Below are 72,089 nucleotides of genomic sequence, written 5' to 3'. Positions count from 1 at the left end.
ATTTAACTTGTTCTTAATTATGTGTTCTTAATTCTTGTTTTCATATCCCAGGATACTAATCTAAGACACGCTCTTATTCAGAGGAGGAATAGACCCTGTCTAAGAGTACATTTGTCATAATTAAGCGGAGTTGATTGCGCGCCTAGAAATAAGGTGACAAGATTTTGCTAAATTAGGGTGAAACCTAATAAGGGGATCCATAGATTGAGTTAATGCAACCCTAGAGTGTTAATTAGAGAAAAGTCTCGGTTATTCAATCTAGGGATTAGACGTTATTAGTCTTGAATATGGATAATAACATAACTTAAGGATCTCTATGGAACAAGTTAAATGAATAAATAGTCTGGTTCGAAGCCAGAATAACAAGTAAAGTCTAGGTGGATTTTTCCTTAGGTATTGTCTCAAGTCAATCGATTTTCCCAAAAGCAATTCCCCAATTCTTTTCTCTGTGCGTCCTTAGTTTTAATAATTAGTTAATTAAAACAAACCCTTTTATTCCTAGGCTAGATAATAAAGAGATAGTTATTACTAGTACTTTTGGTTCCCTTGGGTACGATATCCCAGTCTTGCCATTACTATACTATTGTATGATAGGTGCGTTTTCCTTTTCGTCGTGATAATAGTTAGTTTAGGTTTGATCTTTATAAATATTTATTACTTGTTACGAATCACTGCGATCATATATCTATACTCAATGCATGCTAAGTTCAATACTATAACTGACTAAAATGTAGCTATGATAGCACTAAATGTAACACCTTATACTCGGTTCAGTAACTCGACTTGAGCTATAAGGTATTACAAAAATAATATTTAGGCATTTTTCAAATTTTCAATCAAATAATTCATATTCAATCAGTTCCATGTTTTTCAATCAATTTTAGACCTAATTCGAGTTTACTGAACAATTAAAATAAACCGAAATTAAAGCTAAATTAAATTGAAAATTATACGAAATTCTGAGTAAAAAGTGCAAATAGAGGTCACACGTCGGTGTGATAGAGCTTAGGCTGTATGGCTCAGGGAAATGGCTGTGTGGCCAAAGTATGTACAAATGAAAATTAAGGTCACACAGTCTTGTTACTAGACCATATGCAATTCAAAATAGGGTTACACGACCGTGTCACAGATCATGTGCCAAACCATGTGCAATTCAAAATAGGGTCACACGGCCTTGTAACAACCTATGATCGTGTGAGAAAAACTTACACCAAAATTAAAGAATCACAGAGTGGTGTCATACGACCATGTGGCAGCCTACCTCACAGGCCGTGTGTGCCCAAAATTTCCTTCAAAATCAAGTTAGCTCACATTCAAATGCCTGTGCTCTGAGCAATGCAATAACCAAAAACCAAACTTGTCCAAAATGTGGCTAAAAGAGTCAAAACATACCAATTCACACTCAACCTATGTACCTAACCAATATGCATTTATTGGCACCACAGTTCAAACATAACATCAATCATACAACCCAAGACATAACCAACTTGTTAATTTTATTCAAACATTCAACCAAATCTCAAATACCTTATGTCAAAATCATCCATTCATATCAAGTTTCCAAAGGCTATTATAACCAAACCTAAGTTTCATAAGTTACCAAAATACAATTACCATTTCACAATATTTTATCAAAAGAGACATCCATAAAATTTAAGCAATTTAAATTACCAAACATTCATAAACATATTTACATCTCAATTGGCCAAAATGTCATTAAGATACCTATTGACTTTAGCATATCAAAGCCTTATTACATGCAACTTATAACTGGACCAAAATGAACAAAAAGACTACCGAAGTGATGGCGAATAGTGTAATCTCCAAAATTGATCCAATCGATGATGCAGATTCAACAATCTACAAGAATAAAACCAAAAGAGGTAAGCTTATATAAAGCTTAGTAAGTTTATATAATCAAACATAGGATACCTTTCAATTTACTTATAAATCATACACAAACATGAAACTAACTACTTCTTTATTGAACTCCATCACCGGTACATAGTACCTGATAAACAACTGTCAACGAATGCCATAGCCTGTTTCAGCTATGGTCTTAGTCCTATTTACAATGATACTATTGTTTCTTTCAACCATGGTCTTACTCACTTTCTTCATGATTTCATAATGTCTTTCGACCATGGTCTTGCTTGTTTTCATCATGTTACCATAACATTTTTTGGCTATGGTCTTACTCGTTCCCATCATGTTTACTATAACATATATGTATATGTATACAAAAACACATAAGTAATTAAATTCAAATCAATCAAAAGATTATAATAAACCTAATATGAACTTACCGAAGTACGATAGCTAATGACACGCGACGACGATTACTCGACGACTTTTCGTTCCCCACTTATCAATAGATTGGTCTGTTTCTTTATTTAAAAATAATATTTTAATTTAATTAAACATATTAAATCACTTAAATTCAAGCATTAACCCTTTTTATGACATTTTACATATTTAACCTAAACTTTCACTTTTTATTCAATTTGATCATTAAAACCAAAATTATCAAAATTATCAAAAATTAATCCAAAAACCCTTGTGCCAAATTCTATATGGTCCGTAAATAGTCCACTTGTAACAACCCGATTTAGGGCCTAGTCAGAACAGTGGTCTCGGGACCACAGATCCGAAGATACAAAAATTATTTTTATTATTTTATAAGGTTATAGTACGATATCATTAGTGCATAAAAAATTTGGTGAGTTAATATCAATGTTTTCAAGCCCGATTGCGAAAAAGGACCAAATCGCATAAAAGGAAAAAGTTACATTTTAGTACCCAAATGTGTTAAATAGCTTGAGAATCAAAATTTAGGGCTTTTAAAGGGCAATTACACCCTTTTAATAGTGTTGGCCGGCCATGTGATGAATTTTAAACAAATAGTCAAAGTATTAGGTGGATGATGTCATGATTTGGTGATAAAACAATGCCTAAAAGCCTAGCTATCATTTTAAAGGGCAATTACACCCTTTTAATAGTGTTGGCCGGCCATGTGATGAATTTTAAACAAATAGTCAAAGTATTAGGTGGATGATGTCATGATTTGGTGATAAAACAATGCCTAAAAGCCTGGCTATCATTTTAAAGGGCAACTACACCCTTTTAATAGTGTTGGCCGGCAATGTGATGAATTTTAAACAAATGGGTGTTTCCCTATCACACGGTCGTGTGTTCTATATCCACATGGGCGTGTGAGGTCTTGATGTATGAAATTTTTTAAGTTTTTCATGAGTTCTCGGTTGGGTTTCGAACTACCCCAGATGTATGTTTTGGGCCTTATAAGCTTGTATATAAGACAAATTACTTGTGAAACGAGAAGTTTTTAAATTGTTTGAAATTTCACAACCCAGTTTTATACAGTTGGTCGAGTTTACGTTAGGTAGCATCACGAACCCTATCCCAGAGTTGGATACGGGCGAGGGGTATTACATTTGGTGGTATCGAGCATAGTTTAGTCGATTCTAGGACTAAACTAGCCAGAGTATGAGTCTATCTATACATGCCACGTATATACATATTGATAGTATGATGATTCCTGACGATTATAAATTGTGTTTATTATAGTAATGGATCCTGATAGAACTATGGCGGATGACGTGAAAAGTAATACACCGACTCCTACATAAGGGGCAGCGCCGATAGAGAGTGTGCTTGTAAGTATGGGCCAAAACGGAGGGGCTAGGAACGCCTACCTTCGAATGATGGATGCTTAGTATATAGAGTTCATTGCTGCGAACCCGAACACTCCACCTCTCCTACCTCCCCCGATTCCTCAGTACACCTTGGTGGCTTTGCAATGTGCAGACGTGTTCAGGAGAGAAAAGCCTCCAGTAGGCAAGATCCGGAAGCAAAGGGCTGAGGAATTTTAGGCTAGTGTAGATGATGACCCAGAGAGAGCGGAGTTTTGGCTAGAGAATACCATGAGGGTATTTGATGAGCTATCATGCACACCCGATGCATGCGTGAAGTGTGCCATGTCACTTCTACGAGACTTGGCTTATCAGTGGTGGAACACTCTCGTGTCTGTAGTATCGAGAGAAAAAATAACTTGGGAATTCTTCCAAGAAGAGTTTCGAAAAAAGTATATTAGCTATAGGTTTATAGACAAAAAAGGAAGGAATTCCTAGAGTTGAAGCAAGGTAAAAAGACTGTGACAGAATATGAGCGGGAGTTTGTGAAACTCAGCAAGTATGCGCGAGAATGCGTATCCACTGAAGCTACCATGTGTAAGAGGTTTGAGGGTGGCCTCAATGAAGACATTCGAGTGTTTGTGGGCATCCTAGAGTTAAGAGAATTTGTAGTGCTAGTTAAGAGAGCGTGCAAAGCAGAAGAGTTGGTGAAGGAAAGGAGGAAAGCGGCCAGCGAGTCGTGAGATTTAAAGAGAAGACAGATAGGGAAAGCATATCAGTCCTCCTCCAAGAGGTCAAAAGAGTTTACTACCCGATCGAATACTTCGGTTGGATATTCGAAGAGAAATAAGAATTGACAGAACATAGCATCTGAAGCCCAAACTATTTCAGTGGCAAGTGTTGGTAGTGCTCGACCAAATAGGCTAGAGTGTTCACAATGTGGAAGTCGTCACTTGGGAAAATACCGAGTAAACGAGAGGGGTTGTTTCAAGTGTGGGTCACTTGACCACTTTATCTGTAAGTACCCTGAGATAGATGAGAGAGAGAGAAAATAAGAGGTGAAAGCAAGTAGTGCTCCCTTGGGGGTAGGCCTCAAAGGAACCCCGGGAGTGGGAACAGTAGTAGAGGTGCACTAAGAGAGACCGCGATAAGGTCTGAAGGCAAAGCGCCAGCGAGGACCTATGCTATACGAGCCTGAGAAGAGGCAGAGTCTCCAGACGTGATCACGAGTACCTTTTCTATTCACGATATAACTGTTGTTGCTTTAACTGACCCGAGATCTACCCACTCTTACATATGTATGGAATTAATACCTCGTATAAACATGCTAGTAGAGTCCATGAAGTTTGTAATAAAAGTGTCTAACCCATTAGACAAAAATGTATTAGTGGACTGAGTATGTAGATATTGTCTTTTGGCGATTAGAGGCTATTGTTTTCCGGCGGAGCTGATGTTGTTGCCATTTAATGAATTCGATGTGATTCTTGAGATGGATTGGTTGACCTCCCATGGTGTTGTAATAGACTGTGGGAGAAAAGTAATTCAGTTAAGATGTGAGGATGGAAATGTTCTTCGAGTTGGGCCAGATAAGTCAGATAACTTGTCTGTGGTAATATCATCTTTGATAGCCGAAAGATATTTGAGAAAAGGTTATGAAGCTTATCTAGCTTTTGTGCTGAATACCCAAGTGTCCGAGTCGAAGATTGAGTCAGTACCAGTGGTTTGTAATTTTATAGACATTTTTCCGGAGGAGTTACTAGGGTTACCCCTAGAGAGAGAGGTTGAGTTTGGTATCGAGTTGGCTCCTGGTACGTCACCAATCTCGATTGCACCTTATAGGATGGCCCTTACTGAGTTAAAGGAGTTGAAAGTACAGTTGCAAGAGTTAACAAATAAAGGTTTTGCTAGACCGAGTTATTCACCATGAGATGCTCTAGTACTTTTTGTGAAAAAGAAGGACGGGTCGATGAGGTTATGTATTGACTACAGACAGCTTAATAAGGTGATAGTGAAGAACAAATATCCCTTGCCGAGGATCAATGATCTCTTCGATCAGTTGAAAGGAGCCACTTTGTTCTCTAAGATAGACTTAAGATCGGGCTACTACCAGTTAAGAGTCAAGGAACAAGATGTACCGAAGACTACTTTTCGGACAAGATATGGGCATTATGAGTTTCTTGTTATGCCTTTTGGATTGACAAATGCCCCATCAGTATTTATGGGCTTGTTGAACTATATCTTCTGACCGTATTTGGATAGGTTTGTCGTCATTTTTATTTATGACATCTTGATTTATTCGCGTAATGAGAATGAGAACGCAGAGCATTTGAGAACTGTGTTGCAGATCTTGAGGGATAAGCAACTTTATGCCAAGTTTAGTAAGAGTGAGTTTTGGCTCAAAGAGCTCGGGTTTTTAGGACATATAGTGTCGGGTGATGGAATCTGAGTTGATCCAAATAAGGTCTCCGCTATTATGGAGTAGAAACCGCCGAGGGATGTGACAGAGGTCCGCAGTTTTCTAGGGCTAGCGGGATACTATAGATGATTTGTAAATGGATTCTCCATGATAGCTACACCGATAACAAGGCTACTGCAGAAAGATGTCAAGTTCGAATGGACGGAAGAGTGTCAATAGAGCTTCGAGAAGTTAAAGGCTTTGTTGACCGAAGCCCCAATTTTAGTGCAACTTGAGTCGGACAAGGAATTTGTAATTTTTAGTGACACCTCCCTAAACGGTTTAGGGTGTGTGCTAATACAAGAAGGCAAGGTTATAGCATATGCCTCAAGACAGCTAAAACCTCATGAGAAGAATTATCCAACTCATGATTTAGAGCTAGCAACTGTGGTGTTCGCACTGAAGATTTGGCAACATCATTTGTATGGTGAGAGATGTTGAGTATTTACAAATCACAAGAGTCTAAAGTATCTAATGAATCAGAAAGAGTTGAATTTGAGGCAACGATGATGGTTAGAACTAATAAAATATTATGAGTTGATTATCGACTATCATCCGGGAAAGGCGAACGTAGTCCCCGACGCTTTGAGTAGAAAGTTGTTATTTGCCTTGAGAGCTTTGAACGCTCAGTTGACTATGTCTAGTGATGGATCGGTCCTAGCAGAGTTGAGAGCTAGACTGACTTTTCTTTATGAAATCTGTGAAGCATCGAAAGATGACGAGAAACTACAAGCTAAAAGAACTCAATGTGAATCAAAGATTGAGTCAGATTTTCATATTAGTATTTATGGGTGTATAATGTTCAAAGATAGAGTTTGTGTACCCAAAGATAGTGAGCTCATTCAGAAGATTTTGCGAGAGGCATACAGTGGTTGTTTGTTAGTTCACCCGGATCGCGTGAAAATGTACAACGACTTTAAGAAAATGTATTGGTGGTCGGGTATGAAAAGAGACATTTCAGAGTTCGTATCCAAGTGCCTAGTGTGTCAACAAGTAAAGGCTGAACATCAAGTGCCTTCTGGTTTACTTCAGCCTATTATGATTCCTGAGTGGAAATGGGATCGTATCACTATGGATTTCGCGACCAGTTTACCTCTAACCCCGAAAAGGAAAGATGCAGTATGGGTTATTGTCAATAGACTCACTAAGTCAGCACACTTCATACCAGTGCGTGCCGACTACTCCCTTGAAAAGTTGGCTGACTTATATGTTTCTGAGATAGTGAGGCTTCATGGTGTGCCGTTATCGATTGTATCTAATCGAGACCCGAGGTTCACCTTGAGGTTTTAGAAAAAGTTACAAGAAGCTTTAGAAACTAAGTTGAGTTTCAGCACGGCATTTCATGTGCAAACTGACGGACAGTCTAAAAGAGTAATACAAATATTAGAGGACATGTTGAGGTGCTGTGTTCTCGAGTTCCAAGGAAGTTGGGAAAAACACTTACCATTGGTTGAATTCGCCTACAACAACAGCTATCAATCGAGTCTAAAAATGTCACCTTATGAGGCTTTGTACAGCCGAAAGTGCCGAATGCCCTTATTTTGGACTAAGTTAAGAGAGAGTCAGATTCACAGGGTTGATTTGATCAAATAGGCTAAGGAAAAAGTTATGGTGATTCATGACTGTTTAAAGGCTGCCTCGGATAGACAAAAATCCTACGCAAATTTGAAACGAAGGGAGATTGAGTTTGAAGTCGGGGATGATAAGGTATTTTTGAAAGTTTCCCCGTGGAGGAAAGTCCTCAGATTTGGTAGAAAAGGCAATTTGAGTCCTTGTTTTATAGGACCTTATGAGGTTACCGAGAGAGTAGGGCCTGTTGCCTACCGTTTGGAATTGCCACCAGAGTTAGAAAAGATTCACGATGTGTTTCACGTGTCTATGTTACATCGATACAGATCAGACCCTTCATACATAATTGCGCCAACTGAAGTTAAGATTCTTCCGGATATGACTTATGGTGAAGAACCAGTCAAGATCTTAGCTCGAGAGGTCAAACAGTTAAGAAATAAGAATATACCACTTGTGAAGGTTTTGTGGCATAGAAATGGAATCGAAGAAGCCACATGGGAACCCGAAGAGTCTCTGAGAGAGCAGTATCCAAACTTATTCATCGGTAAGATTTCTTAGGATGAAAATCCCTAAAGGGGGAGAAATGTAACAACCCGATTTAGGGCCTAGTCGAAACAGTGGTCTCGGGACCACAGATCCGAAGATAGAAAAATTATTTTTATTATTTTTATAAGGTTATAGTACGATATCATTAGTGCATGAAAAATTTGGTGAGTTAATTTCAATGTTTTCAAGCCCGATTGCGAAAAAAGGACCAAATCGCATAAAAGGCAAAAGTTACATTTTAGTACCCAAATGTGTTAAATAGCCAGCGAATCAAAATTGAGGGCTTTTAAAGGGAAAGTACACCCTTTTAATAGTTTTGGCCGGCCATGTAATGAATTTTAAACAAATAGTCAAAGTATTAGGTGGATGATGTCATGATTTGGTGATAAAACAATGCCTAAAAGCCTAGCTATCATTTCCTTCTTCTTCATCTTCTTTCCCCACCAAAAATATCAGCAAAAAATGGAGTTTTGAAAGGTAAAAACTTACAGCAACTTATTCCTCTCACAATGTAAGTGATCTTGATGATTTTCTTGATGATTTTTACATTTTTAATATGCTTGTTTCATGGGCTCTCAAATGAGGGGTCTATTTTGCATAATGATTAAAAGTTTAAGGTGTTTCCATGAAAGGATTTGTGATGTTTTCTAAGTTTTTATGGAAGAATATGAGTCCTAGTTGTGTTATAAACAACTTTTGTGAAAGGTGGTAGCATGAAAACACCTAAAAGGACTATTTTTCATAAGTTGCAAAAGGGGTGGTTAGTATGTAAAATAGTGAGAATTTGGGATTGCTATAGTAGTAAAAAGAGTTTAGATATGCTTGAAATATGAATAAATTCGATAAAAATCAATTTTCGGACATAGGGGTAAAATGGTCATTTTGCCAAGGCCTAAGGGCAAAATGGTCATTTTACTAAAGTTGTGAATTTATGAATGCCTAATTGCGTTTTGTGACTAAATGGATGCATATTGTTATATAGATCAAGATTTTCCAAAACCGAGCCTAGACCGGGGCAAAGCCAAGCAATTCGATTAAGCCGTTTAGTCAAGCACTTTTTGTAATCCGAGGTAAGTTGTATGTAAATAGTACAACTACATTGTTAATACTAGTATTCATATTGTCATTAAATTGATATTGTACGAGTTGTTAAGTTATAAATTGAGAATGCCTTGTAATATTTGAGAGAGTAGAAATATCCCGTTGAACCTTAGGATATGAATTGGATATTCGTGCCAAGACATTGGGTGATTTGTGCGCCAGTGTAAGACATGTCTGGGACATGCTTCGGCCACATTATGAGAGCCAGTGTAAGACCATGTCTGGGACATGGCATCGGCATCCAAACGAGGGCTACTGTAAGACATGTTTGGGACATGCTTCAGCCATATTATGAGTGCCAAAGTAAGACATGTCTGGGACATGCATCGGCCTCGACAGAGATAGCCAGTGTAAGACGTGTCTGAGATACGCATCGACTAAGAGTTGTGCAAGTGTAAGATATGTCTGGGACATGCATCAGCACGCATATATGAGAGCCACTATAAGACCATGTCTGGCGCATGGCATCAGCAATTTATTCCCTGTTGAAGGTTCATAGAATATCCAGTAATATCCCTAACGGTTCAATGGTGAAAGTTGTAGTTCAATTTTAATAAAGAAAGGATGATCATGTTACGAGTGTTACAGGTACCTATACAATAAGCATGAATAACGAGCTTAATTTAGAAAATGAGACTCGAGTAGATGATAATGAGTAAGTTAAGTTATGTTTACCTTTGAGTTATAAGCATGATGGCAAATGGTGAGATTGTTGTTGTATATTTATTTATATGCAACTTACTAAGCTTTATGCTTACTCTCTTTCCTTTCCCTTTTCTTTCAATACTATCAAACTGTTCAAGGATCCCTTGAAGTCAGAGATATCGATCACACTATCAGCCACAGCATTCGGTATAGTTTGATTTATATTTTTGAAGGTGGCATGTATAGGGCTAGACTAGTAAGTTGTATTATTGAGAAATTGTTCATGTATTTTAGCTTAAGATAAAAGCCTTTCATTTTGTATTAAGTCTAGATGATGGCTATTATTCATTTTGGTAATACATGTGATGTTCCTTCTTGAATGAATTGATGTCTTTTGGGATGGAATTAGCATATTGAAATGATATTGTGTAAGTTGTACAAAATGGGTGATAAAATGGCTTGGAAGATAGCCTAGTTTGTCCACATGGGTGAGACACACGTGCGTGTGTCTAGACCATGTGTGACACACGGCTCACCCCCATGGGTGTGTGTCATGGTCGTGCGTCCCCTGCACTTAAAACTTTAAAGTCATTTTAGTACACGGACAGGCCACACGGGCGTGTGCCATGCCGTGTCATAAAGTCAGTATGCATGCTAGTGGTACACGGGCAAGAGACACAGCCGTGTGTCTCGGTGTGTGCTTGGGCCGTGTGGTTTTGGAAGAATGTCCAGGTTTTCAGACACGGGTTCAGGATATGGGCGTGTCCCTATCACACAGTCATGTGTTTTATATCCACACGGGCATGTGAAGTCTTGATGTATGAAATTTTCTAAGTTTTTTATGAGTTCTCGGTTGGGTTCCGAACTACCCCGAATGTATGTTTTGGGCCTTATAAGCCTGTATATGAGACAAATTGCCTGTGAAATGAGAAGTTTTTAAATTGTTTGAAATTTTACGGCCCAGTTTTATATAGTTGGTCGAGTTTTCGTCAAGTAGCATCACGAACCCTATCATAGAGTTGGATACGGGCGAGGGGTGTTACACCACTTTTATCACTTTATTAAAAGAATTACTTGATATTTAATAATTTTAAAAACATAGTCCTTAAACTTTAAAATTAACTAAAATCACTTTACAAAATAGTCTTATTTAACTATCAAGCTTAATAATCTATCATCAAACTTCAAAAACATTAGAAACTCATCAATGGCATAATTCTAAACATTTAAAATTTTTATGAATTGGTCACCGGGTTAGCTAGATTAAGATCTAACGATCTCAAAAACATAAAAATTACTAAAAATGAGATCAAAACCAACTTACATGCTAAAGGTTACAAGCTAGCCGAACTTCAAGCTATGAAAATGGTGTTTTTCCCTTCCTTAAAAATCGATGGAGAGCTTATGGAAGATGACAACATGTTGAGTTCCTTCTATTTTAAAATTATTTAATTATTTAATTACAAATTTACCCTTTAAAACTTAATCTAATTTCATGTAATACCTTGTCCCAATCGTCCACTAAAAGTCCATGTGGTCTAATTACCACATAGTCCATCAATTGCAATTTCTATATCCATTTAACCCTTTTAAATATTAGCAATTAACTTTTGTAGCCTTTACAATTTAGTCCTTTTTACTTAATTATTATCTAAATGTTAAAATTTTCTAACCAAATTTTGATATAGTACTTTAATAACCTTATAAATAATAAATAAATAATAAAATACTTACTCACTAGTCAAAATTGTGGTCTCGAAACCATTGTTTTCGAACATCTAAAAAATAGGTTATTGCAATTATTACAATTGCTTAAGATCCAGCATGTGTTGTAGATTCTCTGAAGCTTGTGTGAGCAACAATGAACTAAGCTTGTGTGAGAAACCCTGTTCTAAAGTTTGTGTGAACAGCCCGAATATGTTAGCTTGTGCGAACAAATTAGTCTCACGTATTCGAGTTTAATTTACTATAATTCTTCGGGCGAGAATAGAATGAAAACGTACAAAATGGTAATGTAATGGTTGAAATAAACTTATTTGAATGGAATTATACATGTTAGCAATTTGACTATGATTTAGTTTGTAAATGCTATAAAATGGAGTGTTATATATATATGATTGTGATATAAGTTCATGATGTACAAATGAACGAAACTATTTGATGTTTTTGTTGAAATGCATATGAAAGTATAAGATGCTAAAGGGATTCCATGCTTAATTCCAATGTATTTTAATTACCTAATAATTGATATGTCAACGTAAGTTAAGTAAATTTCATATAAACTTATTAAGCATTCAAACTGATTACATCGTTGTTTTCTCTTTTCCTTTAGATTGCTGACTTGTTGAACATGTTGATTAGATCAACTCGAAGACTAAACTATCCTACCATAGACTCGGTAGTCTTTTGATCATTTTAGTTCGATTATGTGGCATGTACATATGTGCTTATATATATTTTTAATTTGTGATTGATATTTTAGTTTAAACCTTGGTTAATGTTGATTTTGGTAAGCTAATGTCAATATATGCATAAGTGTATGTTTTGGAAATGTGATAAGCTTTATATTTCACTTGAATGAAAATCTTGAAAATGAAATGGTATGATAAAAGATTGTTTAGATTGATCAATGATAAGATTGAATAGATTGAACGTATATAATTTGATTTGGTATGTTTAGTAGTCGATTAGAAGTTATATTGATTGAATGCTTAAAATTGGTTAAATGTGATGATTTAGTATGCTTTGGAATGATTTTATGCAGGTTTGAATATTCAAAAATGCACCAAAGGTGAAAATGGTTACGCTGACATGAAATAGGTATCAAATGGCCTAACTTGTACCAAAAATGCCCCGACGACCACATTTTCTCGTTGCAATGACGACCGACAGTATGTTACGTCGCAACTTCGAGTGGCCTAACGTCGTGACGTGAAAAACTGTTTGGCGACATCATGACGTAGAGAAGGTAACATCACAATGTCAACCTTGATTTTCAAAAATTTACAATTTAATCATATTTCGTGCTTGGGTCAATAAAGAGCTTTCATAAGCTTGATTAAGGCTCGAATTTAATTGTATAGCATATTATGAATTTTTTTAAGACATGAATGTTTGTTTAAATGTTATAATTATGATATATTTGATGATAGTTACTTTAGAAATAAATGCGGTATCCTATAGCTTGGATCCCGCGATCGGAGTAGGTGAGGCGTGTTACACATATTGGCACATCTAGGATATTAAGGCCACCCCATAATTATCACATATCAAATATCAAACATATACTACCATTTCTAATTCACATTGAAGTTTCCATTTATGTTTAGTTGAATTTCACCCGATAGAACTATAGTAAAACGGGCTTGGATACACAAGAATAAGTTGTTCACACAAGTTGACATCATATCGAGATTGTCTATCCAGGCTAAACCTATGATACATATAACCCAATCTACAGCAAATACTAGATCTCGTAATAACATGTAAAATCCCTAATCAAATGCAAATATAACCCTAATGGCATGCCATACATATCATAACCTTTTACTAAGTTCATACGGACATCATTTTCGTATATATGTCATTACCAATCCATGTACATAATTACATATTACATTTAAAATTTTCATAATCAACCAACATTCATATTTGCAGTCTATACTATTTCATAGTAGTCAATGTTCACATGACTTTTCAATTTTGTCCATTTTAAGTCACATATGTCAAATTCACTAAATTCTATTTAAATCTAACATATAGATAAAATCAAACACAATTCATACATAACATAAAATAGGATGGCAAGTTCCATATGTACTTGCCTGTCCAAAATATGAAATGTGGATAATTCAGGGACTACTTCAAAATTTTAGCTTTTCCCCAATCAACTCTACAACTCGATTCTTGATCTAAAAAATTATTTTATATCATCAATCAATACCAAATATTTTCATACCATACTATGATATTTATGCACCTATATGAACATGATTTTTTAATATCCTTAAAATTTTACATTTTATTTAATTTAGTTCTTACACTCGTGATAGTCATAACTTTTAATTCCTAGCTTCGAATTAAAATCCGATTTCATATATTCTCATTAAGGACCTTATACTTTCTATTTGTAACATAATTTCATGATAAATTTTACATTTATTCAATTTGGTCCCTAATGTAACTAAGTTAACAAACAAGCTAAATTAACTTTACAATCTAGTCCTTTTTATATTCTAAGCTGAAAATCTATCAATTTCAAGCCTAATTTTTCAAGAAATAAATAATGGAAACTTTATAAAATTCCAAAAAATTTACAAATTAGTATATGAGCTAGTTAAATCAAGCTCCCATGACTTTAAATTCATAAAAATTGCAAGAAAAAGACTTGAAATAACCTTAATATTAATAGTGGAATGCTTTTGGAGCTAAAAACCCCTTTTCCTTTGGTTTATAAGGCTTTGGATGGTTGAGAACAAGAAAAAGATGACAAATTTCCACTATTCTATCCTTTTATACTTTGATTAAACATTAATTATCCTTAATTAATTAACTAAACCTTTAATTATTTTACCTTAATCACCATTAACCTTATTAGTGGAAATTAACATCACCATCCAGTATATTATGCTATAAAATGGTTTATTTACCTATTTTAAACCTTTGGTCAATTGTTATTTAAGTCCCCAAGCCTTTGGCTATTTAAAAAGTTATAACGATTGAAACTTTACAAATTAGTACTTAGGCCTTAGTTAGCTATTTAATTGACAAAATTGCTCAACCAATCTTTGATATATTTGAAAGTTAATATTTACGAGCTCAGTTTACAAAAATAGGATTTTGAAACTGTGTTTTCTAGTACCAGAGAAAATTAAGTTGTTACGGAACTCGTAATTGTGCCTTTAAATCCCATGACACAACAATAATCCGTAAAGCTCGTTTGTGCTAGTTGTGCACTAGAAGGAACCCCGAGTACAAAGAATCCTAAAAGGCCAAGGGTTAGCCTTGCTTTTACCCTTCCCATTTTGAACTCCCAAAATCTCCACATCGCCACCCTAACTATGAGTACTCCTTACCATTCTCCCTCTAACAAATAAGAAAGAAAGATCAATAAAGGAAACTTATCAAAACTAGACGTTAGATTGATTTAAAAAAGAAATGAAAGACTAACACTTAAACGAAAGAAAGAAAGGAAAATAAATCGAACCAAAAAGAAAACAAGCATAAAATTTTAATCCGAAAACGCTTCAACTGTAATAAAACATCCTTAGGGTGAAAAAATGAAAACTTTATAAAGGTTTTTCCACCACGGAAGCTTGCAGAACATGTAACACTCGGTTTCCAACTAACCCCAAATTGAGAATGATTAAGGGACTAAATTGAAAGAGACCGCAAGTTGGTAGCTTATATTGGAAGAAATGGGAAATCTAAAAACCAAATTAGACATAGTTAATATCCAATTTTGGTTCGGTTCGGATAGAACTAGTCAGTTCCTTAGTGGGAAACATCATAATTTGCAATAGACAATTCTCATAAGGTTGGTGATAGCATGGGAAGGGTTATAAATAGCTAGAAGATGGTTCCTAAGGATGATTTTCTTGCTGACCTTGTTTCCATTTCTCCTACTCTTTATCTTCTTTGGTAGCTTGGAGAAGGAATAACCCTGGAAGATTCTATATGAAATAGACTTTGTGAATGATAAGATGGAAAAGTAGGGAAACCAGTGAGATGGTAAGATTCTTAGCCCTTTTATGTACATAAAAGTTAGGGTAATGAAGCAATAGAGTTCAGAACCATTTTAAGGGTTCTGCATGTTTTTAGAAAATGGGTTTGAGCTAATAATATTGAGTATAACCCATGATTTTTTGTTGTAATGCTTAACTTCCAGTAGAATGGAAGCTTTGGAATTCGAAGGAGCTAAGCTATGGGAACCATAAAGATTCAGATAAGTTCCAGACTCGAAACTTGTTATTATGGTCTAAGCTGTTAAATATGTCATGTTTGTATAAGAAAGAAATATGATCGCATGAGCACACATTACATGATTGTGGGAAACCTAAAAGGGTTAGATGAAGTTAGGATGGGAATGAGGAGAGAACCCATTAGTTACCACCTCAGGCAAAGTTTCGGGCCTTGCGAAAGGAACACTGCAGTGTTCAAGCATTAAGGTTAGGTGGCATAAAGGAGGTAATAGGAGGAGGATTGGAGTAATATGAATCATGGAATGGTATTTACCGTGACGACGGTATCAGCTAGTCCTTCGGGGCGACACCGTAACGACGGTATATGACATAAGACCATAGATGAAAGACGCTATATGTGACACCCCTAATTTGACCCTAGTCGAAAAGTGGTTTCGGGACCACAAAATCGAGTCATACAAATAATTAGCCGTCATATTTTATGTTTATTATATGTGAATATGAATGTGTGAAAGTTTTAAGATTTGATTTAGTAAATTGCATGTGAATTTAGTCAATAGGACTTATGTGTGACACTTTTGAAATGTGATAGGTCAAAACATAAGGATCTATTAGTGCATGTAATAAAAAGGGTGGACTTGCATGTCAATTTCCCCCCTAATTAGTAGTGGCCGGCCATGACAAATAGGGTGGACAAAGTGTGATGGGCAAAACATGTCATAACATGTTATGTCGGTGTTTCATGGGAGGAATGATAAAATAAGGAGCATGGTAATAAAATAATGGAAGGGAAAATAATGAAAACAAAAAAAAAGGCTTCATCCTCTTTCTTCTTCTTGACCGAAAAAAAAATGAAAGAAAGAAGAAATATGTTTTGAGGATTTCGGCAAGATAGCAAGCTAAAAATTTGAGGTATGTGCATTCGGTCATAGAGAAAATTGAATCAAAAGTTGGTTGATCCTTGTCCTCCATTGCCGTAGCCTAAAGGGAGGGAGAAGAAAGTTTGGTTGCCTTGATTTTTGGCTTAGAAGATGGCTAGAATGAGGTAGGTATTGAATGATTCTTGAAAATCTATGCATGTTTGAGATGATTAGTTCAAACTCTACTTATCCCATAGATTAAACTTAGAATTTTGAGGTTTGGAAGAGGTAAGTACCTTGAAATTCTTGGAAAATTATGTATAAAGAAGGTGGTTAGTTCAAGTTCTAATCATTCAATGGCTTGTTTATTTTGTTAAGTTTGGTTTCAAGGTTTGATCAAATTATGGTTATATTTGACATGGTTGGTTTATTTTGTTATGCTTGTTATATGATAGGTATGATTTGTGTTTGGGTGATGTGTATGTGATATTGATTATATGATTCGAAAATGAGATATGTTAATGATGAAATATAATCGGCCATGGAAGTAGCTCATTTTGGAAGTATGATTTGTGGTATATTTTTTGTGGTTGATTATAAAATTTGGCTTAAGTGAGGTAATTGGTAAAAGATGTGTTTATGATATAATACATATGCTTTCATAAGCTAAGTTATGTATATGTGATATCTTGCATATTGGTTGTTAAGTTACATGCTTGAGTTTAAAATGTGCCTTATATGTGGTTTATGAATTTGGTAAATGATAGATTGATATTTTGGATATTTCATTAGTCAAGTGATATTGTAACTATGGTATGATTTGATTCGGCACTTATGTGTAAAATTGGTAGTTATTATTTTGGTAAAATGTGCAAAATTTGGTAAGACCAAATTTTATACTTAAGCTTAAGTGAAGTTGTTAATGCTGTATATATTAACGATTAATAAATCATGTGGTTTGGCTTGACTTAGTAAATAGTGAAGAAATGCATATTTATACATAGTGTTTATGAAAGGTAGTTTTATAAATGTGATATGAGTATTTTGTTTGTAAATGAGTAGTAAATATGTTAAGAATGGTTCTAAAATGTATATGGATGTCGTGTGATTGTGTTTGATTGGGAAGTAAATTGTTTGATTTAGCTCAAGAGCTTAGAGGATCAAAGTCGGATAAGGGAAAAGCGAAAGTAAATGAATAGCCGTGGATATCTAGTCGTCGACCACTTCTGAGGTAAGTTTTAAGTGATTAAACGTTGAGTAAATTCAATCATAATAGGACATAATGAGTTGATTTAATAAGATATGATGTGGCCATGATATGTCTTAAACTCAAATGGTAACTTCATAAGTGTTTGGACTTGGAAATTTAAGAGCAAATTGTAATAATTTACTTTGGACAGCAGCAGTAACGTGATTTTAGAAAATCACTATAAATTGTTGGTGTGGAATTATAGGCTGAATAAAATATGTAATCAAAGCTTAGTTAGTCTAGTTTCTTATAAAAGAGACCGTGGAAGCAAAGAAATTTCCTATAAAGAGATATTTAAAGTTGTGTGGGACAGTGTCAGAATGACTCCGAAATCCCCTGTTCTGTTTTTAGAAAATCATTATAATTTGTACAAAAATGGTTATAAGATAAGATTTATATGCTTAGACTCATTAATGAGTCTAGTTTCAAATTAAATCAAATAGAACACATTATAAATTCTGTACAATGGAAAATTTGACTCGTAGTGAAGAGTGGTCAGATTAGTCAAACAGTGAAACAGGGGAAACTTTAAGAAAAATCTGGTATTGAATGGCCAAACCAAAAATTATGAAAATTTTATGGATGGAATATATATGAGTCTATATTCAGATAAAATTAACAGAAATTGATTTGGAGTTTTGTAGCTCTAGTTATAAATAATTCAGTGACTATTGCTCAGGAAAAATAGCTTGTGCTGAATTTGAGATTATGTTGTAAACCTTGACAAAACTTGTTTTAGTTGCTCATAAGCTATTGATTAAACCCATACGTGAATTCTAAATTGTGATATTGTAAAATGATATATGAGTGATAGATGGATCTTTGATATTAAAATTTGTGAAATTGTAAGTTCATAAGTATTTGAATATGAAATGATAGTATGGCATGAAATTGAATTATTCATTGGAAAATGATAGATGTAGATTCAGCCAAGACAAAGTGTATACGTGAAAGTATATGTGGTATGTGAAGTATATTTGGATAATTGTGATGTGGATACATGAAAATTTATATTTTGATTTAGGATTTTATGTGATGAATGTGAATGTGCATATATGAGATAAGGCCGAATGGCCAATGTGATGAATGTGAACATGCATATATGTGATAAGGCCGAATGGCCAATGTGATGAATGTGAGCACGCATATGTGTGATAAGGCCGAATGGCCAATGTGGTGAATATGAACATGCATATATGTGGTAAAGCCGAATGGCTAATGTGAAAAATGTATGAGAAATGTATATGTGGTAAAGCCGAATGGCTAATGTGAAATATGTATGAGATATGCATATGTGGTAAAGCTGAATGGTCAATGTGAAATATATATATGAGATATGTATATGTGGTAAAGCCGAATGGCTAGTGTGAAATATGTAGGCGATGTGCGTATATTGTGGCCGAACGACCAATGTGAAAGGTGTGTATTATTAGATATTTGATGAGGCAAATGAATTACAAATATGACAGTCGATGTGAATGTTGCAACATGTGATTAAATGTACATGAAACTTGGAAATATATTCCGGGTAAGACCCGATGACTACGTGTGGAGATTTTGTCCGGGTAAGACCCGATAACTTCGTGTGGAGATTTCGTTTGAGCTAAAGGTCTCGCCGATAATCCGAGTAGAGGTTAAAGCTATAAGACTTCGTAATAAGAATTGCTTATAAATATATTCAATGCGAAAGGTTAAACAGGTATGTACTCCAAGTTTATATGTGAACTTGATTTGAACTAAATCATAAGGTAGTTATGTGATGCATACGAGAGCAATCTATGAGACTATTCCTATGATTATGTGACATCGGATCAGTGTGAGAGGTTATGTGAAATCATACAATATATTTATGTCACATGAGCTCACTTTTATGTGAAAGTTTAACTGCCTATTGTATATGACGAGTTGTGCATATTCGGTAAAGGGATGGCATGCCTGAAGGAAGAGTGAAATAAAATATACGAACAACTATGTTATAATTTGATTGTTATCTGTTGAAACTGCTTAAAACTTACTAAGCATTATAATGCTTACTCCGTTTACTCTGTTTCCTCTGTTTTATAGATCTCATTGCAAAGCTACAGGCTCGGGGATCGTCAGCAACTAGTCACACTATCACTATCCACCGCTTGTTACTGTTATGTTTAGAATTATTTTATGGCATGTATAGAATAGACTAGTGGCGGAAGAATATTTTTGGTTAATGTATATAAGCCATGCGAAAATGGCATCTTTTGAATGTTTACTTAGTGAAGTTTAAATTTTACCTCTGGTTGTGCTTAGTACTTATTTAAATGAACGATCTTTATTTCAAGAAAAAGTTCAAAATTTTACTGTTCTGACATGAGCTACAAGTCCGGTAATGCCCCTTACCTATTCTGGCAACTGTTACGGGATAGGGGTGTTACACTATAGCAGTTTGGTTTATGGTACAAAGCGTAAGACCATGGATGAAAGACACCATGGTAGTATGCTAGACGATAAAAGGTATGTAACACCCTAAAATCGGTCCAATTTCTAGACCTGAGCTATAGGATGCTACAATAGTAAACTAGAACATTCGCAAACAATTTATTCAATATTATTCACTAATCAATAAATACAAGTTAATTCCTTGTTAAACATGCATTACAATCAAAATCGATTCCTAGTCGAGTTTACGAAAACCTTTGAACAAGTTCAGAATTAAATTGGAACCAATCTAAAATATTTACAAAATAACAGGAAAAATGCAAAATAGAGGTTACCAATCACTCAAACAGAGGAAAAAGATTAATTCATAATAAATTACAATCATTTCCATTTTATATAATCATATCGGGACCTAAATTGAACTTATGGAACATTTAAAAAAATTGAGAATGATTATGCATTAAATTTTATTTTTTACAAAATATAGGTAATTAATGAAACAGGTGTCATGCGACCGTGTGGCCAAGTCGTGTGACAAAGGCAGAGGTCGTGTGATGCAGGGACATGGTCATGTGGCTAAACCATGTGCAAAGAGGCATAGATTGTGTGGGAGGAGACAGACGGCTGTGTCTCCAAACCATGTAAGTAATTGATGCCATATGGACCTAAAATCACCAAAATTGAATCGACCACACGGTCGTCTATCAGACTGTATGGTAGACCGTGTGTGTTGTATGGTACCTTGAAATGCAATATTTTCAATAAAAGTTTACTTATCCCTATTATACCAAAAATTCTGAATTCAACTACTCAAAACACAAAAAAAAATATATCAAAACATGTCAAATTTCTAATTCAAACTAATATACAATAAAGCACTTTCACATCCAACCTAATTCTCAAATCAAACATTCTCTGAACCACATATATAATCACCAATGTTTAGCATACCAAATTTTCCATCTAACATGTTTATAATCCAACTCAAACCATATTCAACTAATACCAAATGAACTCCTATCATTGCATTACATAACAACATTCTTCAAACACTTGTATATATACAAACCAACATCTAATCGTTCATCAAAATCAATTAAGCTTAGGCCTAACATTATATTTCAATGTCAACCATTCCACCAAAATAAAATCAGGTTGGCATTTCCAAAATAACTTCACCATAACCTTATGAAAAATTTGAACATATTATAATATCAATACATCAACTCCAAATACCCTATATACTTATTCAACACTTACCATATCAATGAAACAACCTAAACCAATAAATACATGTATCACAACTATCAACTAACATATATACCATAAATTTCATTCAAGATTTACCATTTACCAACTATTTCATGAACCAAGATCAAACATGCATTCTTCACATACCATACAAGCATACATGAGAATCTTTAAATTCAACCTTATACAAAGCAACCATTATAACATAATACAACTTAAACTTAAACTTAAACTTCCAAACCATCAACCCAAGATAACCTATATACATGCCACAAAACCATAATCAAATTAGTCAAAATCTACTGAGACTAAAATTTGGTAGTGGGAGTTTTGAAGTTGATCCGACTGCCTAATTCTGAAAAACATCAACTACAGAAAATAGGAAAAGAAATAGAGTAAGCTTATAAAGCTTAGTAAGTTCATTGGTATTTAAACAAAGCTCTTACCTCGATTTACAATTACGTAAACAAATATAAATAAATTTAATACGATTTCCTATCAATACATTTAAAACAATTAGGTGAGTGTTTCACATATCAATCATATAATCTCTCAATCATTTAATATGATGTATTTCCGTATCACTTAATAGGAAAGATTCAACATATAAAATGCATCAACCATTTGATCATTTCAATTCATTTTCATATTCCATTTCTTTTAAACACATAATTCTATCACCAATATTGCATTTACAAAGAGAGCATTTCATAACTATAATTTTCATATCGTTTAATTCTATCACCAGATATTTCATATCGTTTCAAATAACCTTTAACACATAATCATTATTTATTCAATTTTATCATTTAACATTTTAATATTTATATAAACATATCATATCCAAATAATTCATGAATTCAAAACATATATTTTCTTGCAACAGATGGCCCGATGAACTATAGTAAAGTAATTAAGATACTCGGGTACCCAAAACACACTAGAGAGCACCGAAATGCAATCTTGTACAACCACATATCCTAACCCTATTGGCATGTCAATCATATCCTAATTGTTTACTACGTTCAAACGTGCATTTTAACTTAATTCATCACATTAACAAATCAAAGGCACTTCCATAATATACGTACACATACTGTAAATCCATTACATCTATTTTAGGATCATATAATTCATATTTCACAATCATTCATCAATTTCCAATTAAATATTCTTTTACTGTAACACCCCAAACTCGACCTAGATGTTATGGCCGAATCTGATGATGTCACAAGGAATGGCTTTTGAAAACATAGTCGTCACGACAAAGCCATTTAGTTATCAGTTTCATATTTGCTTAGAACCATTGTCAAATCGTTATATGCTTAGTTAATTTTCCTTAAAAACGTATTTTACAGCAAAAGCTTACGAAAAACCATTTAATTCTAAAACTCAGTTTGTTTTTTTTTGTACAGAGTAAACAGAAAAGAGTGAGTTTACGTAAACTTAGTGTGTAACCCCACAGAATTAAGCATGCACACAACTAGAAAATCAAAATCAGTCAGATACAGATTCAGGCTTAAGCTTATTACAGATACAGATACAAATATGCAAATCAAAATCAGAAATCAAATGTCCTAACCCCATCCTCTAAACACCATCTCCAACCATCCCTACACACCATGTAAAGTTTAAAACACTCACCTAGCCTTACACACCGTATTGTACCGATGCGATACATAACAGATATAATGTAGCCATGCTGCCAGATAATAGGCATAAATTTCCTTTCAGAACACTTGCTCCAAAAATTCATCATCCCATCCCCAATATTAGATACAAAAATATACAAATACAGATAAACAGACTAAAATGCTCACATGCTTACATATAAGCGTACATAGATAACAGATATGCAGATAATAGTGAAAGTAGATATGCATCAGTATCCTAATCAAACCAGTATATCAAGCAAACAGATCATCAAGTTTAGGGTTTATTAAGCCCTTATCGACTATACGGTAGGCCCACAGTCGTTTGTGATGACCCGTGCAACCCTAGGGAAAAATTCAGATAAATGGGCCCACACGCCCGTGTGACATGACCCTGTGGGCCCACACGCCTAGATTGGCCTTGCCCGTGTGGCCCACACGGCCTAGCCCAAAATCCACATGCCCGTGTGACATACCCGTGTAGGCCCACCGCCCATGTAGCGTATACGCCCAACTTGGCCTAGCCTGTGTGTCTCACAAGGCCACACCCCAACCATCACACGACCATGTCTTACGAACGGCCTAGTCTCCATCAATCACATTACAGTGTTGTCGCACACGGCCTACCACATGGTTGTGTGGCGTCGACAGATTACAGTTTTGGCTCTCGTTGAATCTCATTTTTCTACGTTTTTGGTACACACCTGGTACTATTTTGCAGCAAAAACACTCCTGAGCTTCCCGAAACCTAAAACCAGAATATCCAATATCGTTTTAGCAACTGATTTAATAGATTCTAATAGAAATTTGACTTAACACTGATGAAGAACCTTCGTTAACACTTGTTACACCAAAGAATGAATTTCACTGCTCAAAACCTTCGCCTACACCATCAATTGTAGTAGAAATCAGATTCTTAATCGCTCCTTATCAACTACGACGAACAGAAATAGAAAACTTACCCGAATGCGTGACAAAAATCAAAATAACAAGAACAAAGGTGCGAAAGTTGACAAAAAGGAAACAAAAATCAAAAGTGGAAAAGGGGGAGAAACGACAGAGAAAGGGACTTACGTCAGAAAACTTAGGGGAAAAGGAAAAGTAATTTTTTTTAAAAAAAGAAAAAAATAGAATCCCCAGCAGATAATGTAACCCCTAATTTTACTCCTACTAACACACTACTCAACCTCCTCAGAATTTCTATTAAACTAAAACTCTCTTGATTAAACGAGCAAAAATAAACTCCCTTACTCGCGCAGGGATTCGAACAAAGGACCTGCAATACACCAACACCCTTACCACTCGAACCAGCAGGCTCATTCAGATATGAACTTACAGACAATTAAATGTAAGCCTACAAAATGGAGATAGGGCTTAATTCCAAAAATAACAAAATTTTTACTAAAGGTAAGGCTTGAACTTGGGACCTCTCACACACACCTAGAACACTTAACCACTGAAGCAGATACATATTTGTGTCAAATATTTACAGAAACAGGGATATACGTTCAGGGCATTACAACTCTACCCCTTAAAAGAAATTTTGACCTCAAAATGTACTTGATCAGAACGAATAAGGATACTGCTGACGCATCGAGTCCCCAGATTCCCACGTGGCTTCCTCAGTGCAATGATTCTACCACAGCACCTTCACTAATTGAATGGAATTTTTTGCAGAACTTTAACATCGCGATCCAGAATCTGAACTTGATCCTCTTTAAAAGTCAAGTCCGACCTAACTTGATCTCCTCAACTGAGACAACACAAGATGGATCAGAATGATGCCGTCTCAACATCGAGACGTGAAACACCTCATGAATACGGTTCAATTCAGTCGGTAGTTCCAACTGATAAGCAACTGGTCCCACACGTTTCAGAATCCGTTACAACCTAATGAACCTAGGGCTCAACTTGCCCTTATGACCGAACCCCAAAACCTTCTTCCACGGAGAAACCTTAAGAAAGATAAAGTCCCCTACCAAGTATTCAATATCTCGCCTCTTCAGATCTGCATAAGACTTCTGTCTATCAGAAGTCATTTTCAGACGATCCCGAATTAGTCGAACCTTAACCTCAGTTTCAAAAACCCACTCGAGACCCAAAACTTGACGTTCACCCAACTCAGTCCAACACAAAGGAGTACGAAACTTACGATAATATAGAGCCTCGTAAGGTGCCATCTGAATACTAGCTTGGAAACTATTATTGTAGGCGAAATCAGCTACAGGCAGATAATCCTCCCCACTACCTCCAAAATCAATCACGCAACTCCAAAGCATATCTTCCAGTACCTGAATCACCCTCTTAGATTGACCATCGGTTTGAGAATGGAACGCAGTACTAAATTCCAACCTTGATCCCAAAGCCTCATGCAATTTCTTCCAGAACCGATAAGTGAAGTGAGGATCTCTATCAGAAATAATTGAAAGAGGAACCCCATGCAGTCTTACTATCTCAGAAATATACAACTTCACTAGCTTCTGCAGAGAATAATCAATTTGAATCGAAATGAAATGAGCAAACTTGGTAAATCGATCCACGATGAACCAAACAGAATCCTTCTTAGTGGGTGTTAAAGGCAACCCACTGACGAAGTCCATCGTCACTCGCTCCCATTACCAATGGGGAATCTTAACCAGCTATAGCAAACCCGAAGGTATCTAATGCTCAACCTTAACCTGCTGACACGCTAGACAACGAGCAATGAAATCCGTAACCTCATGTTTCAACCCCAGACACCAATACAACTCACGGAGATCACGATACATTTTATTACCACTAGGATGCATAGCATAAGGGCTACTATGCGGCTCTTTCTGAATCGCATGTCTCAAATTTGAGTCATTCGACACGCAAATCTGACCTCGAAAACATAATACCCTATCACTATTCAATCCAAAAACCGAATTGCTGCCACTCTCAACTTGATGGAACCACACACCCAAAGTCTCTTCCACTAACTGTTTATCTCAAATCTGCTCAATCCAAGTCAGCTTAACTTGCAACTTGACTAAAAGACTCCCATCATCAAACAAACTAAGGCGAGCAAACATCGTCCTTAGATCAATCATCACTCTTTGGCTTAGAGCGTTGGCCACCACATTGGCCTTACCAGGGTGGTACTTTATAGTGCAGTCATAATCTTTAAGCAGGTCAATCTAACGGCACTGCCTAAGGTTCAACTCTTTCTAAGTAAATAGATACTTGAGGCTCTTGTGATTGGTATAGATGATACACTTCTCACTATACAGATAATGCCTCTAGATTTTCAATGCAAAAACCACCGCAGCCAACTCAAGATCATGCGCCGGATAGTTCCCTTCGTGTGTCTTAAGCTGACGAGACACATAAGCCACAACCTTACCATCTTGCATCAGAACACATCCCAACCCAACATGTGAAGCATCATTGTAGACCACAAACTCCTTACCAAATTCAGGCGTATCAGAACAAGAGTTTAAGTCAAAATAGACTTGAGATTCTCAAAGCTCAATTGCTCTGCATCCATCCAGACAAATAGCACAACCTTACATAGAAGTTTAGTAAGAGGAGCTACAATTAGAGAAAACCCTCCCACAAAACACCGATAATATCCCGCCAGACCCAAAAAATTGTGAATTTCAGATAAGGCTATTTCTAATAAAGCACAGTCTCAATCTTTTGAGGATCAACTCGAATCCCCTCAACAGAAACCATATGCACTAGAAAAGTCATTTCACACAACCAGAACTCACACTTGCTTAGCTTAGCATAAAGATGCTTCTCACGAAGAATCTAAAGCACTACTCTAAGATGCTCATCATGCTCATCCTCCATCTTAGAATATATCAGAATATCATCAATGAAGACCACAATGAATTGATCTAGATAAGGTTGAAACACCTGGTTCATCAGATCCATAAATAAGGCTGGACCATTTGTCAGACCAAAACGCATAACTAGGAACTTGTAATGTCCATATCGAGTCCTAAATGCGGTCTTATGGCCATCAGCTTCCTTAATCCTCAACTGATGATACCAAGATCGAAGGTCAATCTTAAAGAACACTAAAGCACCTCTGAACTGATCAAAAAAGTCGTCAATCCTCGGAAGTGAATATTTATTCTTCATGGTCAACTTATTCAGTTGCCGATAATCAATGCACATCCTTATGGTATCATCCTTCTTCTTGATAAAAAAACGGGTGCTCCCCACAGAGACACACTAGGACGGATGAAACCACGGTCCAAAAGCTCCTGTAATTGAGCTTTAAGCTCTATAAGCTCCTTCAGTGCCATTCGATAAGGAGCGATGGACACTGGAGCTCAACCTGGAAGAAGCTCAATCCCAAACTCCACCTCGCTATTTGGAGGCAAACCCGGTAACTAGTAAGGGAAAACATTCGAAAAATCCCTTACAGTTTTGATATCCCCAACAGAAGAGTTCTTAGAATCAGAAACACTAACATAAGCTAAGTACATCTCACACCCTTTTCGAACCAGTTTATCAACCACGAGAGTAGAGATCACATTAGACAAGTAGTCTTGACGTTCGCCAATCACAACCATCACCTTATCGTCTTCCATCCTCAAAACGACCCTCTTATTGCGCAGTCCAAACTAATCTGGTACTTGACCAACCAATCCATGCCCAAAATTAAATCAAACTCCCCAAATGGAAGCTCCATCAAATTAGTCGGGAAAACAGTCCCTTGCACCACTAACAGAACATCTCTATATAGTTTACTAACCCGAACAGATTGCCCCAACGGACTCAGTACAGTAACCTCACTGTAACAACCCGTTTTTAGTCAAATTTGAAGTCAAAATATTTATTTTTTACAGTATGATATCATGTTGGTGTAAAAATTTCGTTAAGAAATTTTTTCGTTTAATTGCTTAATTTAAGAAAAATGACTAAATCGCGCAAAATACAAAAGTGTTGTTCTATTAAGTAAATGTGTTAAATAGCTATAGAACCTTAAAGTAAAGGTCCTTGTGTTGTAATTAGACCATATTTAGTGTAAGTGGACTTTTATGCACATATTATCATGAATTTTAATGGTTTTTAATTAAGGTTATTTAGGTAATTTGATTATTAATCATATAATAGATAAAACAAAGTTAAATTAAGTCTTATATCATCTTTTTCAACAGAAAGTTAGGGCCAAAGGAAACCATTTCTTTTCTCTTCATTCATCTATGCCATATTTGTCAATTAAGGTATGATTTTTGATCTTTTTTTGATGATTTCTATGTTTTTGTAATCGTTGCAGCTCAATCTAGCTAGCCCATACCTTTAATTTCGAAACTGTTAAAGATTTTGAGAGTTGCCATTGTTGAATCTATGTATTCTTTGATGTTTAATGTTGAAATATGAAATCTTGATAATAGTTTTAATGTTTTGTTAAGAGATTTTCGATGAAAATGCATAATAGGAATTAAATTATGAAATGTGAAAATTTTGTGGTTGAAATGTGAAATAAATGAAAGTTTTGAGCTACTAGGGACCTATGTATAATTTAGCCAAGCATGAGTTTTGTTGAATTGTATGAATTTTGAGTATTTGTGAAATAGGACTAAATTGATTAAATGCAAAAGTTTAGGGGCTAATTTGTAAAAATGCCCAAATGTGTATTTTTGGATTAATTGAATGAGTAGATGAATAAATAAGTCAATTTTGAATTCATATAGATTAAGAAAGAAAAAATTTGGATTTAGATAGGGAAAAAAGCAAAGTTATCGAGTAGTCGACCCGATCCGTCGATTCCGAATACGAGGTAAGTTCATATGTGATGATTACATTATAAATGTATGTTAAAATCTTTAATATTGTATAAATTGTTAAAATGGGATTATGAATAATATATGAATTGTGAAAACTACTCTATGAATGCATTCAATAATAGAAATGAAAAGTGTGAAAGCCTGGTTGAACCGTAAGAATAGTTTGGATACTATTGACATGTCAGTATGTGATACGTTGAGTTGGCTTCGGGCCATGATATTTGCTCTTCGGGTGCGTATTTTACCGATTTGGCTTTGGGCCATGCATATCAGATGATTTGGCTTCGGGCCTGATAATAATTCTTCGGATAAGTTACATTGATTTGGCTACAAGCCATGGTATAGGTACTTATCGTACAAGACTCCTAAGTATCCGATTTCTATTTCAAATGGTTCAACGAGTAAACAAATGATGTGGTTGAGAAAGAGGTTAGTACGAGGCGATACAGGTATGTGGAGAACTTATTCAAGTATTAAATAGTGAAAGTTCGATGAGTTTGTATTTAATCATGTTTTGAGACATGAGAAAGGTTTCTAATTAATGTGTATATGGTTTTTTCATGTGTAATTGGTTGATTTGCATTTATTTGATGAATTAAGTTATTCACATATGAGCTTACTAAGCTATGAAGTTTACTTCGTGTTATTTTTCTATGTTTTATAGTGAATCAAGGCTAGCTTGGATCTCGGGTCATTAGGAACATCATTGCACTATCAAACATCTAAGTTGGTACTTTTGAATTATACATTTATGGTATATGGCATGTATAGGTTAGATGAGGTATTTTGGTTGTGATTATAGCCATGAGATTTGGCTTGTATTTGATGTTAATATTGATATGTGTTTGGCTATTAGATAGAAATGGTTGTTAATGACTTTTGTAAGATGTTTATAATGCCTTGTGAGATGGATTGTTTCAGTATATATTTGAGTAAGTGAATTGGTTGTATTTTTATAGCATGAATTGTGCATGAATTGGGATTGATTTTATCTGCCCTTTGTATGTGGAAATTGTACATTTTTCCTTGTGTAGATACATTGAAGTTGGGATGGCAAATTGGCCTTACAAATGGCCTATTTTTGTCCACACAGGCAGAGACACGAGTGTGTGTCTCAGTCGTGTGCGACACACGGACATGGTATACGGTATGTGTCGATGATGCTTATAAATCAAGTCAGTGAGTTACACGGCCTAGAAATACGGGTGTGTGGTTGGCTGTGTGGCCAAGTTAGTATACCTTCTAGTTTTCACACGACCAGGCACACGGGCATGTCCTCGGCTGTGTAATACAAGTCAGTATGTATGCCCTGTTTCCACACGGGTTGAGACACGGGCATGTCTAGAGCCGTGTGAGGCATACGGTCTATTCACACATGCGTGTGACCCCTGTATGGTTGAGATTTTTCTAAGTTTCCAAAATTTTTATATGTTATCGGTTTAGTCCTGAACCACTTCTAAAGCGTATTTAAGGCCTCGTAAGCCCTTAAAAGTGAAAATGTGTTTGTGATTAAATGGTATTTGAGTATGAATGCATAAATGCATGATTTATGTATGTTAAATGATGTGTATTGATCGATAATACCTTGTAACCCTACTCCGGCGACGGATACGGGTTAGGGGTGTTACACTCACTCGAAGTGCTCTCAACAGAAATCCCCAGGTTTTTAGAAACGAAACTAGCTATATAAGAGTGAGTAGACCCTATATCTATCAAAGCGATGAATAGCACATCAAAAATAAAGTACATACCGGTGATGACGTCAGGAGCATCTCTATCCTCTCGGCATCTTGCAGTATACACCAGACAGGCTGCCTTGCCTCTGTCTGACCAGCACCTCTACCCTGTGCTCTCTGCCCACAACCCAAACCATTACCACATCTAGCCTGTCCACGGCCCCTAAATGGCTGCTGAACTACCTTCTGAGGCTGTACAAAACTCAGAGCTTGCGTCTAATCTACCCGCTGTGGACAGTCTCTAATAAGGTGCTTTAAAGATCCACACCTTAGACAAGCCCTAATCCTCCTCCAACACTCGCCCAGATGGCGCCTACCACAATCACCACAAGGCTACAACCTAGTTGAAGCAACAAGAGCCCCACTCTAACTGGCTAATCAGATCTAGCCTTTTTCTTAGGCCTCTACACAGAACTCGAGGGCTCCTAATCCCTCTTGTTCTTACCTCTCTCTCTATCTCTATTCTGGCGCTCCATGCGCTTAACATTTTTGGTGATCTTTGCCTTTTAGACCAGAACAAAAAACTCACGCTCCCTTTATTAAACTATCAAGACTCTCAAATTATCCCTCAGCCCATCCTCAAAACGAACACACCTCTCATATTCCGATGCCACCACACCTCGAGCATAGTGGCTGAGCCTCAGAAATTCAGCCTCATACTCGGCCACAGATCGGTCACCTTGCATGAGATTCAAAAACTCACTTTGGTCCAAGTAGCTAGCTCCCACATACTTGCTCTGGAATGTAGTCTTAAAGAATTCCCAAGTCAGGCAGTCAGGCTAAGTGCCCTCCGTAACTGTTAACCACCACTGGTATGCTTCGTGTGAAGCAAGGAAACTACACCCTTTAATTTCTACTCAGGGGTACAGTCCAAATCATCCATAATTCTCTCAATGGCCTCCAACTAGTACTCATCCACGTTAGGGGCGACTCCTATGACACCCCTAAATAACCCAGCTCTATTAGACCGGAGTCATTCAGTTACTGACCCTCGACCCCCAGATCCAGTATTGGACCCAGCAACCCTCTCTAATATCCTCAGCATGGCTTGGGACAGTGCGTCGTCCCCAGCCGAATGACTTTGAGACCCAGTCTCAGTAGCAGGTGACACAGGTATCTTACTAGTGTCTAGATTTGGCATGCTTCCCAGACATGAGGACTCAACTCGAGCTCCCTATAGCCTCTACCTCAGCCTCAAATACTATGTCCATGGATACCTCATGCGCTCATTGTGATTTCAAAGTTTTATCTACATTAAGAATTTTATGCATCAATTTCAATTTTTATTAACAAATGTTTTATGCAGAAAATTTTAGAAGTTTAGAAATGTTTTCGGAAGTTTTAGTCTCTAACTATTTCAATACAGTTTCAAAGAGTACAAACTACAGTGTTTCAGAATAATCTATCTAGGTTTTAGAATACTTACAGAATCGGTGCTGGAGACTCGATGTACCACATACTTAACCAGAGTGTTTTAAAATCATTTGGAAACCAAATCTTTAAAACCAAATTCTGGAACCCAAAATTCACAGCCGAGTTTTGTAAACTAGCTCTGATACCATTAAATGTAACACCCCAAACCCGAATTAGACGTTATGACCAAATCTGATGATGTCACAACGAATGGGTTTTGAAAATGTAGTTGTCACTATAAATCCCTTTAGTTATCAGTTTCTTTATTTACTTAGTTAATTTGCCTTAAAACCATATTTTACAGCGGAAGCTTACAAAAAACCATTTAATTCTAAAACCCAACCTTTTTTTTGTACAGAATAAACAAAAAAGAGTGAGTTTACATAAACTCAGTGTGTAACCCAATAGAATTAAGCCTGCACACAACCAGAAAATCAGAATCAGTCAGATACAGATTCAGGTTTAAACCCATTACAGATAGAGATACAGATATGCAAATCAGAATTAGAAATCAGATGCCCTACCCCTATCCTCTACACACCATCTCCAACCATCCTTACACACCATGTAAGGTTTAAAACACTCACCCAGCCCTACACACCGTGTTGTACCGATGCGGCACATAACAGATATAATGCAGCCATGCTGCCAGGTAATAGGCGTAAATTGCCTTTCAGAACACTTCCTCCAAAATACATCATCCCTTCCCAATATCAGATATAGAAATATACAAATACAGGTAAACAGTCTAACATGCTCACATATAAGCGTACAAAGATAACAGATGTGCAGATAATAGTGCAAGTAAACGTACATCAGTATTATAATCAGACCAGTATATCAAGCAAATAGATCATCAAGTTTAGGGTTTATTTACCTTTACCGACCGTACTGTAGGCCCATATTCTTTTGGGACGACCCGTGCAAGGAAAAAATTCAGATAAATGGGCCCACATGCCAGTGTGACGTGCCCGTCTGAGCCCACACGCCCAGATTGGCCTTGCCCGTGGGGCCCACACGGTGTAGCCTAGAATCCACATGTCCGTGTGACATGCCTGTGTGGGCCCACATGCCCAACTTAGCCTAGCCCATGTGTCTCACATGGCCACACCTCGACCATCACATGGCCGTGTCTTGCGCACGGCCTGGTCTTCCTCGATCACACGGCCTACCACATGGCCTACCACATGGTCGTATGGCATCGATAGATTGCAATTTCGACTCTCGCTAAATCCCTTTTTTCTGCGTTTTGGGTACACACCTGGTACTATTTTGCAGCGAAAACACTCCTAAGCTTCCCAAAACCTAAAACCAGAATATCCAACATCGATTTAGAAACTAATTTAACAGATTCCGACAATAATGAACTAGCAGAAACCTGACTTACCACCGATGAAGAACCTTCTTAACACTTGTTACACCAAAGAATGAATTTCACTGCTCAAAACCTTCGCCTACACCATCAATTACAGTAAAAATCAAATTCTTAATCGCTCCTTATCAACTACGATGAACAAAAATAGAAAACTTACACGAACGTGTAACAAAAATCGAAATAACAAGAACGAAGGCATGACAGCTGACAAAAAGGAAACAAAAATTGAAAGTGGAAAAAGGGGGAGAAACGACAGAGAAAGGGACTAACATTAGAAAACTTAGAGGAAAGGGAAAAGTAAAATTTGCAAAAAAGAAAAAAATAGAATCCCCAGAAGATAACGTAACTCTAATTTTACTCCAACTAACACACTGCTCAACCTCTTCAGAATTTATGTTCAACCGAAACTCTCTCGGTTAAAAGAGCAAAAATAAACTCCCCCGCTCGTGTAGGGATTTGAACACAAGACCTACAATACACCAACACCCTTACCACTCAAACCAGTAAGCTCATTCAGATATGGAATTACAGACAATTAAATGTAAGCCCACAAAACAGAGATAAGGCTTAATTCCAAAAATAACAAAATTTTTACTAAAGGTAAGGCTTGAACTTGGGATCTCACACACACACCTAGAACACTTAACCACTGAAGCAGATACATATTTATGTTAAATATTTACAGAAACATGGATATACGTTTAGGGAATTACATTTACCTTATACTTAATTGTAAACAATTTATCATTACAATCCAGTATTAAATAACCACCTATCATTTTTATCTAATTCAAAATAGCATAAATTATAAATATTTATATATATATTCATCACATTTCAAGTAAATCTTACTTACCTTACATTCAACCTTAAATAATTAATATACTTAATTCCATATTAATAATTCAATCACAAATTAATTAACTAATTCATACAACATATAACATGAACATACAAACATATATCTAATCTATGAACTTACCTGATACAACTAGCAAGTAAATTTGTTCGTAGGGACTATTCTATGATTTTCCCTTTTTTCCTTAATTTTCTTCCGTACGATTCAATCTTTGATCCATATAACAATTAATTTTAATTTATTAAATTAAAATAAATTATCATATTCATTTTTATTAATATGACTTATAATTTCTATTTTATAAATTTTCCTTAATTTTTTACATTTTGTTCAATTTAGTCCCTAAAGTGAAACTTATCATAACTTTCAAATTTGGACTTCAAACTTTAAACCAATTTCAAATACATTCAATTACAACCACTTGCCATCAAAAATCACAAAAATTACACATCAATTTCAAGATATTAACAATTTAGTCCTTATATTCAAATTAACAAACATAACTTTATAAAATAGTCCTTAAACATTTCATAGCTTCCATATCCACCATTTTCTATCAAGAACATCTAAAAATAATCAACGGTAATTTTAAAAAACTTTAAATGTTTTGAAAATTGAAATACAGATTAGCTGGACCTAATTGCAACGATCTCAAAAACATAAAAATTATGAGAAACGGGTGAAAAATGGCTTACAAAGTAAAGATGAAAGCTTAGCCGAACTTAAAGCTTCAACCATGGCTGTTTATGTGTTCTCTTTTTAGTAAAATAGGTGGAATATTGAAAGCGATGAAGATAATCACTATAAAAGATGTTTTATTATATTTTATTAATATTAAAACATTATTTAATATATAAATTTCCCTTAAAACAAACATCCACCGTTCACTATCATTAAAAAATGGTCAGTTGTTAATTTGATCCTCAAATATTTACATTTTTAAGCCATATAACTAATAATACTCTAAAGTGATTAAATTTTACAATTTTTACAATTTAGTCTTTATACCTAAATTAGCCATTTAATCACTAAAATTTGGACCAAAACTTAATATACCTATATAATCACTCTGTAAATATAAATATTTACAAGCTCAGTTTACAAAAATGAAGTCTCAATACCTCATTTTCTAAAACCACTTAATTTTCAGGACAAACAACTTATACTTAATTATTTGTTCAATTAGTAAAATTTAAACAAATCAAAATTCATTATAAACTATATTTGACCCGTAAGTATTAAATAATAATATTTACAGACTCACTCATCGGATTTGTGGTCCCAAAACCACTATTTTTGACATCATTAGAAAACAAGTTGTTACAACTATATGGCATAAGACCATGGATGAAAGACTTCATGGTGGCAAGTTATAAGGTATAGGATGTAAGACCATAGATGCAAGATGCTATGGTAGCTAGGTATAATGAGTAAGACCATCGATGAAAGACTCTATTGCATCAATTGATGGTATGCCAGGATGATGAATAGGTGTAAAACCATGGATAAAAGACTCCATAGGCATCCATAGAGGTAAGTCCGCTAGGACAATAAACACGGGTAAGTCCACCAGAACAGTAAACACGGGGTAGGTCCATTAGGACAAGGGAAATGGGATGAGAAGGGCTTAAGATCATAGCTCGGCTATGGCAGCCAGTAGAGTCTGCAAGGACATTAAAAGCAGGGTATGTTTCCAGCACACCAAGAATGAAGAATTGCACAAGTAGAAGGAGAGTTAAAAGAAAGTGTAAGTATGGTAATTGGATCATGAGGAATCCGCTAAAAATGGGGATGGAAGTCATCCAGCATGGGCGAAGACCGAATAAGAATTAAAGCAAGATAAGCCACGTAAAAAGCTGGCCTAATCATGAAGATGTGAAGGGAAAATATCCAAGGATCACAAGATAAGATACGCAATCAAAAGCCACTAGGAGGGGTGCAATAAAGTAGTAAGAGAGAAGTGAATGTCCTCGTCAAGAGGAAACAAGCAAGTAAGATGACAAGCTTATATAGTTGTAGGGGCAATAACATGTTAGTTCAGCAAGTTGGACTGCCCTTCACTTATAGGGCAAAAGAATACCCAAGAAACGGCTGGTGTGAGAGGTGGATTACTAGAAGTAAACCCCCTTCTCCAAACAATAAGGTGGAATAAGGATGGATTCGTCAAAGTGGCGAGTCATGTTGAATGTTAGCATCTCATAAAAGTGTCAATGAGTCCTTTGGGACTAAGGTATGAAAAGTAAGAGTCTGCCAAGGACAGGTACGATCAAGTCTGCCAATGAAGGCATGACCTAAGGACCCTTCAGTAAAAGACAAGTAAGCGCTACCATAGAGGTACAAGATGTTAGATAGACGTACAACCAAGTAAGATAAGGGGTCAGCGAACACTATGTAAGCAGTGTACATGAAAGTAAAGAGAAGATGAGGAGTAAGGATAAGACTCGCTGATTGGAAGAAGTATTTGGGATGCAGACGAGTGAAAAGTCTGACAGAGGAAAGTCTCATGGTGAGCTAGGTAGCTCAAAGATACGAGTGGAGTTTGCCACCTTGATGTAGAATGCTAGCCTTGAGCGAGTAGGGAGTATCTCTATTATTTTGTTATACATCCGTTACCCTTGTGCGGTGGGTTTAATTTATGGTACAAAAAAGGAACTCATAAGTTCATTTCAATTTACAGGAGTTTGTATGATGATTGCAGGATTTGCAAGGTTGATTGAGGACTTTGAGGAAGGACCAAGCCAAATGTTGCTGAGCGCGAGAATCTAAGGCAGATAGAGTCATGCACATGGGAAGAGGGTACCATTGGAGGCTTCGTTTTAGGAATTACAATACTATAGATGAATAGCACCCTTAGAATCTGGATAATAGAATAGCTAGCCCGGCTAAGAGTTGTAAGGGGGCTCATTGTAAATAAACAGACTTATTAAAGTTAGAAATTTAAGAGACTAAGAATGGCAAGGCCTTAGTTGTAAGAATAATTATTAATATTATTAGATTGATTTTATTTTAGTTTGTTCCCTGGTAACTAAGCTAGAAAAAATTAAGTATAGGTCCATTTGTGATGCTCCATATCCAGATCTAGTGGGTGGGTTGCGTGTGGGTGTTACAGAACAAGCCTCAAAGTATAGGCCTCAAACGACTGACACATGTCCAGTGAAATGACACATCACAATAAAAACTGACCACGCCGTTTCTCAAGAACAAGTTGTACCACATGGTAATCAATACACGTACATGCACACATAGAAAGAAGGAATGATGCAAACCACACATATGCTACATGTAACGAAGCCAAAATGATTCAAATTAGAAAATCCCAATGAACACTTTGAACTTAGTTGACACGTTTTAATGTCTAGAGGTATGTCACTTTATAACCTCCCTTTAGACTTGGGGGCAATTATAATACCCTCAACCCCTCGGGTACAACTCTTCAAGGATCAAGGCAAACACCCCCATAGAATATCCCCAAAGTGCCACTCATCGAAAATAAATTCCACTCCTTGGAGCAAATGCCACACCTTAAGAAAACTCCTTGCATGTCACTGATAAATGCCAAAAGCAACTTATTTTAGTGTAACACCCCTTACTCGTATTCAACGCTAGAACATGAGACGAGGTATTATCGGACTTACAACACAAGTGAACGTACAGATCGAGTCATAAATTTGCATCCAAATTAAAACCATTTGTATTCAATCATAAAGTCCCTAATACGAGCCTACGAGGCCCAAAACATGCTTTGAAAGTGGTTCGGGACTAAATCGATAACTCAAGGAATTTTTACAAAACTTAGAAAAAAATTTCTATAAACAGCGGTCACACGCCTTGTGGTTTGGGACACGCCCGTGTCCCTAACCCATGTAACTCTCTGTTTTGCAAGGCATGAACAAATTGAAGTTACACGGCCAAGTCACACGCCCGTGTGCTAGGCCGTATGGTTAATTTAATTTTCATAAAATAGGTGCAGACTTTACACGGCTTGGACACACCCCCGTGCTTAAGGCCGTGTCCATCACACGGCCGTGTGGTCAATTCTGTGCATTCTGTTTCTCAAAATTTAAGGTGCAGGGGACACACGCCCAAAACACATGCCCATGGGACAGGCCGTGTGTCACACACGCCTGTGTGTCTACCCATGTGGACAAAATAAAAGCTATTTACCAAGCCATTTGTCACCCTCATTTACACATATACATACACAAATTTAATGGCATAAATCATGGTATACTTAGGCAACCAAAATATCCACAATCATGGCCAATACATGTTAATGCATTACCATCGTCTATCATACTCATGATATTTCATTATGCCAAATCAAATATACAAATCTCACATTCAAAAACACCACTAAGACTACTTTCAACTTGTATTAACTTATCAAGATACTCTAGCCTATCAATGAACCAAACTCATCCATTTCACAACAAGTCATTAAGCCCCAGTCAACATTTAGCAAATCAATATAAACCACATCACCTAAAGGCTTTGGCACATACATGTATATATATGTATGAGCTTACAACCAATTTAACCAAAATGAGCCCATTTACATGGCCAAATACCAAATCAAGCCTTTGACTATTACAATCCAATACATTTGGCTAAAATCATGATGACACATATAACAAAATGACCAAGTCCCTATACATGCCATATACTCAAAATTTTAATATCATCGATACCCAAAATGACAGTTTGATAGTATGATGCAATCTCCAACGATCTCCAATCCGAGCTAGATTGGTGACACTATAAAACATGGAAAGTAAAATAGAATAAGCTATATAGCTTAGTAAGCTCGTATAAAAGAAATAAGCAAATCTTCCCATACATTTAACATTCAAGTAATAAATATAAGACGATGTAATTTACTATAATCTCATAACCATAGTTTATTTAATCACAACTTACCTTGAGTTCATCATTTCGCGTATTAAATAATCATAAGTTTTATGCACATACCAGTACCAACTCGTAATGGTTTCATACTATTTCTCCTTTTTGACATACCTAATAAACCACTCGGAATAATAATATTGGATACTCGGGAAACCTTACACACAATGTGTCACATACGTAGCCATTGCTACCTCTATCTCAAAACACATATATGCTTGCTCTCGAGCCATCAACAGGCCTGCTCAGACAAGCTGTCAGTCAAGACGTAGCTACACGGTGCTGCTCACAGAAGCTGTCAAGTAACCGCAACATATGCTGGTATACTCAGGCACCGGTAGGATGTACAGGACCAGTACCTGAATCACATAACATAATACCCTAGTGACATGTCACTTGTATCCTAATCTATTTCTAAGGTTCGATTGGGATTTCTCACTTGCTAAAACATCGTCATACGTGTCCATAGAGTCATTTACACAATTCATAAAAAATTAAAGCATTTAAAATACAATTATAATAAAGCTTATTTACATACGAACTTACCCCGAATGCAAAAACGACAAAATGGATCTATTCATCAATTATTTTGTTTTTCCTCCAATCTACACTCGAAATTTGTTTTTCTTGATCTATAATACCACATTTAACTTATTTAATCATCAAGCTATTCAACTCAGTCCAAAATCACATTATGACAAAATTTACATTTTTGCCCCTAACATCAACATTTTACAATTTAGTCCCTAGGCTTGTGAAATAAATTCCTTTCAATTTCATTACAACTCAAGCCTAGCCGAATATTACTTGTACTCATAATAGCCCATATTTTTCATTTATTCACACTTTTCTACACATTTTATGGCCTTTTACAAATAAGTCCCTATTTGACATTTTTATCAAAAATCACTTTACAATTGTTGTTTAACTAACAACAAACATGCATTTTCTACCATCAAAAATCAAAATACAAACATATTCAACATGGGTAAAATTTTAGACTTTAACTTTCTTTCAAATTAGTCCTTGAAATAGCTAGATCAAGTTACGACGATCTCAAAAATATAAAAATCATTAAAAACAGGATAATAATGAACTTACAATCAAGCTTGAAAGCTTGGCCAAACCCTAGCTATGGTTTCTCTTAAAAAATTCGGCTAGGGGACTAAATTGAAGAAGATGGACATATTTTATTTAGTTAATTTTGTCTTTATTTTCCAAATTACCAATTTACCCTTAATGCATAACTTTAAAATTTCACCTAACCATATCCATTTTTGTCTATCCTAAATTGTAATGCTCTAATTACCATTTAAGGACCTCCAATTTAAAATTTCATAACAATTAGACACCTTTAACTTATAGAACTCAAATTTTGCACCTATTGCAATTTAGTCCTTCTAGTCAAATTGAGCACTCAATCGATAAAATTTCTTAATGATTTTCACACAATTATTTTATCATGCTGTAGACCTTAAAGAAATAATAAAATAAATATTTCTACTTCAGATTTGTGGCCTCGAAACCACTGTTCCAATTTGACCCAAAAATAGGCTGTTACATTTAGCCTCATTCTTAATGCATTTTTGGATGATTATTTGAGTTAAAATAGTGAATTTTATGCTCTTAATCCTTTAAATTCATATTTCTATACTTAGGAGAGCATTTGGGAGTAAAATGAGTGAAAAACGAGTGAGAAGCAAGTTTCAAGAGCCACACGGGTTGGACACACGGTTGTGTGAGAACATGGGTTGCCACATGGCCATGTGCCAGACCGTGTGGATTTCACAAACTGCACTCCGGAAAAGCAAAAAAAATATAATTTTTAGGTTTTTTGGGCATTCTAAGACCCATATATACCAAATATAAAGAGATGGAAGTAAGCAATCAGAGAATATTGAAGAAAACAACTCAAAAAACACTATTGAAGTTGACTCTGAAGTAGATTTCCAACAAGATTGAAGAACTCCTTTTAATTTGTTTGAAGTTTATTATGAGTTTCTTTATTTCTTGTAGTTATACTGTCTTTGAGATATTTTTATTTGTTATTTTAAACTAATTTTCTAAATACCTAGGGGACATGAAACCCATAATGAATTCTGTTATTTGTTTGCTATTTTTACGTAATAAATACTTGGATCTTATTCTCAATTATGTGTGCTGCTTAATTCTTGGTTTAATATTTCTATGCTATTAATCCATGTTTGATGTGCTTAAATCAGAGGAGGAATAGACCCTGTTTAAGAGTAGATCTATCATAATTGAGTGGAGTTGCATACAATACTAGAAATAGAATGACATAAATCTATCGGATTAGAGTCAAATCTAATAGGGGATCCATAGATCTAGTTAATGTGATAAGAGGAGTTTTAATTAGAAAGAAATTTCAATTAATCAACTTAGAGTCAGTTGCTCTTAGTCTTAAATAGAGATATTAACATAATTTAGAGATTTCTATAGAGTCAGTTGCTCTTAGTCTTAAAGAGAGATATTAACATAATTTATGGATTTTTACTGATCAAGATACTAAGTGAAGAAATTGTGTAATGTAGATTGATAGTGACAAATGAAGTCTAAGTGGATTCTTTCCTGGGTATTGTTTCGCTTCTTGGTTGTTAATCGTTTGTTTTCCTTATTCGTTATTTGTCGTGTTCTTTAGTTAATTAATTTAGTTAATTTTAGTTTTAATCAATCACTCCAATTTGTCAGTTAAATAATAAAAAGACAGTAATTACTAGTACTTTTAGTCTTCGGGGAACGATATTTGTGCTCACCGTAACTATACTATTAATTAATAGGTACACTTACCTTTGTCGAATTTTTAGTTGGTTTACAACTGCATTAGTCACCTTTAGGAGTACCAAATGAACAAACTCATCACCTATCACCTCTCCTGGAAACGATATGAGAATTCCTCAAAAAAATCTTCGATTTAAGCACACCTGTTCATAAACCACATATGGGCCCCATGTGAAGGCCCTACAGTACCTCCACTTATGAAAACAAATGCTAGACACTGATTCTGTTTGACACGATTGACAACTTGCCCAATCGCCACCCTAGCAACCATGCCGAGACCTAGACCTGCCACAACAGACTAGTTTATGTAATCTCCCCAATCACCTAGAACACCAGGACATGTGGAGCTTGGGGATCATAACCCGCCATATATAACCAACGACAACTCACAAATTTGGGGACAGAATCTCTCTCTTTTCCCTTCCAACCTTGTGCCTTTCTTCTCCGTTTGCTCTTTTAACCACTAAAGACAAGGGCTCTTCGCCTCACATTAAACCAGATGGACCGCCGAAAACCAATGTAACCCTCTCTTGTTGAATCCTACCCTCAACATTTAGAAATGACGTTATACAATTAAACTAAACTAAATTCGTTTTTATAAAACAAAACCATTTTAATTTCTTTAACAAATTGTGATCCAAAATTCTGTGGGCCGCGCCTTCTGTACTAAGCCACGTGTATAAAAACAATGTCAAATAATAACAGAAAGTTTTTTTGGATAAGGGAAAATAAAATTCCTCCTCGTTAATCTACAAAATTAATTAATATTTTTGTTTCAGACAATTAAAAGAAAAGGTTTCCTTCCCTTAAATACCCTCCACTTTCGTCTCACACACTCTCTTTGTATTTTCTTTTTCTAATTTCCTTAAATTCGTTATGTCCGATTGATCGCCGGAACACTGCCGGTTGCTCAGCTGATAACAATCCGGCGATATGCCTTTTCAAGTGACTCGTTCCAAAATTTCGATTAATCAACGGTGACAATTTCCAATAAGAACAGATGGAAATCCTATTATTTTTCTAATCTAAAATCTTCCCTTCCTTGAGATCCATATTTGAAATTTGTTCCTTGGATGCAATTATACCATGCATGCCTGTCAATTGAGCATAAGAAATCCCTAGCTCGATTGCTCAACCTAATCTTTCTTAGGTTTTTCTTTATATTTTGGTTCAAAATGTTTAAGAAAATTATGAAAGGAGGGCATCGGAAGGCTTCCAAATCGGATTCGACAGAAAAATACGCGTTCGGTCCACCAGGTTCCCACAATCCCAGTTCGGTGGTCGTCAACCATGCTTTTCGGCCCGTGTTGAACGCACCAGAGCAGAATTCCAGCCCCAGCGTTCCTATAGCCCCGCCCCCGCTCTCGACGGCCGCTGTTGAACCTTTGCCGTTTTTACGAGACGTCCCCGTTGCGGAGAGAGAAAAGTCTATTCTTGCGAAAATTACAGATTTGTAGCTACCAATTAGATTTCACCGATATGTTAAAAACGGTCCGAGAAAAAGAGGTGAAGCGGCGAAAGTTGCTGGAACTCGTCGATTTTTTTCAATCCGGTTCAGGCAAAATCACGGAGGTGTGCCAGGAAGAAATGATTAAAATGGTCGCAATCAACATTTGCCGGTGCCTCCCTCCGGCGTCTCATGAAAACACGGGTCAAGAAGTCACGGATCCTGAAGAAGAGGAAACCCATCTGGACCCTTCGTGGCCGCATTTACAGCTTGTTTACGAGCTTTTTTTGAGATATGTCGTGTCTTCGGATACGGATACCATGGTTGCGAAGAGATTCATTGATCATTCTTTTGTTTTGAAGCTGATCGATTTGTTTGATTCAGAGGATCCCAGGGAAAGAGAGTATTTAAAAACGATTCTTCATAGGATTTACGGTAAATTCATGGTGCATCGTCCTTTTATTAGGAAGGCGATAAATAATATTTTCTATAGAATTATATATGAAACGGGGAGGTATAACGGGATCGGGGAGCTTTTGGAGATTCTAGGAAGCATTATTAATGGTTTTGCGTTGCCGATGAAAGAGGAACATAAGTTATTCCTTGCGAAAGCATTGATTCCTTTGCATAAGCCCAAACCCGTGGCTACGTATCATCATCAGTTGTCTTATTGCGTTACTCAGTTCGTTGAGAAGGATTATAAGCTGGCTGACACGGTGATTAGAGGGCTTTTGAAGTATTGGCCTGTGACTAATTGTCAGAAGGAAGTTCTCTTCCTTGGAGAACTTGAGGAAGTACTTGAAGCAACGCAATCTGCTGAATTCCAACGATGTATGGTTCCTCTTTTCAGGCAGATTGCACGTTGTCTTAATAACCCTCATTTTCAGGTAACTTTCCAAAGCTTTTTTTTTATTTTTCTTTCTTTTATAATTATGTCTTTATGAGTTCCCATATTTCCAATAATAAATTGTGAAGTTCAATTATTGGATTAACAAACATTATGATAGTAATTATTTTGATGACAAATTTTGTCAGCTACAACTGCTGGGTACTTTAATGTAATTTCCTGTGATTCTGAATGTTGAATTCTCATTCATGAAGCATAACCTTTGGCACTCTGGGAAGGTTCTGTATTTATGATTTGTTTCCGGAAAGTTGTATGGCGTTGCCAGTTTTGACCATTGTATTTGCATTTCAATGGTTTTTCTCCTTCAGCATCCATTGAAAGACTGTAGAGTGGCTCAGTGTCCAATTCTGTAAACTACTAGTTTCAGTTTTATTCTGTGGTTAGTTTATCTATGCTTGCTTGAATTGCTCGAGTCATAATTTTTGTGGTGATTGAGATCCGGTCAAAAAGAAGAATAATCAATTGTTTTTGCTTTATGTAATGTCTAAATCAATGGTTTTCTATTGTCCTTTTCTTTCTCCATGTATAATATTTTATTGCCCTGCAATGTGGCTTCTAGAATAAACTTATGATGATCAGGTAATTTTAGAGTTTATAGAAGTATATATGATGACCTAACCATCAAATTTGTGGTTGCAGGAAGCTCTTTCTGTTGTCTCCTATTACTTCTGTTCCATTCATTTCTTTGCATGGTTGCTTATTATGAAATTAAGTTCACCAAAATTGGAATAACAGTCTCTTCTTAACAAATGTTCAATTCAAGTACACTTATTGCCTGTAGATTCTGCACTTTATAGCTCGTCTTGATTATAATCTTCAGTGATTTATTCTTTCTATATCTTTTACGACTTTTCGTATTTCTTTAGTCTTTTAAATGGCATTTTACCAGTTGGGTTAAGTTGCCCACGTATGATAGATTATGTTTTGTAGAGGATAGAATGGAATTTAGGAGTTGTCGGAGGGAGCTGGTTGCTACAGAATTATTGGTTTCTATAAAACTTCCTAAGATCATTTTTTTTATGTTGTAGGTTTCGGAGAGAGCGCTCTTCTTCTGGAACAATGAGCACATTGTAGGCTTAATTGCTCAGAACCGGCATGTGGTATTACCACTCATCTTCGAGGCGTTAGAAAAGAATATTCTAGGACACTGGAATCAGGCGGTTCATGGATTGACCGTGAACGTGCGGAAGATGTTCATGGAAGTGGATGCAGAGTTGTTTGAAGAGTGTCGGAGACAATACGAAGAGAAAATGGCCAGAGCTAGAGAGGTGGAAGACCAACGAGAAATGACATGGAAAAGACTAGCAGATGTGGCGGCGGAAAGAAGGGGAGGGAATTTGGTCGCAGTCTAACTGATTAATCACAACCGGTATGTGCAGCATAAAAAAAAAGGATTGGATTTAAGCTAATGGCTCTGCTTCCGTTCCCTTCTCCATTTTGGTGGTATTCTACTATTCTTTCTTCAATCTTCTTCTTCTAGTTTTTTTTCTTTCCACATATTAATATTTTGTTGTGTCTAAATCTGATCATTGAATATACCTGCCCCGAGAAAATTAAATGTGTAATCTAAAATGCAACATGCTGCAGATTAAGCATGATCTGTAAATGTATGGAATTTGTGTAGTAAACATACTACAGATGAAGCATGATCTGTGAGGAACGACTTATATGTTGTTTTGCAATGTTACTTGGTTCTTCCAACACAAAAAGAAAAAAGATGTATAATATGTTTTAGTTTGTATTCATAATTCATAGTATTTATCGAAATATTTATTGTGTAAGACAAAGTAGGATAAAGTTGTTAGAAATTCAGGCAGATGGTAATGAAAAATGCCTCAGGTTTTGGTTGCTTTATTATTGCCTAATAGATAGGACTGACTGACAGGGATTCCCATTTTCGTTGTCTATCTGTTTGACAGTGCATTGTTAAGATGTAGGATAAATATTGTCCTTCACTAAAATAACACAAAATCTAATTATCAAGTCAACATAAATATACATTATGTTTTATGGTATTAATTTTCTCTCTTTTTTTTTTTAAAGTTGTATAATATTATTTATTTTTGTGTTTTTATAACATTATCTTTTTCTTTTATTTTTTATTTTTATAAATAGCATAAGTTTTGAGTTAATTTTTTTTTGTGTGTGTGTAATTTAAATAGTGAAGTGTTAAAATCAACATTAAAAATGGTTTAAAAAGTAATTTCAATATTGTTTATGATTTATGATATTATCTAATCTTTCCATTTAAATAGTGAGAAGTGTTAAAATCAACATTAAAAATGGTTTAAAAAGTAATTTCAATATTGTTTATGATTTATGATAGTATCTGATCTTTCCATTTATATTATCTATAATATAAACAACTGATTTCAAACATTCTTCAAACTTAGCTTTTAGACTTTAAACTTATTTATTAGGTTTGTTATAACCAATCCTTTAGTTACTATAACAAGCAAACAAACAACAAGAGTTAGTGCTTTAACTATCAATCCTTTACTTACAATGATATCCAAAAATTGAAAACCAAGCAAGTGAGTTTAATGTTGGTGCATGTTTTAATGTTTTAAATTTGATGATTGGAGGAAGGAGGAATGATGCATGCTCCAGAATCCCATATAGCCAAATGTCCAAACAATTGAAAATTAAACTCAAACTCTTTTGCACAATATTTTGATCTCTAGAGGGTAAATTGAAGAGTAATGAAAATCAAGCTTAAAAAAAAAGTCCTTAAATTAGGAAGAGCTCTTGTTTTAAGCATTGTAAAAGAGTTTCTTCCTCTCAAAATTTAATTGGTTGGTTACATTGTCTTAGCAAAATGGTCCTTCAAAATTTATTTGACTATTTAGTTCTAAAATTTATTATCTGGCCAAGTCAAGAAACTCTAACTCGAATTCTTGTTGACCTTTTACTTTCAATATTTTCTTTATTATTTGAAGACTGATTTATGGAAACAAGTTTCCTTCTGCACATACTCAACACCCTATTTTTGGTTTTGAATTCGTTTTATTCTTTTGAAGTTGAAATTGGCTCCAGGGTTTCGCATCAGTAAGGCTATTTGAAAAATTCATCAAGCGATAAATTGGTTTGCCATTTCTGGTTCATTTTGATATCAACATTTAGCATCCTTGAGCCAAGTTTCATCCAGTGATGTTGAATCAGTCTTAGGGATAGCCTTCTATCTAGAAAGTTAAAGAATTTTGCATGGAGTGCATGTCACAATGCCATGGCTACTAAAAAAAACTTGGCAAGACATAGAGATCACTAGTGTCCAAAAACAGTGGAGGATAAGTCTATAATTTTCTTCCATATGGTTGGATTATGCCTAAGCATTGTTGAATAAAAACATGGTTTTCAAAATCGATACAACTTCAAAACTATGGTTGGATAAATCTTGCTGAATAAAATGCTATCCACATTTTAGAGGACTTGCTCTATTTTCCATACTACATCTTGTTTTGAGTTTAGGAGTTGAGCCGAATCCAAACCCAAAGTTCTGTTTGGATTTCATCAGACATGCCGAAGAAAGGAGGAGCTTCCTTGCGAAAGGATGCTCCATGGAGGGCCTCTACTGCAAAATCCATCCCTAGAATCCACCACTCCCTTCTTCTGCGTCTTCCCATAACCCCTCTTTCCAATTACGCCCTCGCCGTCATGAACCACCCTGACCCTATCGGAACTGGATTAGTCACTGACGCTATTGTCGAAGCCGCCGGACCCGAATGCATTGTTCCTGGCCACATTACTCCTATTATATTACTTGGTCTTAAGGTATTTCCTTTCTTTGGATGAAACTGTGACTGTTTTTCTAATGAATGCTCTGTTCAATTGCTCCCATTAAAATGATAATTCAATACCCAAATCTAACTATTGGCTTATATTCTGAATATTGTTCAATGTCTTATTTATTCTCCTAATCATATAAGTCCAAACAGTTAGTAGCTTAAGTATAATTACAAGTGAATCCTTTTCCTGGATTATTGAATGTGAAATTCTTGCCCAAGTGGACTTCTAAGAATGGATTTATCAAGGGTTTATGGAGATTTTACTATGGAGTGTGTTCGACCCTTTGAAGTGGTTTCTTGAACATTGGCTGTTGTATTTAGTTTTAGCAAAAGATACTTTTGTCATGTTCTGTTAGAATTAAGTGAACCGAATTTTTATTTAAATAAAATAAGATGGAAAATAAAATAAAAGTAAAATCCATATAGAACTAGACTTCTTTTATCTTATTTTAGAATAAGGTTTTTTAAACTTTATTAAACTCCATCTATTTTATATTGATTAGGATAATGTGTTTTAATCCTACTAGAATATGGCTTTACAAGCCTATAAATAGACATAGTCTAATTTTTTGACATAGTGAATTTTCTTATCCTCTGCTAGTGGTTTTTTTTCCGAGAGGGTTTCCACATAAAATTTGTGTGTTCTTTATTTTTTTATTTTTTTTATTTTTCATAAATTGGTATCAGAGCTTCCGGGTTGTTCATCTCAATCACAGTAATGGCGTCTTTGAAGTATGAAATTCCGCTATTGGATCGCAACACCAGATTTGCATTGTGGCAGATTAAGATGCAAGCAGTTCTTACGCAGATGGATCTGGAGAATGCCCTGCTAGGGATAGATAAGATGCCTTCGACATTAACAGATGAAGAGAAGAAGCGTAGGGATCGAAAAACATTAAAACAATTACATCTGTATTTGTCCAACAAAATTTTGCAGGATGTGATGAAAGAGAAGACTGTCGCTGCAATATGGAAGAGGCTAGAACAAATATGTAAGTCGAAAACTCTAACAAGCAAGTTGCATATGAAGCAGCGTCTTTATGCTCATCGTTTGGAGAAAGGTGCGTCTGTACACGAACACTTAACAGTGTTTAAAGAAATTCTCTCAAACTTGGAGGCCATGGAGGTTCAATATGATAAGAAAGATCTAGGGTTGATTCTACTTTATTCGTTGCCCCCGTCTTATTCAACCTTTAGAGACACAATTTTATATAGCCGCGAGTCTCTCATAGTTGATGAGGTTTATGATTCTTTAACCTCGTATGATAAGATGAAACATCTTGTGGTTAAACCCGACTCTCAAGGAGTGGGTCTCATTATTCATGGGAGACAAGATCGGAATGCTGATGATGATCGTGGTAGAACATAGGAACGGAATCCTCGTAGTAAATCTAAGGGTAGATCGAAGTCTTCAAACAGAGGTAAAACTTGTAACTTCTGCAAGAAGAAAGGGCACATTAAATCTGAGTGCTATAAGCTACAAAATAAGATTAAAAGGGAGGCTGCGAATAAAAAACAACCAGAAAATTCTGGTGAAGCTGATGTTGTAGAAGACTACAGCGATGGTGAACTTCTAGTCGTTTCTGTCAATGATTCTAAAGTAAGCGATGAGTGGATACTTGATTTAGGCTGCACCTTCCACATGAGTCCCAATCGAGATTGGTTTACAACTTTTGAAACAATGTCTAAAGGTGTTGTTTTGATGGGAAATAATGCTTCGTGTAAAATCACAGGTGTTGGAACAATTAAAGTTAAAATGTTTGATGGAGTTGTCAGAACACTTAGTGACATACGGCATATTCCAGAATTGAAAAGAAATTTAATTTCGTTGAGTACTCTTGATTCAAAAGGGTACAGATACACAGCTGAAAGTAGGGTTTTAAAGATTTCTAAAGGGTCCCTTGTTATGATGAAAGAGCAGAGAAAGATTGCCAAGTTATATGTTTTGCAGGGTTCTACTGTTACTAGTGATGCAGCTGTTGTTTCCTCTTCCTTATTAGATGATGATATTACTAAACTTTGGCATATGCGCCTAGGGCATATGAGTGAGAATGGCATGGCAGAATTGAGCAAAAGAGGACTTTTTGATGGGCAAGGAATTTGCAAACTGAATTTCTGTGAGCACTGTGTTTTTGGGAAGCAAAAGAGAGTTCGATTCACTAGAGGAATTCATAACACGAAGGGAACGTTGGAGTATATTCATTCTGATCTGTGGGGGCCATCCAGAGTGCCTTCGAGAGGTGGAGCTAATTATATGCTAACCTTTATTGATGATTTTTCTAGAAAAGTTTAGGCATTCTTCCCGAAGTAGAAAAGAGATGTGTTTTCCGCATTTAAGTCTTGGAAAATTATTATTGAAAAATAGACGGGAAAACAGATAAAATGCCTCCGCACAGACAATGGCTTAGAGTTCTGTTCTGATGAGTTTAATAGATTGTGCAAGTTAGAAGGGATCATAAGACACTTGACAGTTCGTCATACTCCACAGTAAAACGGCGTTGCAGAACGAATGAACAGAACGATTATGGAGAAGGTTTAATGTATGTTGTCAAATGCCAACTTACCGAAGTCATTTTGGGCAGAAGCAGCCTCTACTGCATGTTTTTTTATCAACCGATCTCCATCCGTTGCCATTGAGAAAAAGATTCCACAAGAGGTATGGTCTGGTAATCTTGCTAATTATTCTGATTTAAAGATTTTTGGATGTCCTGCATATACTCATATTTATAATGGAAAATTGGAACCGAGATCCATTAAATGCATTTTTCTTGGTTATAAAGCTGGTGTAAAAGGGTATAAGTTATGGTGTCCTGAAAATAGAAAAGTTGTGATTAGCAGAGATGTTGTTTTTGATGAAACTGCTATGCTACCTAACTTATCTCTTAAAGACTCTTCCAATAAAGAAAATCAAAAGCATGTGGAGCATCAGATTAATACAGAGTCAACTCCTCAAGTCAGAACAAAAATTGATAATAGAGTTGCTTCTTCACCAGAATACTCTATTGCTAAAAACAGAACTAGAAGAGAAATTAAACCTCCAAAGAAGTATGCCGAGGCTGATCTAGTTGCTTATGCTTTAAATGTGGATGAAGATATAGATGCAAATCAAGAGCCATCTAATTATTCTGAGGCGGTTAGCTGTGAAGACTCAGAAAAGTGGATGTTTGCTATGCAAGAAGAGATGGAATCACTCCACAAAAACAGAACATAGGACTTTGTGAAACTTCCTAAAGGTAAAAAGGTTGTTCGTTGTAAATGGGTGTTTAAGAAGAAAGAAGGGACTCCAGGAGTTGAAGAACCCAGATATAAAGCAAGGCTTGTTGCAAAGGGTTACAGTCAAATTCCAAAAGTGGACTTCACAGATGTGTTCTCTCCAGTTGTTAAGCATAGCTCAATTCGAGCTTTGCTTGGTATTGTGGCCATGCATGATTTGGAGCTTGAGCAGTTAGATGTAAAAACTGCATTTCTGCATGGAGAACTTGAGGAGTATATTTAAATACAACAACCAGAGGGTTTTATAGTCTCAGAAAAAGAGGACTATGTTTGCTTGCTGAGAAAGTCCCTTTACGGTTTGAAACGGTCACCAAGACAGTGGTACAAGAGGTTTGATTCCTTTATGACTTCTCATGATTTCAAAAGAAGTAGTTTAGACAGTTGTGTTTACTTTAAGAAAAACAGTGATGTTGCTTTTGTGTATCTACTTCTTTATGTTGATAACATGTTGATAGCAGCAAAAGATAAATGAGAGACAAGAAAGGTCAAAACCCAACTAAGTGAAGAATTTGAGATGAAAGATTTAGGATCAGCAAAGAAGATACTTGGTATGGAGATTCTCAGAGATAGAAAAGCAAGTAAATTATACCTAAGTCAGAAGGGGTACATTGAGAAAGTTCTTTGCAGGTTCAATATGCAGAGTGCTAAGCCTGTTAGTACTCCTTTAGCAGCCCATTTCAGACTTTCATCGGCTTTGTCTCCACAATCAGATGATGAGATTGAGTACATGTCACATGTTTCATACTCTAGTGCAGTGGGATCTCTCATGTATGCTATGATTTGTTCACGCCCAAATTTATCATATGCAGTCAGTGCAGTTAGCAGATACATGGCAAATCCCGGTAAAAAATATTGGAAAGCAGTTTCAGTGGATTTTAAGATACTTACGAGGCACTACTGATGTTTGCTTACAGTTTGGAAGAACTAAAGATGAAGTCATAAGGTATGTTGATGCTGATTTTGCTGGAGACCTTGATAGAAGAAGATCTCTCACAAGTTACGCCTTTACAATCGGAGGTTGTGCAATTAGTTGGAAAGCCACTTTGCAAACTACAGTCGCTTTGTCTACCACTGAAGCTGAGTACATGACGATTACTGAGGCCTGTAAAGAAGCTATTTGGTTGAAGGGACTATTTAGTGAACTCAATGAAGACCTTCAAATCAGTACAGTATTTTTTGACAGTCAGAGTGCCATCTTCCTTACAAAAGATCAAATGTTTCATGAGAGAACAAAACATATTGATGTTTGGTATCATTTTGTTCGTGATATTATTGCTCGTGGTGATATTGTTGTGAGCAAAATTAGTAATCAGGAAAATCCTGCAGATATGATGACTAAGTCACTTCCTATAACCAAGTTTGAGCATTGCTTAGACTTGGTTGGTATTCATTGTTGAAGTTAAACCCTTAAGGGGTTTTATGGAAGAGGTTGAGAACTTGTTCATTAAAAGTTCGCGATGAAGAACTTGTTCATTAAGAATTTGTGTCAAGGTGGAGATTGTTAGAATTAAGTGACCCGAATTCTTATTTAAATAAAATAAGATAGAAAATAAAATAAAAGTAAAATCCATATAGAACTAGACTTCTTTTATTTTATTTTAGAATAAGGTTTTTTAAACCTTATTAAACTTCATCTATTTTATATTGATTAGGATAAGGTGTTTCAATCCTACTAGAATATGGCTTTATAAGCCTATAAATAGACATAGTCTATTCCTCTTGTATTAATTCATATTTTGATATAGTGAATTTTCTTCTCCTCTGCCCGTGGTTTTTTTCCTGAAAGGGTTTCCACGTAAAATTTGTGTATTCTTTATTTTTTTTATTTTTTTTTATTTTTCACATGTTCTTATGCTGTGTTTGCCAACCTTTGTTGCACGATCGTTTATCCTCATCCTAATTAACTTTGGGCTATAAAGTGACTACCCCTCCTTTGTTCTCAGAAATATCTATTTTTCCCATGCAACCATTTGATTAGATTTTTTATATTTAACTTTCATGTGTTGTACATGCTTTGGGAAGGGTATAACAACTTACAAATTCAATCTTCTTTGATGTAGTACTCTAGAGTATTATCCATTTTCATAAAAGTTTTCGTCTTCATTTTCTTATCTTTTGGGTGTAAGCCTTGCTTGGTATACACATATTTTTGGAGCCATATTGACTGGTGTACTCATTCTTCTTTTCTTTATTGCTAGGTGTGGCCAATTGAAGTTAACATGAAATTTTTGGAACCAGTTGGTAAAGAACTAAAGTTACTTGGAAAGGTAAAATCCGTAGTTTTACATGCTGTCCCTCTCACAAGAACACCCTCGCTTGCATTCTGAATAAGGAAATTTTAATTTTAATGACTTAGTTTTAGTGTAAATTTGTCATATTCATTTGAAGCTAATCAACATCATTGAGAAAAGCTTTCGGGTGTTGAGATAAAGTAGTTTGTGATGAAGCAAATACCTATTGCTGTGTTTAGAAAACGTTGTATGTGGCCTAGAGGCCTTACATGTTTTAATAGGGTGGGTCAGGGGCCCATATTTTGTTGGAAGAAATGGACATGGTTTTGTTATATGCATGGCTTAGGTCGTTTTTCCTTTTCTTTTACTCTTTTTATTGTGAGTTCTCTCCCTACTGGAAATAAGCAAAAAGAGCCTTTCGAAATATGGTCTGGTTTCCATACTTATTGTTTGGTGAAGTAATTTATTTGAGCCCCAGCTCTTGTTACTGTTACATAAGTGCTTGCCGATGTAAAATCTGTGAATCATAACAACTTTTGATTCGTAATGTAGTTCATGGATGATGCTGTCAACCTCATGAACAAGTCATTCATAGATCGCTAACGGTTAGGCTTTTCAAACTACTGGAAGAAGAGACAGAAGCAAATATGGGTTGCAGAGTATAGTGGATTGTTGTTGCAATGAAGAGTTGCATCATAAGGACCAGCTGAGTGATTGTAAATAGGATGCTTATACTATTCTTTGTATTTTACCCCCACTTTTCTCACTAAATAGAGGTGAAACAGTTAGGTCAGGAGAGATACTAACAAAAAGAGGCTTATATATATAAAGAACTTTTTCATCCTTAGATACTGTAACATTTGTCTATGAGTTTGGTTCATCAATTTGAATAAATATGGTCTCATTTTTAGCTTGATTCCATTGACGTGTAATCTATGCTGTGTTTGCAGTTTTATCCTTAGTAAAATGATAAGCCCTTAAAGTAATTTTTATTGCAAGATTTATGATTCGGATAGTGGCACTGCAGGTTGGCCACCGTCCTAAATGGGGTTAGCTGAGAAGCATAGGTGCCAAGCCTATGCCGTCGCTACTATTCAATCTATCATAAGATGTGTGCATTTTTTTTTTAAAGTATATCTTGTTCAAGCAAACATCCATCCCAATATTCTTTGCTTCATTCATGGAACTGCTTCATTAGTCATCTCCAATAAAGGCCTTATCACTAAGATTAGGCGGCTAAGATGGGGTCTTAGCCTTTTAGAAGAATCGCATTTTCTTGGATTTGGAGGGCGACATATCTTATTTATGATGATTCGACTGTTAAATACCATCATTTAAAGGTGACTATATGAATCAACTTACTTAAATCTCGGGTTTAGGATTTAAAGTTTTTTTTATTGTATTTAGATATTACCTATAACCTAATACCATCCGTATCCTTTAATCTTTCTCTTTATTGATCATCTTACGTTTCTGATATAATAAAATATTGCACTTCTGACCTTCAGATTACCAGTTATTGTTGAAGCATAGAATGACATCTGCATATACCGACAGAAATGATGATGATCTTCATTCATTTAAAGAAAAAAAATTAGGGAAAAAAATCCTATTGGAAAGACCTAATTGAAAAGCTTATTAGGATGAAATCATGTAAGCCAATTGTGGAGTTCCCACAAAAGGTAGTGTTCTCCAGCTATGGTGCCATGAAAGATTTTCTGGTCACCCTTTCTTTTCCATTTTTTAGCCATACTTTTTGCCACATCAGTAGTTCCTCATATAAGAACACTTGAAACGCCCCCTACTCATCTGTCATCTGTAACAATGGCTAACGAAACAACTACAGCAGCCATGCAAGGAGAAAATTTGCGTAAAGGGCCTTGGCACGAGGAAGAAGATGAGCGATTAATAAGCTTTGTGAAGCTTTTGGGAAGCCAGAGATGGGATTATGTTGCTCAAACTTCCGGTACTCGTGATGATTCCTTCTTTTTCTTGTACGAAAAGCTTTCTTTTTCTTAATAAAGTTGTTTGATTTCAGGCCTAAAGAGAAGTGGCAAGAGTTGCAGGTTAAGGTGGGTGAACTATCTGCGTCCTAATCTAAAGCATGGCAGTATCAGTGCTGAAGAGGAGATGATCATCCTAAAACTTCATCAGAAATGGGGAAACAAGTGAGATTCTTTCATCTTCTTCAACTTTCTTTTTTATCAGTTGTGCTATTCCTTTTCCTCCTTTAAACATACTTTTCCGCAGATGGTCGATGATTGCGCGAATGTTGCCGGGACGAACCGATAATGAGATAAAGAACTACTGGAGAACTCATTTAAGAAAGAAAGCAGTAATTCAAGACCAAGGTGCACTTCGATTCCCCTTTTAGCTGATTGATATGTATTTATCTCTCGTATTTACCTCTGCAATTACTTCCGAGTTCTAACAGCTTGGCTTTCAACAGGAAATTTTCTATTCATACAAGAAGATGATAACAGTCCCAATTCCAAAACTTACAATGGTGAAAGCTACAATCCTTTTGTGGATATTTCAGATACTCAAAACAGTTGTTATGCTGCTGCTCCAGTGTCAGATTTTGGAACTTCTCCGTACGAAACCAGGTTATCAGATTGGATACCAGAGTTTCAAAGTGATCAAAGTGAAATTAAATCTCAGCTAGACTCTACTACTACTACTACACATTCATGCAACTTTTATCCTGCATTGTTTTATGAGGAGAATGACGTATGGGGATATTCAGGCTCCCTCTGGAACATGGATTAATATGTCACTGTTCAAATGTCTATATTCATTGGCTTAGAACTGAACACAAATTGCAGAATATATACATATTAATCAATGTGTACCCATTAATGCATTACCTGTAAATCTACTTGTTTATATACATATACATTGCTCTTAAAGATTGAATTCATCATTACTTTTGTACTGTAAGATCCAGTATTTACCTTATTGAGGCTGAAGCAATGGTATGGTACTCTATATAAAAGTGATGCTATTTCAATTCACTAAATAAATCACAAATAGTCTATTACTTACGGAGTTCTTGATTTAATGACAAGATTGAGTTCTTACGAATTTTGAAATTTCAATCTTGTGCGAGTTAATTAATTTAAATTAATTTGTCAAATTAATTATTCGATTCACTTAAATTAATTTGTCAAATTAATTATTCGATTCACTGCTTATAATGATTGATTTTAATAATAACTTATTTGAGGAATTATGTGATACGGTGTAACAGAGAAACACCCATTTCTATTTCTTCCTTTTATCTTTATATTTGTGATCTCTCTATCAGTGACATCACTAAAATGACAGCTCCTTAAGTTAATAAAGCTTGCAATGTTATATGCTATAACGTAGCTTCATTGGATACGAAGTCGGACAAGTGTATTAATAATAAATAAATAAATACAATCTTATCCATTTCTGCAACTAATAAGGCTGTGGGGGTGGGAAATTAGACCAAACACCCCTTATAAACAAATGTAGTACCTTGAAATCGGAATGATAGAACTGCATCATCTTTTGTGTATTATTCAAATTCGAGAATAATTGTCAGATATGATATATGTTTCACATAAGTATACTTATTATTTTCAAAAAACTTTTTCATACAATTTGAACATCATATCTAATATTTAAATTCGAATTAAATTAAATACGAATATTAAAAAATCTGACTAACATAATAATTATCAAATATAAGCCTTGGACTTGGTGATTGGAAAGTGGATGTAAAGCATTTTAGTGGCAAATGAGTGGCTTAGAACTGAATACAAATTGCAGAATATCAACATCATCATCTTGTATCCAGAAACTAGTTTCTAATTTGATGCCCTGAGACAGAAGATGATAATTAAAAGTAGTTTGGTTTTAGTGTAAAATTATAGTTGATTTCATTCAATCTTGTATACCTACCTTCTCAAGGGATGAGAGCACTCTTTAGTTGATAAGCATATGCAATTAAAGAAATAGCTAATCTAATCTTTAATTCGAGCTTTTTTTTAAAAAAAAAAAATTGCTTTTAAATATTCATATAAATCAATATATATATATCCGAAATGGAGTTGAAAAGGGTGAGAAAAGTGAAATTTATTCCAAAATGGTGGAGACAAATTCTGTGTTAGCATGTGTGGATATTCTCAAAATAAAAAACATTATCATGTGTGAAGTATACAAGAGTTCGATGTAATGGTCTGGAAATTCAGGGTCATCCCCTTCTTCAACTTGCTTCACACTTTTTATCCTAATTAAAGCCTAACATTTTTTATTAAAAAAGGATTTATATGAAAATGCTGGATTAGTTCTAAAATGATTTGTTCAACAAAAATAAAATATAATTAATAAAGAGCAGTGTTTGAGTAAAGAGTTCAGGGACTGTTAGTTTGTTAACAGTCTGTTATTGAGTCAGGTAAACAAATGGTTAGTAGCAGTTATTCATTTCATCTCTGTAATTGGTAAAGTAGATAAGAATACTAAGCAGATTTCTAAGTATAATCATTTTTTCAATTGTTCTTTATTACTATTTCTTACATGGTATCAGTCGCTTGGCTTTATGGGACCTCTCTTCTCCGTTGAATCCATGGCAAACTCCAACGAATCTACTTTCACTGGTTCTTTTTCTGGATCTCGTCTGATTCAATCATTTCCTCGTCACGATACAATAAAGTTAGATGATGGTATTTTTTGCAATGGCAACAGCATGTAAGATTGATCGTAGAAGGCTATGAATTGCAAGGGTTCCTCGAAGGTACTTTACCTGTTCCGGCTCGTTTTGTGACCTCTCCTGATGGAGCCTTGACTCCAAATCCTGATGCTTCATACTTCATCCAACAAGATAAATTACTTCTCTTGTGGTTACTTTCTACAATTAGTGCATCATCGTTATTGTCATATTTTATATATGCCAAAACAGCTTGTGATATATGGAGCACTGCTAATCGCTGCTGTGACTGGGGCTAAACTGTCCAGAATCAAGTATGATCTTCATTCAATCAAGAAAGGTGCATTAATCGTCAAAGAGTACATTGCCAAAATACAAAATACCCGTGCTCTGCAGGAGGCGTCCGGATCTGTTGTCTCTGAGGCTAAAAAGTCGAAGTCATTCTCGCTGGACTTCCATTGGAGTTTGATGCCGTGTTGACGTTGGCATCTTTTTCTTTTGATCCACTCCCATTCCAAAAGATTGTTAAGGTCCTGAGTTTGAAAATCGACAGATTCGTGCAGTGCATGTTGCACCATTTCATGCCAATTGTTACATGTTTGCTTTAAGGAGCGTTAGTTCATTGTTTTGAAATTCAATAAACTTTTTGGTAGTCAAAGCATATCCCTATTCTAAAGGGAATTGTTTTTTAGTTTTGCTAATGTTTAGGAAGTAGTTACTATCTAAATTTAGCTTGTATTTCAGCTATTTAAAGAGCTGAATATTGCATAAAGTTGTGTACTTATTCCTGCAATCTTTTCTCTCTAGAAAAATTAAAACTTTATTATCTCTAATAATTCTATTCTCCCTCATCTTATTTGTTTAAACCCTCAATTGGTATCAGAGCTATTTTTTTCTTAAGGGATCTGTGAGTGTAATGGAGATTGAAACCAGTTTTTCTCAAATATCCCCTCCTATATTTGATGGTGAGAATTATCAACTTTGGGTAGTGAGAATGGAGACTTACCTTGAAGCTTTGGATTTTTGGGAGGCCGTGCAAGAGGATTATGAAGTTCCTCCCTGCCAACTAATCCTACCATGGCCCAACTCAAAACTCACAAGGAAAAGAAAACCCGGAAGGCCAAGGCGAAAGTAACTCTGTTCGCTACTGTTTTAACAACAATTTTTACGAAAATTATGTCTTTTCAATCAGAAAAAGAAGTGTGGGACTATTTCAAAGAAGAATACGAATGAGATGAAAGGATACAAGGCATGGAGGTGCTGAATTTAATAAGAAAATTTGAGCTGCAGAGGATGAAAGAATCGGAGACAATCAAAGAATATTCAAACAGATTGTTTGAAATTGTCAACAAGGTAAGGTTACTTGGCACTAAATTTTTAGAGTCTAGAATTGCTGAAAAGATTCTTGTAACAGTGCCTGAAAGATATGAAGCTTCAATAACCACCTTGGAAAACACAAAAGATTTGTCTAAAATCAGTTTGGCAGAATTGATAAATGTATTGCAAGCTCAAGAGCAGCGAAGCCTCATGAGGCAAGAGCAAGTCGTTGAAGGAGTTTTGCTAGCCAAGCACTATGAAGTTGGAAAGCATAAAAAGAAAACTAACAGAAAATCACAGGTGACATTTGTAGCAAATTCTGCAAACTACTATAGTCTAGGTAAAGGTAGAAATTCAAAGAAAAACTATCCACCTTGTCAACACTGTGTTAAATTAGGTCATCCACCATTCAAATGTTGGAAGAGACCAGATGCAAAATACAGTAAATGTAATCAACTTGGACATGAAGCTGTGATCTGCAGAAGCAACTTGCAAAAGCTTGAAGAAGTCTATATAGCTGATCAAGACGAGGAAGAACAAATGTTTGTAACAACATGTTTATCAACTAAAAGTTCTTCAGAAAGCTGGTTAATTGATAGCGTTTGTACAAACTACATGACTCCAAACAAAACTCTCTTCAAGGATTTGAAGTCTTATAAAGTCACAAAGGTCAGAATAGGGAATGGTGATTATATCTCCGCAAAAGGATCAGGGATGGTGGCAATTACAACAAGTTTAGGTACAAAAACAATCTCAGATGTTCTTTATGTACCTGAAATTGATCAAAATTTATTAAGTGTCAGTTAGTTGTTAGAAAAGGGATTTAAAGTGACCTTTGAAGATTCCTATTGCCTCCTTTATAATATTACTAGAAAAGAGAATTTGTGAGCTAAAATGAGGGGAAAAATTTTCTCATATGATCCAACGAAGGAGGAGCAAATAGCCTTCTTCAACAAAGCTTGCACCACAGAAATTTGGCACAAAAGGCTTGGCCATTGTCATCTTTAAAGAATGCTAAAATGAAGAAAACAGACATGATAAGAGGAATTCCAAAGCTTGATGTTCATTTTCCAAATTGTGTTGCCTGTCATTTTGGTAAACAAAACAGACTGCCATTTCCAAATTCAACTTGGAGAGCTACTCAAAAATTGCATCTAATTCACACAGATATAGTCGGACCTCAAAGAACGCCATAGTTACAAGGTAGCATTTATTATATCATTTCCGTTGATGATTTTATAAGAATGTGCTGGATTTTTTTCTTAAAATTCAAGTCAGAAGTGGCTAGGGTGTTTTGGAAGTTCAAGAAAATGGTAGAAAATCAAAGTGGCTGTAAAATTCAAGTGGTGAGATTCGACAATGGAAAGGAGTACACTTCGACAAAATTTGATTTATTTGGTGAAGAAGCTGGCATTGAACATTAACTTACTGTTCCACACACTCTAGAACAAAATGGGGTTAGTGAGAGAAGAAACAGATCAATAATGGAGATAGCTACATGTATGTTGCATGAAAATGAGTTAACTAAAACATTTTCAGCAAAAGCAGCAAACACAACAGTTTTCTTGCAAAATCATTTTCCAACCGAGGCTTTGAAAGACAATAATCCATTTGAAGCTTGGTATAGGTATAAACCTTCACTTAGCTTTCTTAAAGTATTTGGTTGCATATGTTTTACTCATGTTTCATAGGTTAAGCGTGACAAACTCGATAAGAAAGCAATTTTAGGTATCTTCGTGGGATATAATTCAGTTTCCAAAGCTTACAAGGTGTGCCATCTTCGAACAGGAAAAATGACAATCAGTAAAGATGTGCAATTCAACGACAATGGGCAGTGGAATTGGATGATTCCGCAGAAAAAAAGACATGTCGCAAAAACCAAAAGATGATTTTTTTGAAACAACAGATGAATGGCTAAATGAGTTGGAAGATGATCCTTCAGTTAGAGGTACAAGGCTACTTTCAGATATCTATCAAAGATATAATGTAGTGATATGCAAACTTGCTAACCATGAAGAAGCATTAAAAGATCCAAAATAGAAGAAAGCAATGGAAAAGGAGATGTCAATGATAAAGAAGAATAAGACGTGGGAGTTGGTTGAACAGCCTAAAGGAAGAAAAGTCATTAGAGTCAAATGGGTGTTCAAAAAAAAGCTTAATGCATACAGTTCCATCAACAAATACAAGGCCAGACTTCTTGTTAAAGGGTATGCTCAAATTTATGGTGTTGGTTATTCTGACACTTTTGCTCCTGTTACAAGATTAGATACAATCAGATTGTTGCTCACAATATCGGCACAAAAAGGCTGGAAATTGTTTCAGTTGGATGTCAAATCAGCTTTTTTAAATGGCGAATTGTAAGAGGAGATATATGTGAAGCAACCTGAGGGATTTGTGAAGCAAGGTGAAGAAGGAAAAGTCTACCTGCTCAAAAAGGCTCTCTATGGCCTAAAGCAAGCACCAAGAGTTTGGTACAGCAAGACAGATGCCCATTTGTTAAGCATTGGATTTGTTAAAAGTCTTTAAGAATCCACTCTTTATGTGAAACATAAAAATAATGATACTTTCATTGTGTCACTCTATGTTGATGATCTCTTGCTGACAGGAAATAATACAAGGCTGGTTGAAGAATTTAAAGAAGAAATGATGCAAGTCTTTGAAATGATAGATCTTGGTTGTTGAAACCATTTTTTTTGAAAAACGATCGACTTTTATTTTGAAAATAAAAACGAAAAAACGTTTTCATAAAATGAAAAGTGGGAGCCGCCACTAATCTTTTTATGAGGTGTGATCGGGTCACCTTGTGATTGATTGTTTTAATAAAACGTTTTGATTTACTAAACAACAATTTTGGTCTTACGAAATTCGAGAAAATGGGTTCAGAAGTCGGTTACGCACGAGAAAGGATTAGCACCCTCGTAACGCCCAAAATTGGTACCTAATTGATTAATTAAAGTCTTAACGTCGAAAGTTGAAAACTCGAAAAGAACTTAAAATACAATCCCCCCTTTTTAAAATGCTTGAATAAATTAAAACGATCATTAAAGGCCCTCTCATCTCAAGATACAAGATGTCACATCCCATAAGTTAGGACACGAAATTTGAACTCTCGAAAATAAGCTTGCCCTTTAATTGTTTTATTTTTTAAAAAATTGTACTTTGATTTTCAAAAGGAGGTTCGCTGGTTTAGATCCAATGAGAAAAATCGAAACCCCGTAAGTTAGGGCACGACCTTCTTGAGTTTCTAAAATTCGAAACATTGCCTTATTATTGAACATTTTTGAATAATAACAATGTAGTAATTAAACAAAATGTAATTTCTTATTTAAAACAATGATTTGGATAAATTTGTTGCACAGAATAACAAAAATATAAATACACTAATAAAAACAATTCACGATATTACATGATATACTAAATTTTAATGCTAATATGGACAATTAAAAGAAAGAATGATGAAGTAAAATAACTAGTAACACGAATAATAATAATAATGATAACAAAAAAGGATAGTAAAAGTGATAATAATAAAATCTAGATTTAGGAGTAATGAATAAAAAAAAGGGCAAAAGAATAATACAAAGAAAATACTAAAAATAACAAACAAGAAACGGAAGTGGAAACTAAAAAAGGACTCAATTAGAATTAAAATGACATTTAAAACATAAAGTGTAAGTAAATAAATAAATATGAAAATAAAATAAAAAAATATAAGGAGTATAAATGTAAATAAAATAAGTAAATAAAATACTAAAGAAATAAAAAAAAAGCAAAAATATTGAAAATAACAAAAAAAATGGAAAAATAAACAAGATTAAATGGTTAAAGGACTGAAATAAAAGGAAATAAACTTTAAGGGATAAATTTTTTTTAAAAAAAGAAAGGCTGGAATTAGAACTAAAATGAAACACGCGTAAGGGAGGAGGGACTTATTAGAGAATTATCCCCTGTCCCAAAACGCACCGTCCCTTAAGGGACTAAATCGAAACAAAGTCAAAATTAAAGGCAGAAATTAAAAGCAAAAAAGACAGGATTAAAACATAATAAAAATGCGAAAGGACCTAATGTGCAAATAAACCATCTGGTCGAAAACACGCGAATAGACTATTCTTTTGTGTGTAAAAAAAATATAGGATTCACTTGTGCCTTTTATAGCTGAGTACAAATTTCTATTCATTTTTTGTTCTTTTTTTGGTTGCTATTTTGTGTTGTCGTTGTCTTTGTCCTTTCTGCAGGTACGGACCACGACGTGGAGTGGCAAAATGGAGCGTGCGGAGGCGAGAGCGAGGGCAACTGGAGGCCGTACATGGGAGTAGCGATGCAAAGCTGTTGGGGCTAGGGTTTCTGTGAAAATGTCTAGTTTTTGGGCCTGGGCTTAGGGTTTTAGTGATTTTGGGTATTGGACTGATGTAATTGGGTTAGGAATTGGGCTTGTAATTTTGGGTTTAGTTGGTTTGTAAATGGACATTTGGACTTATTATTATTTGGTTTTATTTATATGATTCTGTTTGTTGGCCCGGGCAGATTTGGCCCGTTACAGCTGCCCTTATTTGCTCATTATCGTGTAACAAGAATGGAGCAAAAACTTTAAAACAGGTTAAATTTGCCTAGTCTTGCAGGATCTCGACTTTTTTGGTGATTCCAATGCACTACAATTTCAGGGGTATAGGAATTGGCGCTTTAATCTACTCTACTATGACTTCAAAGAGGTGAGATTTATGGTTTCAATCTACTCCGTTGCAACTTTAGGAAGATAAGGTTTAGGAAGATAAGGTTTATGACTTTGGCCTGCTCTACTGCTACTTCAGAGAGATAAGATCCGTAACTTGTAGCTTTAATTTGCTCCACTGCAACTTTAGAGAAATGAGATTCACTATATTCAGTTTGCTCCACTACAACTCCAAGGAGATAAGGCTGATGGCTTCAATCTGCTCCACTGCAACTTCAGGAAGATAAGATTTGCCATAATTTGTAGCTTTAATCTATTCCACTGCAACATCAGGGAAATAATATTCGTTGTCTTCAATCTACTCCGCTGCAAGTTCAGGGAGATAAGGTTGGTGGCTTCAATCTACTCCATTGCAACTTCAGGAAGATAAAATCCGCCACAATTTGTAGCTTCAATCTGTTCCATTGCAACTTCAGGGAAATGAGATTCGCTATCTTCAGTCTGCTCCACTGCAACTCCAGGGAGATAAGGCTGGTGGCGTCAATCTGCTCCATTGCAACTTTAGGAAGATAAGATTCACCATAATTTGTAGCTTCAATCTGTTCCACTACAACTTCAGGGAAATAAGATTCGCTGTCTTAAGTCTGCTCCGCTGCAACTTCAAGGAGATAAGGCTGGTGGCTTCAATCTGCTCCACTGCAACTTTAGAAAGATAAGATCTACCTTAATTTATAACTTCAATTTGTTCCACTACAACTTCAGAGAAATAAGATTCACTATCTTCAGTCTTCTCGGCTGCAACTTTAGGGAGATAAGGCTAGTGGCTTCAATCTGCTCCACTGCAACTTCAGGAAGATAAGATCTGCCATAATTTGTAGATTTAATCTGTTTCACTGTAACATCAGGGAAGTAAGATTCACTGTCTTCGATCTGCTACACTGTAACTTCAATGAGATAAGATCTATAACTTCAATCTGCTTCACTGCTACTTCAGGGAGATGAGATTTATGACTTCAATCTACTCTATTGCTACTTCAGAGGGATGAGATTTATGGATTCATCAATCTTACTACACCTTCTTCTGGGGGACATGACTTGTAGAATCGATTTCATGGGCCTATGCTTATGCCAAATAATTAGGATGCCATGATCAAAATGAATCAAATGCTCCTAACTAGATGTGTTATGAATGATATTTGCATGAATGCAGAATGTCATTTTCCAAGAATAATCCCTTTCTAATGCTTAGGTTGTCATTGCTCGTTGTTCATCAAGGTTTTATCACTAATGTATTATGCTACCTTCTTGCTCATATGGGATCTTCGATAAAAAACCCGAAGAAACAATCACATTTGTTCAGTTGGTTTGCTCCACTGCAACTTCAGGGAGATAAAATTTGTGGTTTCTTCCTTCCATCCCACTGTAACTCAAGAATATAGGATTTGTATCATCTTTAATCCATCCTACTATAACTCAGGGGTATAGGATTTGTATTCACTGCAATTTAGGGTATAGGATCTATAGTTTCTTTAATCAATTGATCTGTTACACCAATCTCTGGGTAACATGACCAGATGTGTATGCAAAATGTCAAATTTTTTTTGAGAATAATCCACTTTTAATGCTTGGGTTGATATTGCTTATTGTTTGTCGAGGTTTTATCACTGATGTGTTACCATCCTTCTTGTTCAGCTGATATCTTTGACAGAAAATCTGAAAAAATAGTCACAATTTAGACTAATCTTTCTCTAATGTTCCCAACCCTTAAGTTTGGTGAGTTCTAAATAATAGTCCTGTTTCAGGTTCTTGTATTATTTAGAAGCTTCTAGAGCAATATGCGGAACTCTTTTTGTGAAAGCTTTATTAGTCCATTAATCGTTATTTCAATGCAAAATGCTTGAAAAAGATCATAATGATGGACAAAACAAAAATTTATTAGAAACAAAATCTGGAAAAAATAAATTAATCAAAGAAAGCAAACATTGCTGGAATATAAAATAGGTGAGGGGAAAAATAAGTGCCCCAAATATCGTAGCCTGAGCTTCTCTGTACGAACTTCTTGAGGACTATTTTGAGCTTATCATGTGTTTAGAAGATATAGAGTACTTTGTCGATGCCCTAAGATATAGCATACCTTCTCCTTGTTAGTTTAGGCATAGCAAGACCATCGCATGCCCCAACTTCGATCAAAATTTGAGCCGCCCTTTTTCGGGTTTTCCACTCAAAGCCCTTTTGGTCTCAAGGTGCCCTTTGCGGGTTTTCGCCTTGGCCTCTACTTTTTTTTTGAGCTCTCAAAGCGCCCTTTGCGGGTTTTTGCATTGGCCTCCCCCCTTTTTAGGTGAAGTACTTCTTGACTGAATCTGAATTCATAGGATTAGGCAGGTTCTTGCCATCCATCCTAGTCAGCATCGACGCTCCTCTAGAGTAGGCCTTCTTTACCACATAATGCCCTTCCCAGTTTGGTATCCACTTTCCTCTGAGGTCCTTTTGTATGGAAAGGATCTTTTTCGATACTAGGTCTCTCTCATGGAATTCTTTAGGGTGAACTTTTTTGTTGTAAGCTCGCATCATTCGTTTTTGGTACATTTGACCATAACGGATAGCTGTCAACCTTTTTTCTTCGATCAAATTTAGCTGATCATATCGAGATTGGATCAATTCTGCTTCATCCAACTTCAACTCTGACAAGACTCGAAGGGAAGGAATCTCAACTTTGATGGGTAAAACTGCTCCAAAGGGAAAGGAATTGCCCCGGTTGAGGTCCTGGCAAACGTTCGATAAGCATAGAGGGTAAACGGTAACTTTTCATGCCAATCTTTACAAGTTTCAGTCATTTTCCCCACGATCTTTTTTTATTTTTTTGTTTGTTTTATTTTTTTTACTACCTCTACTGTACCGTTCATTTCGGGGTGATATGGCATTTGATCTTGAACAAATTGCAAACTTCGGATATCATGTTGTTGTTCAATTTTAGTACATTGTTAGATATGATCCTTTCTGGCATTGCCTATCGGCACATGATCTTTTTTTTTTTTAGGAATTTGATAACTATTGACTTTGTGACATTGGTATATGAAATAGCCTTCATCCACTTCGTGAAGTAATCGATGACCACAAAGATGAATCGATGCCTGCTAGAAGCTTTTGACGAGATTGGTCCAATAACATCCATGCCCCACGTAAAGAAAGTCTATGGAGAAGTCATAACATGAAGAGATGAAGAAGGCACATGAATCTTGTCTCCATAAATTTGACACTTACATCATTTCTTGGTATAACTGATGCAATCCTCTTCCATGGTGGACTAGCAGTACCCGAACCTCATGATTTGCCCGGCCATTGTTAAACCATTAGCATGTGTTCTTCAGACACCCTTATGAACCTCTTCTAAGATATTCTTAGCCTTAATAGTATCCACACGTCTTAGTAGCCCAGGCATATCTCGATACGATCATGCGAAAACATCTTTGAATTCTTGGAATAACTCAATGATGTCTTGCTTTGTCTCTGTGGTGATATAGGCTCCGATCTTCACCCTTTTCTCTTCTCCTAGGCTCATAATGTCCACTGACTCTTTGTAAGGTAAGATCTTGTTCTACCATCCTTAACAAATCAAGGGATAGGTTACAATCTCTGTCGTCTTCAAAGTTCTGAGATCCCTCTAGACACATATCTTGCTCAAAAGAAAATTCTAAGTCAGTAGCAGCGTCGCTCATATAGTTGATATATGGGGACCTATTGTAGGTACGAAGGAATATTCAAAGATCAAATAAACCTAAGAATAATTATTTACATGGTATGAATATGAATGAAATGAAGGAATAAAAGAATATTTGCTCAGAGTGAGACACAAAAATTCATTTTTCATTGAAAATAAAGATGTTGGACATGAGCCTAGTCCACAAAAAGATTCTTATTGCTTAAAGCAACAAGCGTGCTTTGAACATTACTTTGAATCAGCTCTAAAAACTACAGAATCTCTTCCACAGTCCCATTGTTCAAAACACTCCTAAGTATGTAAGGGCAGACGCTTGGAAATTTTTATTCCCAGTTCCCTCTTTAGATACGTTGCTAATGTTCAGATTCCCTGATATTCCTTCTGGGCTTTCAGTATATTCAAAGAATTTTTGTTTCTTTTATCCATCAGGCCTTGGACCAAGGCTCTAAATTTACTGCACTTTTGAATCTCGTGACCCTCTTAATCATGAAACTTGCAGTAGTTCCTTGTTTCTCTGGGTTTCTCCCCTAAATCTTATGTTATTAATCCTCCTTCTACCATTTTCTTCAAAACCTCCATCAGCGGGGTTTTCACTTCTGCAATATTCATCTTGATTTTCTTTCTTGTATTCTCAATTATCGCATTTACCCCCTTATCAGCATGGTTGGGTAACGAATTTTCTACACCAGATGGATCATCAAATTTTACAATATCCATTTTGATGAGTCTTTCGATTATCTTTTTGAATGCGGTGCAGTTTTCGATCGAGTGTCCTGTGATTCCTGTATGGTACTCGCATTAGAAGTTCGCATCGTACCATTTGGGGAACGGAGGCTGCATAGGTTTTAGGTAGAAAAGGGATACTATATGTGCATCAAACAAACTTTGATACAACTCTCTATACGTGATTGAGATGGGCGTGAACCGGAGTTTTTCTGAGTTTGGTCTTGGATTAGATTCTTTCCTTGGGGGGACCTGATGGCTAGTAGTTGCCGTCCTTGGCTCGCTTATGGTAATTGGCTTTGAATAGCCCTTGTTATACATACTCGCATTATTCCATCTATTTTTGCTCTTCCTCGGGGCCTTTAAAGTATTGATTTGGAAGCTCCACTCTCACCTTTTCTGTTTGTAACGATCTTCAAATTTTTTTGGGGGCACCACTCTCGCCTTTTTTATTTTTGCCAGTTTATCTAGATCAAGGACAACAGGATTGATTGGATTATTCCCCGGACTAGAGCCTGAACTCACCGGAAAGTTCAAAGGTGCCGAGATATTAGTCTGACATTGGGATCTGATGTTAACAGACACCCTTTGTCGATACACATTTGTTTGTGCTTGGGTGTTTGTTGGTGTAAAACTTGAATGACCAGTAGGGTCCTCGTTATCATCCTCAGAATTGACCATTGGGTTCTTTCCTTTTTCTAATCTTCCAGCTAGCAACTGGGTTAATTGGCTCATCATGTTTCTTTGAAATTTTAGCATCTGATCCTTCATATCTTGTTAAATTTTGGCTAATTGCTCTTGCACCTGTATTTGTATTTACTCTAATCTCTTCAACCTTTGGTTCATTACTTCAGTTTTTCCTCATGTACTGTAACGATATTCCTGGGTAACTGCCATAATTTTGATTAATTAGGGTCCTTTTGTGAAATGCAATGCATATGATAAAAATGCAATGCAGATGCATAAAATGAATGCAAAAAGAGGCATTAACTCTAATTCAATTCTGTTAGAACAACTTTACTAAAAAATAAATTTCTTTACATAAAAAGGATTAAGTATACGGCTTTGCCCTATTACTCAAAGCTTTAATCTCCCTAAGAAGCCAAGCTAACTCCTAACCTCGATCCAAACCTGATTCACCTCAAACTTAACATGTCAGTGACAAACCGTAATTTATACATATTTTTACCCTATGTTTAATGCATTTTATGGATGATTTCCTATTAGAATTAGTGAATTCGATGCTCCTAATGCTTTAATTTCATGTTTTATACTTAAGAGAGGATAGGAGAGCGAAAGGAACGAGAAACGGGCCAAAGTATGAAATCAACATGGTCTGGACCTCCTCACACAGGCAGACCACACGGCCGTGTCAATTTGGCAGGCTCGAGCACGGCCTGAAGTAATCGCACATGGGTGTGTCCCTACCGAGCCTAAGTTGAGTCCAATTTGGAAAAGGCTAATTTTGAGGGCTCTTAGGCATTCTAAAGCCTATAAATACACCCTAGAGGAGGAAGAAAAAGAAGGCACAGAATAGGGAGTAAGGAATTACTCCAAGGAAGCCGATTGATCCATGTCAGAAGCCGGATTCACCATCAAGACTGAAGATCTCTCCTAAATTTGCTCTTCAGGAGTTTTAGGTTTTCTTTATGTTTTGTATTCTTTATTATTCTGAGATGTTTTCCTTTTTAGCTATGAACTAAATCCCCTAAATACCTAAGGGGAATGAAACCTAAGAAGAATCTTGTTATTATTTTCTGAATTGTATAATAAATATTTAACTTGTTCTTAATTATGTGTTCTTAATTCTTGTTTTGATATCCTAGGATACTAATTCAAGATAAGCTCTTATTTAGAGGAGGAATAGACCCTGTCTAAGAGTACATTTGTCATAATTAAGCGGAGTTGATTACGCGCCTAGACATAGGGTGACAAGATTTTGCTGGATTAGGGTGAAACCTAATAAGGGGATCTATAGATCGAGTTAATGCAACCCTAGGGTCTTAATTAGAGAAAGGTCTCAATTATTCAATCTAGGGATTAGACGTTATTAGTCTTGAATAGGGGATAATAACATAACTTAGAGATCTCTACGAAACAAGTTAAATGAATAAATCGTCCGATTAGGAGCCAGAATAACAAGTACAGTCTTGGTGGATTTTTCCTTAGGTATTATCTTCATTCGATCGATTTTCCGAAAAGAAATTCCCCAATTCCATTCTCTGTGAATTCTTAGTTTAGATAAGTAGTTAGTTAAAACAAAAACCTCTTTATTCTTAGGCTAGATAATAAAAAGACGATTATTACTAGTACTTTTAGTTCCTTTGGGTTCGACAATCCGGTCTTGCTAAAACTATACTACTGTTCGATAGGTATACTTGCCTACATCACGAAAACAGTTAGTTTCAAGAACGATTAATTATAAATATTGAAAACCTATCATGAAATCATGCGATCAAGTTTTTGGCGTCATTGCCGGGGAACTAAAATATTAGGAACACTCAATTTTTATTACTTTAGCCATTTATTTTTCTTGCAATCTAATTTTATTTTTAATTTTATTTTAATTTGCTAATTTTCTTTTTCTTTCTTCTGACAGGTTTTTATAGTTTATGACTAGAAGAAACCGGTCAGAACCACTACTTTTTGACGAAGAAATCGATCGCATAGTCTGCAGAAACCAAAGAGAAATAAGGCGAAGCCTAAGATACACAGAGAACGAGTAAGAAGAAGATACTTAACCCCCAACCGAAGAGATGGATGAAAACCAAGACAATCAGCTACCTCCTGCAATTGCGGTTAATCAAAATCCTGCTCCATGCACTATGTATGATTATGCTAAACCTTCTTTAACAGGAACTGAATCGAGTATAGTTAGACCTGATATAGCGGCAAATACTTTTGAACTAAAACCTAACACTATTCAAATGATACAACAATTTGTTCAGTTTGGTGGTTTGCAGGATGAAGATCCCAACGCTCACTTAGCAAACTTTTTAGAACTATGCGATACATTTAAAATTAATGGAATTTCTGACGATGCCATTCGTCTTCAGTTATTCCATTTCTCATTGAGGAACAAAGCTAAACAGTGGTTGGACTCGTTACCATGAGGGTCAATGACTACTTGGGAACAAATGACCGAAAAAATTTTACTAAAATATTTTCCGCCGGCTAAAACGGC

At 35.7% G+C, this 72,089-nt stretch overlaps 3 protein-coding genes and 1 pseudogene across 5 annotated transcripts; 3 read left to right on the top strand and 1 right to left on the bottom strand.

Annotated features, from left to right (window-relative positions):
* The first annotated feature begins 42,950 nt into the window (after positions 1 to 42,950).
* Positions 42,951 to 46,366, top strand: LOC107948600 (serine/threonine protein phosphatase 2A 57 kDa regulatory subunit B' beta isoform-like; annotated as a pseudogene).
* A 1,428-nt stretch (positions 46,367 to 47,794) lies between these two features.
* Positions 47,795 to 54,602, top strand: LOC107949323 (uncharacterized). The gene is made up of 3 exons (XM_016884034.2): positions 47,795 to 48,285; positions 53,771 to 53,839; positions 54,356 to 54,602. Exons 1-3 carry the CDS (start codon positions 48,031 to 48,033, stop codon positions 54,404 to 54,406), a joined length of 375 nt encoding a protein of 124 aa, XP_016739523.1. The 5' UTR covers positions 47,795 to 48,030; the 3' UTR covers positions 54,407 to 54,602.
* Positions 54,603 to 55,041: 439 nt separating this feature from the next.
* LOC107949324 (transcription factor MYB27) lies at positions 55,042 to 56,782 on the top strand. The gene is made up of 4 exons (XM_016884035.2): positions 55,042 to 55,769; positions 55,842 to 55,971; positions 56,054 to 56,154; positions 56,253 to 56,782. Exons 1-4 carry the CDS (start codon positions 55,628 to 55,630, stop codon positions 56,570 to 56,572), a joined length of 693 nt encoding a protein of 230 aa, XP_016739524.1. The 5' UTR covers positions 55,042 to 55,627; the 3' UTR covers positions 56,573 to 56,782.
* A 769-nt stretch (positions 56,783 to 57,551) lies between these two features.
* Positions 57,552 to 59,273, bottom strand: LOC121228139 (uncharacterized). Of its 3 annotated transcripts, XM_041111313.1 has the most exons (3): positions 58,862 to 59,236; positions 58,575 to 58,773; positions 57,552 to 58,448 (listed from the first exon to the last, which is right to left on the bottom strand). In XM_041111313.1, the coding sequence occupies exons 1-3, from the start codon at positions 59,054 to 59,056 to the stop codon at positions 58,423 to 58,425; spliced, it is 420 nt and encodes a 139-aa protein (XP_040967247.1). In that variant the 5' UTR covers positions 59,057 to 59,236; the 3' UTR covers positions 57,552 to 58,422. The 3 variants fall into 3 exon arrangements, 2 of the variants coding, with proteins under 2 accessions (XP_040967247.1, XP_040967246.1); XR_005925609.1 differs by having other exon boundaries at positions 57,552 to 58,778; positions 58,862 to 59,273; XM_041111312.1 differs by having other exon boundaries at positions 57,552 to 58,773; positions 58,862 to 59,238.
* Positions 59,274 to 72,089: the final 12,816 nt, after the last annotated feature.

This window comes from Gossypium hirsutum, chromosome A04 (genome assembly GCF_007990345.1).
Source record: "Gossypium hirsutum isolate 1008001.06 chromosome A04, Gossypium_hirsutum_v2.1, whole genome shotgun sequence".
NCBI classification, from domain to species: domain Eukaryota; kingdom Viridiplantae; phylum Streptophyta; class Magnoliopsida; order Malvales; family Malvaceae; genus Gossypium; species Gossypium hirsutum.
This window is presented reverse-complemented; position numbering and strand designations above follow the sequence as displayed.

Excerpts from the sequence above, each read along its gene's own strand:
- LOC107949323 (XM_016884034.2), top strand. The coding sequence starts at position 48,031 with ATGCCGAAGAAAGGAGGAGCTTCCTTGCGAAAGGATGCTCCATGGAGG. Across the intron at positions 48,286-53,770 it reads TTATATTACTTGGTCTTAAG|GTGTGGCCAATTGAAGTTAA; the intron begins GTATTTCCTTTC and ends CTTTATTGCTAG. Across the intron at positions 53,840-54,355 it reads AACTAAAGTTACTTGGAAAG|TTCATGGATGATGCTGTCAA; the intron begins GTAAAATCCGTA and ends TTCGTAATGTAG.
- LOC107949324 (XM_016884035.2), top strand. The coding sequence starts at position 55,628 with ATGGCTAACGAAACAACTACAGCAGCCATGCAAGGAGAAAATTTGCGT. Across the intron at positions 55,972-56,053 it reads CATCAGAAATGGGGAAACAA|ATGGTCGATGATTGCGCGAA; the intron begins GTGAGATTCTTT and ends ACTTTTCCGCAG. Across the intron at positions 56,155-56,252 it reads AGCAGTAATTCAAGACCAAG|GAAATTTTCTATTCATACAA; the intron begins GTGCACTTCGAT and ends GGCTTTCAACAG.
- LOC121228139 (XM_041111312.1), bottom strand. The coding sequence starts at position 59,056 with ATGGTGCAACATGCACTGCACGAATCTGTCGATTTTCAAACTCAGGAC. Across the intron at positions 58,774-58,861 it reads ACGCCTCCTGCAGAGCACGG|CCCCAGTCACAGCAGCGATT; the intron begins GTATTTTGTATT and ends TGGACAGTTTAG.